The sequence below is a fragment of the Mangifera indica genome, unplaced genomic scaffold, assembly GCF_011075055.1.
Source record: "Mangifera indica cultivar Alphonso unplaced genomic scaffold, CATAS_Mindica_2.1 Un_0029, whole genome shotgun sequence".
NCBI classification, from domain to species: domain Eukaryota; kingdom Viridiplantae; phylum Streptophyta; class Magnoliopsida; order Sapindales; family Anacardiaceae; genus Mangifera; species Mangifera indica.
This window is the reverse complement of record NW_025401121.1, coordinates 6,443-78,531: the sequence shown is the minus strand read 5'-3', so window position 1 is coordinate 78,531 and position 72,089 is coordinate 6,443. Positions and strand designations below refer to the sequence as shown.

The 72,089-nt window shown below is 32.3% G+C and overlaps 5 protein-coding genes and 1 pseudogene across 5 annotated transcripts in view; 5 read left to right on the top strand and 1 right to left on the bottom strand.

The window, feature by feature from the left end:
* LOC123206243 (purple acid phosphatase 15-like) overlaps window positions 1-5,566 on the bottom strand; it is a 6,314-nt gene extending 748 nt beyond the window's left edge. The window contains exons 1-7 of the mRNA XM_044623397.1: window positions 5,195-5,566; window positions 4,418-4,609; window positions 4,009-4,342; window positions 3,704-3,929; window positions 3,431-3,620; window positions 3,043-3,353; window positions 2,784-2,899 (exon numbers count right to left, since the gene is read on the bottom strand). Coding sequence (XP_044479332.1) covers window positions 2,784-2,899; window positions 3,043-3,353; window positions 3,431-3,620; window positions 3,704-3,929; window positions 4,009-4,342; window positions 4,418-4,609; window positions 5,195-5,489 — 1,664 coding nt within the window. The 5' untranslated portion in view covers window positions 5,490-5,566. The remainder of the gene's footprint in view (window positions 1-2,783; window positions 2,900-3,042; window positions 3,354-3,430; window positions 3,621-3,703; window positions 3,930-4,008; window positions 4,343-4,417; window positions 4,610-5,194) is intronic.
* Window positions 5,567-18,761: 13,195 nt separating this feature from the next.
* Window positions 18,762-22,802, top strand: LOC123206240 (ER lumen protein-retaining receptor-like). Its single transcript, XM_044623393.1, has 6 exons — window positions 18,762-19,048; window positions 19,945-20,210; window positions 20,335-20,450; window positions 21,957-22,030; window positions 22,288-22,351; window positions 22,433-22,802. Exons 1-6 carry the CDS (start codon window positions 18,958-18,960, stop codon window positions 22,467-22,469), a joined length of 648 nt encoding a protein of 215 aa, XP_044479328.1. The 5' UTR covers window positions 18,762-18,957; the 3' UTR covers window positions 22,470-22,802.
* A 7,108-nt stretch (window positions 22,803-29,910) lies between these two features.
* LOC123206251 (small ubiquitin-related modifier 2-like) lies at window positions 29,911-31,673 on the top strand. The gene is made up of 4 exons (XM_044623405.1): window positions 29,911-30,045; window positions 30,988-31,052; window positions 31,173-31,322; window positions 31,402-31,673. The coding sequence occupies exons 2-4, from the start codon at window positions 31,017-31,019 to the stop codon at window positions 31,456-31,458; spliced, it is 243 nt and encodes an 80-aa protein (XP_044479340.1). The 5' UTR covers window positions 29,911-30,045; window positions 30,988-31,016; the 3' UTR covers window positions 31,459-31,673.
* An 8,199-nt stretch (window positions 31,674-39,872) lies between these two features.
* Window positions 39,873-52,487, top strand: LOC123206247 (chromatin assembly factor 1 subunit A-B-like). The gene is made up of 12 exons (XM_044623401.1): window positions 39,873-40,201; window positions 40,304-40,457; window positions 40,991-41,086; window positions 42,269-42,345; window positions 47,795-47,874; window positions 48,341-48,401; window positions 49,585-49,652; window positions 49,763-49,844; window positions 49,986-50,069; window positions 50,164-50,241; window positions 51,114-51,233; window positions 52,150-52,487. Exons 1-12 carry the CDS (start codon window positions 40,034-40,036, stop codon window positions 52,324-52,326), a joined length of 1,245 nt encoding a protein of 414 aa, XP_044479336.1. The 5' UTR covers window positions 39,873-40,033; the 3' UTR covers window positions 52,327-52,487.
* A 1,816-nt stretch (window positions 52,488-54,303) lies between these two features.
* On the top strand, window positions 54,304-56,369 carry LOC123206244 (annotated as a pseudogene).
* Window positions 56,370-59,847: 3,478 nt separating this feature from the next.
* LOC123206239 (TBC1 domain family member 13-like) lies at window positions 59,848-66,851 on the top strand. The gene is made up of 9 exons (XM_044623392.1): window positions 59,848-60,304; window positions 60,509-60,601; window positions 60,708-60,812; window positions 60,894-61,037; window positions 61,398-61,496; window positions 61,575-61,703; window positions 64,879-65,058; window positions 65,660-65,776; window positions 66,469-66,851. Exons 1-9 carry the CDS (start codon window positions 59,978-59,980, stop codon window positions 66,631-66,633), a joined length of 1,359 nt encoding a protein of 452 aa, XP_044479327.1. The 5' UTR covers window positions 59,848-59,977; the 3' UTR covers window positions 66,634-66,851.
* Window positions 66,852-72,089: the final 5,238 nt, after the last annotated feature.

The window sequence follows — 72,089 nt, the reverse complement described above, 5'->3', positions numbered from 1 at the left end:
ACCACCAACACCATTAATCATCTTTCTCTTCCAATCATCTTTACCAACAATCATTCTTCTTCTTTTGTCATCTCCACCACTACACTTCCATTTTTCATTTACATTGCTAATAGTATAAACAAATTACTTTTCACCCTAACTCTTTTAGCATAATGTCCAAATATACGTTTTGACTTAGGCCAAATAACCTAGGTAATCTATCATGACAGATCTTTATTTTGAGCATACAGGTTGCTTATCCTAGGTTGTTTATGAAGAATCACTTGGATGACGAAACTTTCACTTATTGCAAGTTTGATATATCATTTTAAATAATCAATATGTCATCAATATACATATTAGAAATGTCGTTGCGCTTCTATTAACCTTTTTGTACATACATAACTCATCAGATTTAGAACACCTCGCAAAGATATACTTATCAGATTTAGAGTTTAGCTTATTTAACGTAAGTGTTGCAACACCAAATTTTCAAATAAGTTAAGTTAGGCTTTTGACACCTCTATAACTCATATAGACTTCTATCTATATATTTGGACAATGGTTAGTTTAGCACATAGACCATTGTCTCTATGGTATACTCACAAAACACTATAGCAAAACTCATCATAAATTGAATCATATCCATCAAGGTTTGATTTATCCGTTCAGATACACTATTATGTTATAGACTTATAATGTACCAAGAGAAGTGGGTGTGATACTATCTCATATTCATTTAGCTCTTTATTAAATTTTGTATTCAATTATTCTCCTCCTCAATTACATCAAAGGATATAATACTTTTGTCTAATTGATTTTTTATTTCATTTTTAAATCCCTTTGAATTTTTAAAATGATTCAGACTTGTGTGTCATTAAAAGCATATAGTTATATCTATTGAAATCATCAATAAATGTAAAAAGTATGAATAGTCACTTTTGACAAGTACTATTAGAGGCTCACATATGTCATTATGAATGATGTCTAACAATTTTGCAACCTTTTCACTATATCCAACAAAAGGTGACTTAGACATCTTGCCTAAAAGTCATGAGTTGTATTCATCAAATGATTAAAGGTCAAATGATTCCAAAACTCTATCATTTTGGGGTTTCAAAATATGAGTCGGGTTTGCATGATCAACTTTACAGTATCATAGATATGTAAGATCTAGTTCACCATGTTTAGCTTTATTAACATCAAGATTAAGAATATTATTATTATTTAAAGGCCAAACGACTATTTTCCACCCAAAGTATTCTCTAATCTCAAGTTTTCACCTCTTAACTTTGAAAATCTCAAACACCCACTCATGAGTGGTTAAAATTAACAGTTTTAAAGGAAAAATCATCATTTTATCTGTAATATTAAAAATAAGCAAAAATTTAATCTCATTTTCTTTCCCTAACCCAAGTTTTAAAAAATGATAGTTTTCTCTTAGGGTTTAGTTGCTAGATCTCCAATGTCAAATCCAACATCATCACTAGCAATAAATATCTTTCGATGTCTACTCTCTCTCTGATGGTCAAGCTTCTCTCGTTTGGAAGCTTGGACGATGTCGATTGATGTCAAAAATAGACCTCAGCTTCGTTGGAAAGACGAAGTTGTTTGTCTTCCTTGATGAAGACAAGATCCGATGAAGATGATAGGTTTAGGACTGTCAGCCAGAAAGGAAGATGGTGAAGGAGTGACTACTGGAGGAAGAGAAAGGAGATGCCGTCGGAGAAGTGTAGGAAATGGCATCAGATTTTGAAAGCCAAACCCTGGGGGGAAATGTCATTTTTTAAAATTTGGCCTATGGGGGAAATTGTTAGTTTTTAGGGTTTAAGAGGAGAAAAGAGATAAAATTTTAAGGGGTGAAAAGGGATAAAATTTTAAGGGGTTAGAGTTCCATTAATTTTAACCACTTATATGTGGGTATTTGGGAGTTTTACAGTTAAGAGGTAGAAACTTGAGATTAGAGAATACTTTGGATGGAAAAAAGTCCTTTGGCCTTATTTAAATCAAGAACATACAAACTATTATTTAAAGACGTAGTTTCATAGCTAATACCTTTCGAAAAAACATTAATAATCCTTTACTAATGTTAAAACAGTATAAGTAGACACATAAATTATGTTTCTAGATACTGATGGAACAAAATATAAGTACCTAAGTTCTTTAAATATCAATAAAATCTTAGCAAATTTGTTCAAAATTAAAATAATTGCTGTATCCTTGCATGCATAAATCAATTAACAGTGCAATTTAAGTTGGGGAATGTTGGATTTAATGACAACTTGTAATAGTAAGACAAATCCTACAATGAAATATGAATAAAAATATTCAATTTAAATGAAAATAAATATGTAGTATTTGAATAATATTTAAAATTTGACACTTGATACTTGAACTCAAGACAGACATTCCAATTTTAAACAACTATAATTGGAATTAGAATGAGCTTTCCCATTCATTCCAATTCCTTCAGTATGCAATAATAAGCTTGTTCTTGAATGGAACGACTTGAAAAATTATGGATTGGATTTGTAGAATTGGCTTGTGCTTGACTTCAATCATATGGACGAGTGTTCTATGTCCAGGTTTTTTTGAGTAGAACAATGAACGGATCTTGTTCAATTTAGAACAACCTAAGATCAAAGCTTTGGAACAAACATTCCATGAATTCGGCAAAATTTTATAAATGTCCAAAAGACTCAATATGCTTTACTTGATATAGAATTGCTTAATAAAGATGTTTTAGAGAAACTGAATGTTTTTTCATCTAGAATTTATTTAGATTGAATCTAAAGTTCGTTTACCTTGGTTTAACTGGGCACCTCTCAGGTTGTCTTACTATAAAAATTATATCTCCAGCACTGTTATACATGTCCTGATTACGGTGCCATGTCCACAAAGCATGTGTCTCATTTTTCACCTGCAAGCCATATATTTCCATTACTACTCAGAAACTTTAATGTCAGAATAGAACTATCTCAGCTGAAAATTCTATAAAAGTATTTTGGAAGTCTAAATCATATGTCCCAGTACTAGCAAAGAGACAAAGAGAGTGAGACAGACCTCTAAAACACCATGGCCAAAGCTGCTTTCGCGGTAAGCGCTATAATCAGGCTGCCGGTCCCAACAGAATTTACCCGCTGCTGGCCCTGATGTGAAATTGAATGCACAGAAACCACCCAATATTTTATCTACAGTGCTTGATGGTGGTGGACAGTTTCCATCTTCATCAGCATGAGTAATTGCCATTTTCTCTCGATTGCCACCATCGCCTACTGTTATGTATACAGGACCACAGGGGTCCAGAGTGTAGTTATATACTCGGTTTGATCTCTCATAGGCATGAACTTGGTGAATGTGACCAAAACCCGTTTATGCAAATGATACAAACCAGATAAATACACAACTTATACCTAAACTAAACATAATTGGATGAGGTATAACTTTACACTTACATGTCCATTGAAGACTATGTCAACACCATACTTGTATAGTAATTCTTCCATTGCTACCCTCATGCATTCGGCTTCTCTGTAATGTGCAGTATAGGTGCTATACCAAGGAGGATGCCATGTCGCCACCAACCATGGAGTCACTTCTCTATTGACTTTTGCCAGGTCTCTTTTCAACCACTTGCATTGCTCCCTTGTAGTAGATAAACTAGAACAGGATCATTAGCCACAAAATTGTACTGAACATGGTGTATGGGAATGAACTGGTCCACAAGTTCACCTGATTTATTATAGGAAATGTAAGCACCAACCATGATGAAATGTATTCCACCTGCATTGAAAGAATAATAGAATGTCGATGGCGATCCACTCTCGTTGTGAGGGAATGCAAATCGAGAACTGTAAGCAACAAAAGTCTTATTTTCAGCCTGCTCTTCATACTCATGGTTCCCTTCTACAACCATTATCGGAACTTTAGACACTAGAGGCTGCATAAATCTGTTAACAAACCAAACTTCTCAGAAATCAGCAGAAGCAATCTTTCTGACATTTGCGTTCATAACGTACAAAGTTTTACCTTCCCCAATAATCCCAACGAGGCTGATAGGTTTCATGAATCGGAGTGCTCGAAAATGAGAAAGAATAGGAATCAGCCCCAGTTCCATTAGTCAGATACAAGTTTGCATAAGTTACATCACCGACCAAGAGAATAAGATCAGGACGGTTGCTTATCATATGGCTGACTGTTGAAGTTGTATTGTAAGTGAGCCCAAGGTCCCCAACAATTGCAATTCTACCGGGGTAACTTCTGGGATTGGAATCAGGCATTGTCCTAAAATAATAGATTTCACTCATTGCCCGTATTGAAGGATCTCCGCACTGATAATAATATAAGGTGTCTGGTTTCAAACCTGCCAAACCACTGTGAATTACCTCCCAAATTTTGTAAATTAAATGTAAAATCAGTTACATAATTGCAATCATACCTCTGAGACGAACATGGTGTATGATTCCGGAAGTGTAGTTTTGAAGGCCTTCAAAAGGATAAAGTTGGTTGTAAACTTGGGAATATCCTGTTGCCTGATGAATCAAAGGATCTGGCAGCATTCCATATTGAACAACGCTTGCTACAGATTTTGGATCTAATGATTCTATGTTGTCACCAATTTGGAACTCCCCTGAAAATTCAATCTCAGATGTATCTGTTAATTAGATTCCAAAGCAAAATTGGCCATAGGCTGACAGCACACTAAGTAACTAGATTCAATGGTTACTGATCAATTAAATTTTTCATTTTCCTTTTAAAATTCTTGAGCTTTCATCTAATTTTCTAGGAAGATTCTGTATACCAGGACATTGGATAACCATGGAATGAAATTACATCAAATAATAATGAATTGAAAAAGGGAAAGATAATGAAATTTGTTAAAAAGACATTTCCTCAAACATTAACTTCATCTTGAAACCTCAACCTTCATCAACTCTATCAATAACACTACTTGTAAAGGTCATCTAATTCGGCCCTAGTCCATATTGAATAAATGCATAAGCTCAATTCAGCCAACATTAATTTTCTGTATTGACTCTAAAACCCACAAAAGATTTCTTTCAAAATTCTTAAAAGTCAGAAAATTATCGGTTCCACACCCAAAAAGTCAAGATAATAACTTAATCTTGACTTTTGTACCACTTAATTAGTACAATTAACATGGTGAAATGAAAGCTATCAAGAAAGAGAAAGAAGTGAATGAGAAGAAGGAGACCTGTGATCCAAGATATCCAAACAGAGTCATAGGTTGAAGAAAGAGAGACAGAGATTTGCTCAGGCTCAAAGCCGTGGACCATTCTCTGAACACGAGGGTCAGTGGGAGGCAAGTCAATGGCGTTTCCTCGGAAGCTCTTGTCGAGAGGTTTTGTGTAAGGCTTGAAAGGTCCGTCAAGAGTGGTGGTAATCTGACTATCGTCACCTCCAGCACACGTAAATGAAGCAATGAGGGCAACTAGAAGCGTTGAGACACTCGTTGCCATTTGTTTAGCCATTTGTTTAGCCATTCGCATGCAAGCAGAGGAGCTTGCAGGTGTTGCGAGAAACGAGAAATCAACGGATTGAAGAGAGGATAAAATATATGCAATTCTTAGGCGGCATGCCTTCCGGGCTTCCTTTTTTTTTATTTTTTTCTTTTTTTTAACATAAATAAGATCATGCTTAACACTTATAATTAAACATTAAAAAAATATATATTTTAGTTATTTTTCTATTTTCTATTTTCCATTTTTCTAATATTCTTTTTCGAAAAGTGTTGTAAGAAACGAGAAATCAACCGATTAAAAAGAGACTAAAATATATATAATTCTTAGGTGATATTTTTTAATGTTTAATTATAAATACTAAACATGTTCTTATTTATGTTAGAAATTAAAAAAAAGGTAGAAAGACATTTTCTATCTAAAGTTTGTTAAAATAATAAATTTTCACTCTTTCAATTTAAAAAAGTCAAATTATCACATATTATTTACTTTTGCTTGAAATTTTCATTAAGTAAAAAGGTATAAAGGTTATTTTACATAATTTTTTCTATTTTTTCTTTTCTTTTTTTGTTAATTTTCTCTTTTCAACCGTTTAGGGGGCAAACATAATTTTTAAAAATATTAATAAAATTTTTAGGAGGTTTTGGGAAATTGAAAAAAGTCCAGGAATGTTTTAAAATTTTAGTATATCTCTTAATAATTTTTTAAAGAATAATTACACATTTAAATAACTAACTAAAATATAATATTTTAGAGTTAATTAGAGTTTTGATATATTTTTTGAGATTAATAAAGATATATTTGTAATTTAATATTTATAATAAATATTAATACTAATTTTGTAATTTTAATAGAACGCATCAGAGTCAATAAAAGTGGTAATTTAGCCTTTTAAAATTTAAACAGTGGGAATTTATAATTTCATTAAACATTGGGTAAGAAATAGCCATTTTGCCATGACAACAATATTTTAATATATTATTGTTTTGACATATTTATAATTTATTAATATAATATAATTTTATTTTTTACGTGTTTTATACAACTTTATGAAAGTAAAATAAAAAATATATTCTTATATCTTTCAATGTAGCATTAAAAAGCGAAAAAATTTAAATAATACCAAAAATACATAATTTATAAGTATCTAGTTAGATTTTGAAATATGTAAATTTAGTAAGAATATTATTGATAAAAGAAAATATGGTTCATTTAAATATCTTAATATTAAGATAAAAGCCAAATAATTTAATTTTTTGCTTAAATTTGATAAACAGATCTATGTTTAAAAAACAAACAAATCTACAACATCTTAATCTATTAAAATGAGTTATATTGAGCCTTAAGATCAAAAAAAAAAAAAAAACAAATAATCCTTTCGTTGATGACGGATTAAAGGCAAGATTTTTACAAGTTTTTAAGAAAAATAATTTTATATCTAATTTTTGTGAAGATTATATCTAAATTTTCGCGGTTTAAAAGTAGTAATGTATAAAAACGTCTTATATAATACTTGTTTTACCTTCATCTCTAATCTTAAATAAACCCTAATTGCATCTTGTCTTTTTCATCTAAAATTCAATTAAAAATCAACAAAATCAAATGAAAAATTCTTCTTAATCTAAGTAAGCAAATATTTCATTATGTTGTTTTTCATAATTTTCAAAAAAATCTTAGGGTACACATGATTTACTCCTAGCAAGAATGATTGTAATTTTAATGTTATTGTTTTATCAATTGTGGAATTAATTAGGAGTTCTAGTTTATTAAAGTTTTTCTTGCTTTTTTTTTATTAAAATTGAAGAACACCTTCTTTTTATACTAGATAATTATGGCAAATCTTGTTTTCTTAATTCTGTTTGCATGATCCTTGAATTTATGTTTACTATCATATGGACCCCTATAGTTAGACTATTTTAATTAATTTTCATAAAATTAATGACCAGATTTGTTTATCATAACTTTTCCTCAACAGAAGAAGTGTTTAATTTCGTACTAAATTTTGAGAAAATAAAAAACAGTTGTGTCTATTGTAATAAAGATATATTATTAGAATCCAACTCAACCTAAACTAATTATTCTTAAATACGTCTCTAGCTTGTTATAAAATATAAGATTAAGAAAGAATGGTTTCTTGGAAGCTAGCCAAAAAAATTCTCCATTCCTGCTCGCCTGTCCACTAGTTGCAGGTTGCGTTGATTTTCTTCCAGCTTAAGTGGACGTATTAATAATTTAGGTGTATGAATGCTCATTTTGTCGGCATGGGCAGTTGTTGATACAATAATATTCTACTTAGATTTATTTATGTTACTAATTTCCTTGTTTAATTCTGTCACATAATTAATTGGTTTCTCATCTGCGCCTATTATTTATTTCATGATTTATTGTCAGATTTCAATATTTGACTATTTACATTAATAAGCTATATGTGTTTATATTATCATAAATATCTACATACAAACTAATACATAGTTTTGAAAGAATAAAGAATTAACTCAACTCTACATACAAACTAATAAGCTATATGTGTATATATTATGTGACATTTGGTGGATATTCGTACAAGTTAAGATATAAATTCAACTCTTATACAACTTGGAGAAGTAGAGTGCAAACAAAACAGGAAACAAGCTGAACAAATTAACAGTAATGTGGCAAATATTCAAAGCCAGAAATTTCGGAGGCACAGCACAACCATACATAGCCTTATACCATTTTCATACGAAAAATCAATATGGTTTGGTGAGTGAAAGTTTTGGGTTGTTAAAAGTGCTTTAGCTTTTGGCCTTTCCAAACCATCCTTGGCAGATAAGCTGCATTCTGATTGGTGGTCTCAAAATATTTTTTTCTAGTTTTGGAATGTTTGTTTCTTAAACATCTTGATCTTTAAACTTATGAGATGACATTGCGTAATTATTAATGTTCATTTTCTATATAATAGTTTCGAAACATCACAGATAAATCTCTTTTACAGGACATACAATGTTAAGTGACGAAGAGTGTGTTAGAAAACCTATATAGCTTAATCGTACATATGTTATTAAAACAATGTCTATTAGGTTATAATAAAGGTGTTAATGGGTTGTGTTATACTGGTTTCGATATGACTATCATGTTAGTGGATTGGGTCATGCATAGGCCTACTATTACGAGCTAAGCAGGCTAGGTCAACCCATCAGTTGATGAAATGCCCATGCTAGGCCTTTAGCAAACTAGCTCACCGGCTTATAGCAGGCCAACTTGACAATTATTTATAAAAAATATATATTTTTATTATTTTAATATATAATTAAATTTAAATAATTTATATTCACTTTCAAATTACCGTAAACAAGGTAATGTATCAGTAATTTTATTAAAAATCTCTCATATATGATAGAAGAATACTATGGGTATATGATTGAACAATTAAAAAATTGCATATAATTAAAATAAATTCAACTATAAAATATAAAAGTTTCAATCATCATCCATATAATTTTTACTCTTCTTCAACATTCAAGTTTTCGAATTCTTCAAAAATATCCTTCATTATTTGATTTTGTAACTTGAATTCTACAGTCACCTAATCTATTATACATCCACATACACTGAAAACTGATTCAATGCCACAATAGACATTGAAGATATTTGTAAATCACATTCCATAGCCCAAAAAAAAAACATATGATACATGCTTCAATATGTTTTCCATCATGTCAAAACATCGAAAGAGTCACCTTCCTTATTCATAATTTCAAGAAAAGTATCAATGTTAATAAAATTACAAAACTCATTATAATTTGAACTTTACCTACTTGTTGTTGACATTTGCATATAATAGACCACAAATGCAACTTACCTTTAGATAAGCCACCTGAACTTACCCATGATTTCAAAGTCTACAAAGTCTTTCCATATTTAATTTCATAAACATTATACATTTCAAGTGAAAAATCCTGAATATCATATATTCTATAAGCTAAAAGTTCTAACAAATTCACATTTATAACTTCTAATAAATGTTGAATTCCTAATAATTTTGCCCCAGGGTCTGGAATGGTCGTTGTAACATATAATAAAGGTATTTCTTTCCAGTATTTTTTAAATTTCTCCATTTCTCTTGCAACATCTCTAAAAACATGATGAAACCTATATTATTTAAAAATAAAACTCATGTCCACCATATAATATAAAATTAAACAAGTTGTAGGATAATAAACACTTGAACATTTATCAATGGCATTTTAAAGGGCTCTAACATGTTCATAAGAGTATCGGTCATGTACCAATCATATTTAGTCAAAAAAATTGGCTATTCAAGCTCTTTTTGTTGTGTATTAAAAAATTGTATTATAGTAGACATCATTTGTTAATTTTTTGTCTTAAGCCTATTTGTCTACACATTTCATGGCATGCTTGTATGCATGCTGGAGATTATCTCTTAAACTAATGACATGCTTGTATGCGTACAAGTGCTGGGGATGATGAAATGTAACTAATGACATGTCTAATTGTATTTGTTCCTATTTGACACTTTTCTAAACTCGTACCATCTTGCGCTATTAAATTCAAAATGTGACATGCACACCTAATGTGAAATAATTTGTCACTAAACGGTAAATTTAAATGATTCATCCTTAACTCAACTGCTTTATCATTGTTTTTGGCTTTATCAAATACGGATGAAAAATATATTTATTTATTTTACATTCATTAAAACTATTTTTTAATGTTTGATAAATTGTGACACCAAAATAAGGATATTCTTTTGATACCCTAAATACAATAACTTTTTTGTATAATTGCTAATCAGAATTAATATAATAGGCATTTGCGCAAATATATCATAAGTCATTATTACTAGTTATCCATAAATAAGAAGTAATAAAAATAACACCATCAAAATAAATTAGTTCTTTTATAATTTTTGATTCCATCAATTTATAATTCCTAATGATGTATGATCTAAGTGTAGGCCTAAGAATTGTTTTAAATGTTAGTTGAACACTATTTTACATCATTCATTATAATATTTCATCCTTGTCGTAAATAAGGGGTTGATAAAAAATGGCAATGTACCTGACCACATTTGTAATTATTGTAATCTTTGACATTTTAATTAATAAAATGGCATTTCATTATCTTATATTGTTTTTAAACTTAGATAATTGTTCTAAAAATGGTTGAACTATGATGAGAGGACTATTGCACGACACTTAATCGTGAGAACCATATGTGTACATTAGGTAGTTGTTCTTAAAATATTCGTAGTTTTGATATTACATTAACCAAAGACACAAGTAATAATGAAGGAGCTATCATTGTGTTGAACAACCTATTGAAAGATAGTGACAATTCTTATGTGGCAAAGTTGTTTATTGACTACTTGGTGCAATACATAGATGCACGTTATAGATATGTTCACTGGACAAACCTATTAAGAGAATTTCATATGGATGATTTCTCCAGTATCTATGGAACATATCCTCTTAGTGAATAAGATACATATGATCTTTAAATTTGAGGTCATTGATTGTCTTGTATAAGGATTGATATAGTTTAACACTAGCCTAACGTACCCTGTTAAAAGTGTTGTCAAAAATGTGGTGATTGACCATATTGAGATATGTACAAAAGCTATGGTAGATCTACAAAAGATTTATCACTCTTAAGTATAGAAGCTTATGTCTCAGTTTGGGCCTTCTGATGGATGACAATGATCAATTAAACGTATGGTTATAATGAGATTGAGTTGGTGCTCGATTTGATACCACTCGATCATTGACAAAAATTAGTTTATATATATCGAAGTTCTCTAAGGGAGACACTTGATCTATATCTTAGCCTCAAAAAGATATTGTATAATAAAAAGATCAAATTATATGAGTAACTATACTATTAGCAGGTTAAAAAGTCAAGTATTGACGTTTTGCTAATCAGGTGGCTATGATGTCTTGTTTATGGTTATAATGAGATTGAGTTGGTGCTCGATTTGATACCACTCGATCATTAACAAAAATCAGTTTATGTAAATCGAAGTTTTCTAAAGGAGACACTTTATCTATATCTTAGCCTCAAAAAGATATTGTATAATAAAAAGATCAAATCATATGAGTAACTATACCATTAACAAGTTAAAAAGTCAAATATTGGCGTTTTGCTAATCAGGTGGCTATGATGTCTTGCTAAAGGCCATTCATGATCTATATCCAAATAGTTATCAAGTTGAGAGCTCAACATGAATTCAATCACTATCAACTTAGCATAAAACTTATAGGTCACACATAATAAGAACTTGATCAAACTTTAGAGGTATAAGATTGTCTAAGTTAGATCTAATTTGGATTTTGGATAAAGGATTTCGAGTCTTAAAAGATCTGTAGGCTTAAAAAGCATTTTATAACAATTAGGGACCAAAGTTTAATAATCCTAGACTATTTGGGTGTATGTGAGATTGTGCTTTTCATTTACCATGCAAAATTACAAAATCGTGTCTATATTTATAAAAATATCATGCACAGTCGTTCATTATGTTTGCATGGTCATGCATCCTTGATCCTTGTCTTGTATAATCTATGATTTATCCAAATCTTCAAATGTAGATTTGGAAAAACTTTTATCCTAATTCAACCCACGATGCACGGGTATTCATACGGTCTAAACAGTTATGCGTGATCAAGAAAAAAGTCAAACAAGCTAAATTCAATTCAATTAAACAAGTCCAATCCATTTCCAATTTCACCTAAACCCAAACACTCTAGGATTATTACACTTTGGTCCCTAGGTGTTATAAAACACATTTTAGGCCTAAGAACCTCCCATGACTCGAAACCCCCAATTAGGATCTAGATTAGGTTCATCTTAGATAATCCTATGTCTTCAAAATTTGATGAACTTTTTTATGTGTGTGACCCATAAGCTTTTTTATTGAGTTATTAGTATTTGGATTCAAGTCAAATCCAAACATAGACCAAGATTGGCCTCTAATAAGACATCATAGCTATCTGATCAATAGAGTATCAGTGAATAACTCTAAGCCTTGTCAACTCTCTAACTATGTACAATCTTTTCATCAATTGATATCTCTCAAAGTTGAGACATAAAAATAATGTCTAGCTCAAAGACTCCTTAATATGAACTAATATCCATTAACGACTAAATGATTTAGATTGGGTTTTGACCTAATCCTATTGTGGTTATAGATTCGAGTGTCATCGATATCTTTAAGTATTCTCATATGAGGTTTCTTCTCTCATGCTCAAGAATGATGAATCTTTTATTAATCTACCATAGTCTTCACTTAGATTTCGATATAGCCAATCACCACCTTTATAGTTAGCCCTTTTACAGTGAAACATTTAGTGACATCAAACATATCAATCCTTATATGAAACAATCTAATGACCTCAAGTTGAAAGATCATATGTACCCATAAGTTAGAGGATTTATTCTATGGATATTGAAGTAACCATCTATATGAAAATCTTCAAGTCAAGTCTATCTGATGAACATATCTATAATGTGCACCCATATCTTATACAAACTATCAGTTAACAACTTCAACATTTGAGAACTATCACCACCTTTTAGTAGAGTCACTTAACCTTATGATAATCCCATCACCATTAACTTTGCCTTTGGTCAAGTTAACATCGAGATTACAAACATTTCTAAAATGACCACTTAATATATACATAGAGTTCCCATCTATATGAAAATCTTCAAGTCAAGCCTATCTGATGAACATATCTATAATGTGCACCCATATCTTACACCAAACTATCAGTTAACAGTTTCGACATGTAAAAACTATCACCACCTTTTGATAGAGTCACTCAACTTTATGATAATCCCATCACCATTAACTTTGCCTTTGCTCAAGGTAACATTGAGATTACAGACATTTCTAGAATGATCACCTAATATATACATAGGGTTCCCATGATCAAACACCTAATACCTTTGTTATGGTTATACCATTCAAAGGGCATATCAATTGTACAAACATAATGTAAACATATACACAATGAATAATCAATAGGAACCTTTATTAATAATAAATAATTAATTACAATTTACACAAATATGATTGGCTTTAGAGCGCTACGCCAACATAATTTTCATTGACAAAACAATGTCATTGAATATTTTAACTACTAGGACCATTTTTTGGTAATCTAAATTAAAGAGAAAAAAGATTTGGCATCAAACCTTACTACTAGGCAACCAAATAAGTAGGAGACTTTGTATTTTCATCAATTGAATGAATATAGAACTTGTCTGCTTTTTCTAATGAAGTGATGATCATAGTATTTTGGAAGTGACTTTTTCCTTATTAAACTGGATATAAATGTATTAAAGTGTTGTTAATTGAAGGATTTTTTTTTTTTGTTAATGAAATTGAAATGACACAATATTTTTTGAATGATGATTGGATTTCGATGTGGCGACTCTGTGATGTTATATATATGGATTTTGATTTAGAAATGTTTCAGATTATGTGTTTTTTTAAGTTTGTTAGTTGTATGCGAAAATTCTAGTGAAAATCATTGTAATCCATCGCTCCAAATGCAATGGAACGACTGTTCCATGGACATGAATGATCATTCCTTGATAGAAATAGGGTTGCAATTTATGAATAAAAGACAATACAAAAGATTTATATAGTTGTTCATGCCACAGACTATGATGCAAATGAATGCTCGTACTAAAGTATAGTACGGTCATTCATAGATATGAAATAACAAAATTGCCTTTAGGATGATGTACAGTTGTAAACACGAAGTTGGATAGACGTTCATGACGTAATGATGAATGCCCATTCAAGGTTATGAATGGTCATTCATGATGACAAGAACATGAACAATCATGAAAGAGAGATTGTACACATCCATGGTGAAGTAAAAGTGTGTGCTCGTTCCCCTATGATGAACAATCATAAAGGAGAAGTTGTACACATTCAAGAAGATAAGAAGCATTCGAATTCTGGTTTTGAAATATTTGTTGTAGCATGTTAATTTTTATATAATAGTTTTCAAAATAGATGTATTTTACAATATTAGGTGACCATGAGTGCTCACAAGAATTAGTATTGCGCATGATTTATAGACATAATTTCATTGTATCTGGTTATTTGTCTCTGTCAAACAAAATATGTAAAATGGGCTAGGCAATATGAATGCCATTTAGGTACAAAAGCCCACCTAAAATAAAATATTCTATTAAGCATTGAAACCCAAAATTTATTGACACATTTTACAAATAAATTGACAATTGATCTTTATCCCTATCATTTTTCTCTTTAGACACCACCTACTTTTAAGTGGGGTTAAATTTGTAATGAAAATTTCTTCTTCTTCATCCGTTATTCATCCAAAACTTTTGAGTGAAAATTTTCACTTGCTCAAAGTATTGTTGTCCAACTTTATGTGGTTCTACTTGTTTCTTCTCTATGTATCATTATTCTATACATTTCTTTTCAAATGAAATGTTTCTGCTACATTCCTCAATCATGTTCATGTTCTAATCCTTCAAAGAAATTCATGCTCTGTTCCTGTGTACATATGATCTCTCAAAACATGTTCATAAAATGCTTTTTTGACATTTTACTGCTTTACTAAGCAAACTTCAGATCTTCTACTTCATCAATATATGCTTCCATGTTTTGCTTCAAAAAGTTTGACAATCTAGCATCATATCTTTACTATGTGCTTTTCCATTCGAATATTTGAAAGCAATCAACATATTTTAGATACTTCTGATTTGGGCGTTTTAATCTACATAAACAATGGGTGCAAACTTAACTTTTTACGTAAAAATTGAAATGCCAAAAAATTTGCTAACCAGCATATGCTCCCTAGAATGATGTTTTTTTTAAACTTTCAGGAGCATATGGGTTGCCAAAATTTACATTCATTTGAGATGTGGTTTTTTTTTTTTTTTTTAACTCAGAATTTTGGTAGTCGGTAGTAAGGTTTCTTATATTATTTTATGTGGGAACAAATAATAATGTTTGTTGTGAAATTGAGTGGGTGCCTTCTTATATTGTTTCTGATATTTTCCTTAAGGTTTTAACAATTTGTATTTGTAAGGATATTTTTTTATATAATTGAAAGTTGATCAGATTATATTTTTATTATAGGTAACATGGTAACTTTACATTAAAAATTATATTATATAATTTCTTTCTTATCCTAAAAGAGCCCTATGGTGAAGGTAGATTTTATTAGTAGAAGTGACATACAAGAAATATAAGAATTAAGAAAATAAGAAAACTTGTGGTAATGGAGTAGAATTGTGGTGTTTCAACCAATGGGGCGTCCAAAAGGTTAAACATAAAAATTTTTAATGTTTAATTTCAAAATTTTTTATTTGCTTTGCCTCTAAGGTCAACAACACTGGGTAATACATATCCCACCTCCCAAAAAACAAAAATGCATTAAAAAAAATCACTAAGTTTTTTACCTTGAATACTATGAAGTCTATAACATGGTTTTACTACTTGATAATGAATAAGATGTCTTATGTATAGATGCTAAATCATAAATATATTTATGTCATAACTTCCACATGAAAAACTTATCATAATAAAAATCAAGTAAAAATTTTGTGAACTTTGACGAATTTTTAACTTGAGATTTACTGAAGAATTATACTCGGACACTTGTAACTTGTTAATAAAAAGTTATATAAAAAATATATCACAAACCCATGTAGTTAAATGAAATGTTACATAAAAAAAAGTGTCATAAACACATCAAACTTGAGGGGATATACATCCAAATTAAATATAATTCATTTAATAAGTTAACTCGTTAAATTTGTCTTATTCATTATATAAGTTTCCTTGTGTAGTCCGTCTTAACTTTCTATAAATTCAATCTTATTCATTATTTCATATCACAAAACTTGCACGTTGACTCTAGCTCTCTATAAATTCAATCTCATTCATCTTTTCAAATCACAAAAACTCACAAGCCAACCCTAACTCTCCATGTGCTAGAATGTATTTATTTTAGAAAAATTTTGGTTCAAAATTTAAAGTATAACTTTTCTCTTAAAAAATTTGTCACCTTTTAGAAATTGATGGTATGGGGAAATTCATAGCGCATCAAATGTTATCTTGATATAAAGAATATCAAAAATATTTCATATTTCTTCCTCAAGAAGGTTTGTATTTCTTTTTTTTACCAATGTTTTTCTTTTAATTTATTTTTAGGCGAGTTTAATGATTTGCCAAAGAATATTATAATCTCCTAATCACCCATAAAAAATGGGTTACTTTAGGTAGTTTTAGCGTGTAAATTTAAGCTAGAAGTTGATAAATTATATCAAATGTGTAGTGACATTCAATTTTTATCAATAAAATCAGTTTAGTTGTTTTATTAGGTATTTACTATACATGTTGAGAGTTCTAAAGAGCAAAATAATAAAGAAAATAGTAACATTAAAAGAAATTTCCTGAATTCTATACTAGTTTTAGTATTATTTTGTTCTCGTTTCCCAAAGTAAATGGCGCCTACATGAAATCAATACTGAACCTTGACCTATTATTCCCCTAGTGGATGAACTCTAACATTGGCGAAGTCAAAATTAATAAATCCTTAAATTGTGTTGATTACATTTTCAACATATACAAAAATGGCTTCTCTCTTGCAAAATGCATTTTGATTTGATGTGCGGTTGTGAAATGATCACGGACAATTTATGTATAAAAGGATTGGAATTTTCATGCCAATCTGAGATGCCTATTCGCGCATATTTGGGGCCTAGCGGATGTGCCTCCCTTTCTTGTTAAGCAATTCTTCCTCCCAAGGAAAAAATTAAGTCAAAATTTGATGGATGCAGCCACATTTAACACTTTGTTTGTTAAGGCTAAGGATAACAACAGAGAGGGGCAGGAAGGGGGTATCAATCTCCATCCCCATTACGGGGATGAAAATGATTCTCTGTCTCCTCCTCGCAAAGAAAAATCTTCTCTTCATCCTTACAGAGAAAAATCCCCTTCCAATACCGGAAAAAAAAAAATTCTTTTTTTTACCTTCTAAATACAATATAAATATATTAAATAATATAATTAAATAAAATTAAAATTAACCCACTATTTCAAATATCACAAATATAATATATTAACTACTTTAATATATACAACAAAAACCTAAATAAATTTGAAAAACATAAATAATTTAAAACTATAAAAAATATATTAGTATTTTAAATAAATATATTAATATAAAAGGATGGGAATGGGCCGGGGCGGGGCTAGTTGAAGAAGGTCTATTTTTCTCTTTGTTGTAACTTTTTTTTTTTCTATCCGTTTATATTAAATGACCTTAAGGGTGTGTTTGGTTAAAGGATATTAAAGATTACTTTGATAATTTATCTTTTATTATTTACATTACTTTGTTCGATTTATAAATAATAAAAGATTCTGATAATATTCTATTACTAATGGTGATATGGTATGTAATATAAGAAACAATTTGATTACCATCTTCATATTAGGTATTAAAAGATTATCAAGATAATTTTTATTTTATTATAATTATATTTTTATTTATTAATTTTTTTAGGATAAAAATAGTTTTATTTTCAATTAATATAACAAATAACATAAAAATATTTTAGAATAATTATACCCAAGAATATTTACGTAAAATAATATACTAGTATTATTTTATTATTCATAACCAAATACAATAATTATTTTTTTTCCCTTGAAAATCTATATTAATTAGGTTGTCAAAGCATATTTTATCTCCGAATTTCTCATATAAATAATCATTTTGGTCATTTTGACATTAGAATTTAAGCAAGGAATTGATAAGTGTTCTTGTTTTATTTACAATTCTATCCAAGAAGCAAATCAAAACTAGAAAATTGTAAATATTGTATGAGCATCGATCTTTTGATTAAAATGTAAATAATTGTAATCTTCAAATCTATTAATCCTCATATGAGTGTCTTTTGATAAAAATTCTTTGTCATGGTTGTATAGTCTTGGTTAATAGTATATAATTGAACAATGTATACATGTTTTTTAGTACACAATTGAATACAGAAATAATATATAATCATATAATTAAATAATTTTAAATTAAAATAAAATTATATTCAATCACATAATAATATATTATATTATACTCTCAATTATGTATTTAAAAGTGTATATAAATAGTATTATAGTTACGAAAATACATCGACTAACATAGACCACATAATTTCTGATCTTTTCTGCTTCTGGCCCAAGCCCAGATGGAAAGTAAATTCGGCCCAAGATAAGGGGTGTATAACCGTTGCTTTTCAGAAGCTCATGGAGAGGTTAAAAAATCAAATCGAAACTAAAGAAATATAAAATTAAAAAACGAGAAATCCCTCTTCTCTTTTGGATCAACCGGAGATCTGAGAAAATCCTGTCAGTATTTTCCCCCAGAACACTTTCCGGTGGTCCAAACACTGTATAACACTACATTTACTCTGAAAAAGGAAAAAGAAAAAGAGAAAATCAAGTGTAACAATGAATATTTTCAGATTAGCTGGTGACATGACCCACTTGGCCAGTGTCCTTGTTTTGCTCCTCAAGATCCATACCATCAAATCTTGTGCTGGTACTTCTATTTCTTTTATCAATATTGTTTAAAAATTTGATTCTGTTTTTTATTGTTAATTTTTATATTTAACTTTGTAGTTGAATTTTTGCTGGATGTTTGATTTAGTAAATTATTTTATTGAGTTTAGAGATCACACTAGCTTTTTTTCGCATTTCAGTAATTTGGATTTAGATCTAGTAGTAAGAGAAGTTACTTGAAATGGGTTCTTGCCGTTTTAGCGTGATTTGTATTAGATTGAAAACTTACTCACACTTCAGATTTTAGTTAGTGTTATTTTTACTGGCAATTTGGACGATTCAGTCTTTTTCTGAGTTTCCTGCAATGACCTCTAATTAGGAGAGTTCATTTTGAGGGAAATTTACTTAGTCTGGTCTAGGTCAGCTAGGAAGAAGAGGAACAGCTTTGAGCTGATCTGAAGAGCTGAGTTGGGTTCCTGAGCTGATTGAGAGGACCAATGTGATTGTAAGATGAGGAAGAATTGATGGTTAAACTTACAGATTAAGACGCATATAGTGGCTTTGTTCTGGTTAGCAGAGGGAAAATGTAAGGGTAAATCTGAATAGATTTATGTAGATCTCAGTTGTTGAAAAGCCATTGTTGAAAGAAACACACTTGATAAGTAGCTTTTCTTTTAGTTATGGTTTTTTTTAATTCAGTTTGTCTCTTAACAACATATTTAAGAAAACTCTTCTTATTGTGTATAAAGTGTACGTGTGACATTTTTAAGTGGGTTTTCTGTTTCTTGTTTAATGTCATTTTCTTCTGTTGTCTTTTCACTTTTTCTGTAATTGTTGATCCATGTCACTATCGACATGATGTCTGTGCCATATATATAGCTGTACCTTTATAGTCCTTGCTGTAATAAAAGCTGTTCTCCACTCCTTTAATTTCAGGTGTTTCTCTGAAGACTCAAGAGCTCTATGCTCTTGTTTTTTCTGCTCGCTACTTGGATATATTTACTCATTATGTTTCACTTTACAATACTTTGATGAAGTTAATATTCCTTGGGAGCTCTTTTTCCATTGTTTGGTACATAAGGCATCACAAGATTGTTCGTAGATCTTATGATAGGCACCAAGACACTTTTCGCCATTACTTTCTTGTGCTGCCTTGCCTACTTTTGGCCCTGCTTATACATGAGAAGTTTAGCTTTCTAGAGGTATTATGGTCTATTTAATGTTGTCGTATGTTCCTTTGTATCATCATTACTTGTAGTTGTAGCTCACTTTTTTCTTTCTTTTCACCATATCTTTTCTTCTATATCTAATAAAGTTGTTGGGCAGGTAATGTGGACATTTTCTCTATATCTAGAAGCTGTTGCAATACTTCCTCAGCTTGTTTTGTTGCAGAGGACAAGAAATATTGATAACTTGACTGGACAATATGTTTTTCTCCTAGGGTATATTGCTGTTTCAACTCCATTTTTCAATTAATATTAATAATATGCTTTTGTTATGTGACTTTGCTTTGGGTACTTTCTGATTTTTCATCCCTCTCTTGGTACAATATTTATATATGTGAATGGAGTTCACTTTTTTGATGGTGTTAAACCTCTGGATCTCTAATTGTCATCTGATATCTTATCTCTTTATTTCCTTTACTTTTTGAAGCAGAAGTGATATTTTCATATCATGGGTGAAGTTTAATTTTATAGTTTGATCAGTTACGAATGAATTTTTACTTCATCTTTCTGTAATTGTGCTCATTTGGACTATCTTACTATTATTTCTGGCAGTCAAATTTGTTCTGACTTATTTGGTTGCTTGTTTTAGTGCTTGCATTTACTTGGCTTCTTCATACACTTTCAAAATAATTTAATTTTTGTACATATATGCATTGAACAGATCAATTTGTAATTGTGTCACAGTTGTTCAAAGTTAATTTCCCATGTTGAATTTGCTATAGTATCCTTTGAAGTTTACAGGACACTTCTGTAAACTAAGATTTGATGTTTTGTATGAATTGTCTACTCTATTGTGTCATTCAGAAACTAAAAGTGATATGATAGATCACAGCAGTCATTTGTAGTGGACACAAGTAGTCCACCTTTATACATTCTTTGTTATTTAATACTTAAATGTTTACTAAAATAAAATAATATAGCAATTATTCTATGTTTTTTAGCATCTTACTTATGATTGATCATTGTGTAAATGCTGTAGAAGTGAATTTTTTCCTGTGAAGTTTTTTGGATTTTATTTAAGGAGGAAATGTAAAATTTTGAGTGTTATGTACGAATTGTTTTGCCTGATCAGATCCCATACTTTTAACCGTTTGGGGGATAATGCAGAAACAGAGTTGTTACAGTCTAAGATTGTATGCATCTCTCATGATCATGACCTCAATTATGGTGATGAAAGAATTTTTCTTGACTACAATTTGTTTCCTTTTTATTGCCAGAAAATTATATTTTGTTATCTTAAGGAATTCATATCTACTAATATATACTACCAGTTGTAGATATAGCTGTTTGCTAGGATAATTCCATTGGTGAATACAAACTATATGTTCTTTGGCTGGGCTAAATTTGTTCATCTATGTGCAATGTTCTGATATTTCATTGCTCACCATATAGAAGACTAATTATATTTGGGCACTCTTGACATACTTTTGGATCATTCTCAAGTACCAAGACTGTCTTTTTATCCTGTGTTATTCTGCGGATGTGACTAATAGGAAAAATTTTGTAGTCTCCAGTTTGTTACATTCTTCACATTAGTGTCCTGGAAAGATGCCAGAACTTTTGATGGCATGTGCAGACTACTGATTGAGAAACTTTGGTTTCTATTCCACATTTTATGGCAGTATACTAAATTGTGATTTTTTTCCTTAGTTACTCTGTAAGCAAGTTGCTTTTCTTGAAAAGAAACTTGTATGCTTATCATTGTTGCTTCTTGTAATGCAGTGCATATCGAGCGTTGTATATATTAAACTGGATTTATCGCTATTTTACTGAGCCACACTATGTCCATTGGATAAGTATGACCTCTCTCTCTCTCTCAACTGTGTGTGTGCACACCCATTTCCTTGCTTGCTCTATCACATAATGTGCACTTTTCATGTTTTTATTTAATAAGTTTTTATATATTTGGTTTTCAACTCCCTATATGGTGTCCCTCCACCCATGTTTTTTTCATTATTATTTATTTTATTGCCAGAGGTGTTTATTTCATACCTGTGGAATGGGTACTACCCATGATGAAGACCTCATTTATGTCATTGTTTTTGTTATGCAGCTTGGATTTCAGGTCTTGTTCAGACATTGCTCTATGCTGATTTCTTCTACTATTACTTCCAGAGGTCAGTGATTTATCCCTTTCAACTTCTATCCATAGATATTCTGATGTTTATATATGTTGATCTTATTTATACAATTCTCAGCTGGAAGAACAACGAGAAGCTTCACTTACCAGCTTGAGACATTATTAGGCCAAGGTTGGAAGTAGCATACACGGATATGTAGTTGTTTAATTACAAGGCAAGTTTATTTTTTTCTTTACCCATTTATTGGGTGCTCCAGGACAGATGTTAAGTACCAGAGTTTGTTGTCATTTATATGTCACATGGAATTTGAACCCAAATACCATTCTTTTGTAGCAAGTCTCATCATGCAAATTGTTTAAGTCTTGTGCTCATTCATTATATATGGTCTAGTGCTAGTTTCCTCAAGAAATTAGATTCAGAATTATGTGTCATGTCAAAATTTTGGAAAAGATTCTTTGTTGATATATGTGATGCTTCAATGACCTCATGCTCGATTTGTTGTCTCAGTTATGTTATTTTATTTTTATAATAATAATAAATTATTTTTACTACGCTAAATGATAAAGGAACTAGTAAAGGTTGAGAAAAAAAAATTTCCATTTATATTTTAGGTTTGTTATTAGATTTCATAATACTAGCATGATCTTGGATTGTCAGCTGATGTATTTTTCCAGGCCTGCCCCAGATTGCTTATTTAATACCTTTTGACCTTCTGTTGTGGTTAAGAGATGTTCACCTCTTGAGATCATCTACTTGGGAATCACATGTTGACAATTTATCGTTGGTACCCAAATTAATACTAATTATTAGTTTACATAACATTACTCTTCTAATAAATATTTTTGCGTTTTGGTTGCAAAATACTAGTCTTTGAAATTAGAATAAATATCCCACAGTAGCTCCTGTGATCATTTCCAGTTATTTTTCATGATCTCTTCATCCTCTTTCAGTTTTTTCTCTTCAGTGTCTTGGAAATCAGTTGCTATAGGTTCTGTGCTCAGGTTATGTAACTCATTTAGTTTTTTGGTAAAGTATGTAACTCATTTCTTGTCCAGCTATATGGATTGGTTTTTGGTGTACACCTGATTCCAAACCTCATCAAGATCTGATAAGCACATTATAAACTCCTCTTTTCTGAATGAGGCATTGTGATAGGACTTGCCATGCAGGAACTGGATTGTTATGCAATAGTTCGACCACATTAAGGCCACGTTCACCATACAAGCAGTCCATGCATATCAAATCAAAACAAGTAAAGTAATCTTCAGTCTTTATTTCTATAGTCTGGGTTTTATTTTTATCGATTTTGATCAATGAGTCTTGTACCCTCTCAGAAGCTGAAGTTACATACCCCAACAGCATATCCATCTCAAATCTGTGTCTTCATTTCTCAAGAGGATTTCCTCCTTTGTTGTATGCATTTGTTTAGAATAGGAATTCCCACTGCTTGTATTCACACAGACCACCCTATCATTCAAAACTTTCTCACCAATCTCCGAATCTGTTGCTTACTGAAGACATCTGGAAATTCTCATGCTAAACCCAGCAGCTGGGAGAAACTTGTTGGCATTTAGAAAGGTCTAGCTCTTCGACAAGTTTTGCTATATTCTTCTGCCGTTTAATTTCCTCCAATACTCTCTGCTGCTTAGTTCCCTTCAGTAACTCTGATTTTGTGACTTTTGTAATTTCAAAAGGGGAACCTGTGGATTACATTGCCATCCAGTTGAACTCATTGAGTAAATCGGGATGGCCTTGGAAAAGAGCTGCGACCTCATTGATATAGCTCTCTTGTGGTGGAACCCATCTTGAATTCGATGCATAATCTGTACAAAAGCTTTGTAAACAGGTTCTCCGTTCTGAAAGAGCGTCTTCACCTTGTTCAGGAATTCAATGGCTTTCCGAATCCCAACAGGATGTTCTTCCAGAGTCCTCTCACCATCATTGCCTTCATCATATTCATCATAATCATCATCATCCTCCATCAAACAACTCAATAATTCTTCCCGCAAGATGTGTAACTTCAACTTGCTTGTCCCTGAAGACTCTCAATAGCATTCAAAACTTGGCAAATGTATCACTTTTTTCCATTGAATCTGCCGTTGATATAATCCTTAGCTTTCAGTACAACTTGATCTGTAGTTGACTGAATACTTTCATCTTCTCTTCTTGCTTTCATTAAAGTCTAAATTAAACATTAGTGTTTGTTCTCTAAACTTTAAGCATTGATTTATGGGTTTGAGTAGCTGAGTTTATTTTCATGAGAGTAATATAGGTTTCCTGTTAGCAAATTAAATTTAAATAGGAATCAAATTGATTTTAGTGAGATATTCTAAGTGCACACAATAAAGGTGTTCAAAACCAATTAAACAAAATAGTCAGACATTCTTTTGAATCAAATTGAAGTTTGGAAAATATTGCCAACGAAATTGGTTTTATGATTGACAAATTGTGAACTGAACCAAAATTGTCTGATTATCAAACTGAAATTTTAGTTATCCAGTTTTGAGCAGAATTTTAAATTAACATTACAATTATATACTTACTACACGGTTATTAATGAACCATGAAACAAATAAACGATGTTATGGGTACTCAGTGTTAAATTTTTAATTGAATATTCAAAAAATATATTATTACATAATTAGATGTTATTTTATTTTTAATTTATAATAGGCCAAAAGACTTGTGTCCACCCACGGTTTGATGTAATTCCAAATTGATACCCGTCAACTTTCAAAAATCTCAAGTCTCACTTAGGAGCAATTTTTTGTTAAAACTCTCAGTTAAATATAAGAGTAAAATTGTTATTTCAACAATAATATTAAAAAATATATAATTAATTATGCTTTTTGCCCCATATTTTGAAAAATCACAAATTCAACCTTGCTAAAATATTTTCAGTTTTGAAAAGTGACTATTATTCCCCCAAACCTAAATTTTTTTCTCCCTTCTTCGCCCATCACTCCTCTGACAATGTCTATTTACCTCCATTCAGATGGTTGTCTCTCATCATCAAAATCATTCAATTGGTCAAGTAACAGTCGAAATCGTACAAGGAGACATTTGTTCATTGAGGAAAAGGAAGAGATGGTCTCTTCCTCTTTGGACGAAGAGACGACGTCTCTTCCTCAGACAAAGAGACGTCTCTTCATCGCACAAAGAGATGTCGTCTCTTCATGCAATTTAAACTATAAATCGGCCGGTCAAACAATCCCAACGGTGAAAAACTGTCGACTGGCCAAACGGTGGGAAGAGGACATCACTGGAGGAGTGATAACTAGAGAGGGGAGAAAAAAACCTAGATTTTGGGGGGGAGGGGGTGGTGAGAAATAGTCACTTTTCAAAATTAAAAATATTTTAATTTGTGACTTTTCAAAATCTATGAGAGAAAGCATAATAAATTATATTTTTTTTTAATATTATTATTGAAATAATGATTTTTATCGTTATATCTAACTAAGAGTTTTAACAGAAAATTGTTTTTATGTGAGATTCTAAGTTTTTTAAAGTTGATAGATATTAGTTCGGAATTACATCAAATATTGGGTGGGAACAAGTCTTTCGGCCTTTATAATAACCCAATCACATGACATTATCTAGTTATCTAATTGGACATTCAAAATTTTGGTACATATAGTTTAAAATATATCGTTTTTCATATGTTAGCTATTTTAAAAACCAAACCTTCCCCTAATTTGAAGAGTTTACTTTCATGAAGCTTTTTTACTTGCATACACACATTTGTATAAACATGTTAATAGGTTAGCTCGATCTTGGCATGACCTATCAGGTCCCATGTCAGGCCAAGCTGAGGCTCACCACTTGGCGAGCCCATATGTCAGGTTGGGCCGAGGCTCACCACTTGGCAGGCTTTCGTGTTGAGTCAGCTCAACAAAACACAGGGTTTGGGCATTGTCTAAGGCAATTAGGGCCTTTAGTGGGTCAGTTCACATGCTTTTACGAGTCAATGCACTAAATTATAATTTTATAATTTTTTTACTACTTAATTAATTTTTTTTTAAAATGACTTTTTAATATTTTTAGTAGGTCGTCTCAAGCCAGCTTGTGAGTCTTATCTCAAGGCCCTAGGTCGAAACAAGTCGTGTCAAAATTATAGGGGTTGGATCGTTTGACACCTCTACACATACACATTAACATATATTTGTAATGGACGTTGATATAATAATTGGTTATTAGTGCACTTACTAATTATTTAAGATACATCACAATACAGTATAGATGGCAGTAGCCCGTGCTAGGCAGCTTCAGTGTGGTCCACCGTGCCTAGTGGTTGGGCCAATTGTTGAGCTTAGAAGGTCATGTTGGTCTGCTAGGATTGAAGGGCTCACAATACGGCTCAAGGCCCTTTTTGTCACGCCTTCACGAGCCTTAACAGGTCCATCCATATGTTTTGGTTGGTTGACTCACCAGTTAATAAGCCAGAGTAATGGGCCAAAAAAACAAAAAAAGACTCAACTCATTTGCACCTCCTGTCGATAGAAATATTGGAGCTGATAGTTTTAGTGATCATCATCATCAAACAGCTGATGTGATGAATGGTAGAGATTTGTTTGTTGGGTCTACAAGTAGCTGCAACTTCAACTTTCTGCCCCTTCATGATCAAAATCAAACGCGTATATAATTGTGCTTGTTGTGGAAATCAGAAACCTTATGTTGATATGCTTTCTGGCTTGTCTTCTCCTGTCTTTCTATGCTCTTAATTTGTAACTTAGATAACCCCCACACATGGTATCAGAGCCATACCTCTGTTAGTTTTATTGGGTTTTTGTGCTTCTTCCCATTGGCAGTTTTGTGTGTTATGTCTGGTCATTCTACTGCAAGTTCAATCTGACTGTGGTCTCAAGTTCTTTTTTGTCCATTGTTGTTGAAAATATATATTATACTTATAAGTGTAAAGATTAAAATTCGTATTATATAAAACCAATTAACTTATGTTAAAATCTAATCTACACACTTATATATCACTTATCTTACTCAAATTTATTAGATGTGAGACTTTTTTTTTTTATATTTGAGTCTTCAACACTCTCGTTTAAGTGCAAACACTTAGGCTATTATACCTATCTTTCGGTTTAGCTGGGTTTTGGTTAAGTGTATCGTCACTTGTATCTAGAGATATTTAGACTATTAGACCCGCTGTTTGACTCAAGCTCTGATACCATATCGAAAATACCTATTGGGTTTACAAATATGAAGATTGAAACCTATATTACACAAAACCAATTGACTTGTGTTAAGTAGGGGTGTTCAAAACCGATTAACCGAACCGCTTTGCCTACTTTTTAAATCGAACCGAATTTTCGGTTTAAAAAAAATCATGAACCGAAACCGAACCGATTTTGAACCGAACCGAAAATATCAATTAACCGAACCGAATTTTCGGTTAACCAATTTTTGAACCGAATTTTAAAAATTATCATATTTTATTATTTTTTTCTAATTTTTTGAAAATTTATTCAATATTCTATTAATATTTTATTAAATTTTTATTCGATTTTTTAAAAACCGATTCGGTTCAGTTAACCGGTTTTGAAAATTTGGCAAACCGGTAACCGAACCGAAAATTCGGTTTTTATATATTTTTGAACCGATATCCGAACCGATTTTTCGAATAACCTATTTTTCGATTAGGGTTTCGATTTAAAAAGTGGTTCGATTCAGTTATCGAATAATTTTGAACACCCCTAGTGTTAAGATCCAATCTATACACTTATAATTGTTGAGTTGTCATGCACTTCATATTTTATTATTTTTAGCAGGTTACAAGCACTGTGATATGGAAAAAGACAGCTCAAACTTCAATAATTTCAAGTCTTATATACCTTAAATAAACCAAACCACTGTCACTGCTTCCTCATCCTCATCATTATCACTTGCAGATTACCACAGCTACCATTTATAGATTTTCTTGGCACAGGAGCTGCTTCTTGAAGAGCAAAATTTTCCCCTAAACAGATAAGGGGATTTGAACCGAATATTGAGTTGCAAACAGTAGCTGATCACTCACCATTTCAAGTAAACAGAAACTTATTCCCAAAATAGTGATGGATTCAGTCTGCGAGACACAGAGTGCTGTAAAAAAACTTTACCCATTAGGGCCTTCAATTTTTATTAATCTTTTGTTAAAACATTTACCAAATTTTCATTTGAAGTTTTGATTTCATCATCAATTTGAACAATTTTATTTTGTTATACATTATTTTTTTTTAATTTTATTTAACCTATTTTTTATATATCATAAGAAAAATAAGAATCTCATCATCCATACCATAAGGAAATACAACATAAATTATATATTTATTAATAGTGTTTATTTATTATTAGTAGTGTTTATGTTCAGATCTGATCAAGCTCTTGATCTGACCTAGTTGAAATATGAAATCATTGCTCTCACTTGACTTTGTTGTAAATTGAATCTAAATATATAATTTAGAAAGAGTAATTAAGGTGTAATAAAGTATAAAAAGAGAAAATGAATGAATGATGTTTATTTGGTTTGGTGGTTGCTTCATAAATTGAATGCCCTTGAAATACATTACATTAATTTCCATCTCTGAACCTTATCTCCCATGCACTTTGCGCCTGTATTACTTTTTTGGCCAAAAGACATGTTCCCACACAAGGTATGGTGAAATCTCAAAGTCATATCTTCAAATTTTCAAAAATCCAAATATTCATATATGAAAGAATTTATATTAAAAATCTTAGTTAGAGTTAGGGGTAAAACCGATATTTATTAAAAATTTTATCGTATTTTTATCCTATGAGTTTAAAAACTCGTAATTTGCCCCCACCTAAAGTTTGAAAAATAACAATTTCCTTCTAGGATTTTTCCTCTTCTCTCCAACAAGATCCGTTATCTCCGACCATCAATCATCCTCCCTCCCACCTTATCTCTCCCTCTCGGCCTCTCTCCGACCACCGATTGACATAAATCATATGAGAATCTAGATGAAAATCGTCTAAAAGACGATGTCCAGATAAATCTTCTAGACGTGTTGTCGTCTAGATGAAGTGATCTCTATTGTCATCCAGACAATTTGTCAAGTCGTTGTCTCCTCTTCCAGACAAAAGTCGTTTGAAAGATTTTCAAACGACTTTTGTTTGGATGTTTGGACAGAAATTGTCTAAATTTTCAGATGATTTTTGTCTATCCGTGGTCGAAGAGAGGCTAAGAGGGAGAGACAAGGGGAGAGGGAGGATGGGCAACGGTTGAAAATGATGGATTGTTTTCGGAGAAAAAAGGAGAAAATTTTAGGGGAAAATTTGCCACTTTGAAAGACAATTTGAGGTGAGAAGATTGCGAGATTTTCAAACTAAGGGGGGAATTGATAAAAGTTTAGTTTTTAAATTTTTTTTATTAAATAATAATTTTACCCCTAATTATAATTAAAATTTTTAACAAAAATTATCTCGTAAACAAGTATTTAAATTTTTAAAAATTAAAAGGTGTGCTTTTGGATTTTACTATACCTTGGGTGGGAAAAAGTCTTTTAGCCTACTTTTTTTAGTCAAAATACGGGCCATGTATAATATCTCCAAAGTTTGACCAAAGTGTAAGCATTTTGTAATATTTATCCACCCACCCCATTTCTCTCTCTTCTTTGTTAAATCCAAGTTTACAACTTTCTCACCACTCTCTTCACAAATTACCACCGTTGCTTCAGTAGCGTCAAGAGTTCTCCCCCCTTCCACGTTCGAGTTTGCCGGTAAGTCTCATTTTCCTCTCTTCTGTAATCTTAATTTTAGCTAAATATTTAACCTTCTTACCATTTTTTTCCTTGTTAGAATGTGACGAATTTTATGTACACTTTAAAAAACTCTCTGTTAATTTCACTTTAAAAAACACTACAAAAATATTTTTTCCTTATTACATTTTTGGAGGCTATTTTGTGTGTTTTGTTGGTTCGTTGTGACTATCTGGGAACATTTTGTTGTGTGATTTTTCATTTTCTGATGAGTTTTTTGTCTCTTGCACTTCTTATTTTGTTTGAGTAGATTTTTCTAAGTAAATACACTTTGATCGATGCTTAATGGTGATCTGCTAATGGAATTTAATTAATTAGAAAAATGGTATCTTGTGTTTCTCTGACCAAGATTTATGCCTTGGAACAAAAATACATATGTTGGTTTGATAAAAGATGTGTTTCTCCTGTGGAAGTTTTTTCATATTAATTGGAAAGACATAAAATTATGCTCTTTTTCTTGTTTAACATGCCAATTTCATGAATAAATATTCACAGCTTACACTCATTTATGAGAAAACAAAGCAAGAAATGTCCTCTTCTTTTTCAAACATTATTTTGGAATAATATATCTATATATATTTCCAATGCAATTGTGGGATTTAATATTCAAGTTTAGAATATTATTGGTGATTATTCAAGTTTTCTTACAATTATTTATCAGGTTTCAGAGGTGTAATAAATATATTAGTCTAAACTGAAAATGACAATCATCTATTAGGGGAAAGTTCCTCAACTTTCTTCAGTGCCAGTCAACAATAAAAAAACTCTTACTGGAAAATAAAAAAAAATTAAAGGCTTTTGATTTGGGATTGTTGCTTTAGGTTTAATTGGTGCTGTTTGTTTATAGCTCTTTCTTTATGATGCATTGTTTGTTAACAAAACAAGTTTTCATTTTCATTGTAGGTCATTCAACTAAGTAAGAAGAAATACCCATGGATCACTATGTAATGCTCACCGTAAAAAATCAGGTAATTAATAGTGTAAAAAGAAATTTGACATAATTTTTTTTTTTAAATTTTTTCTGGGTTTTATACATACATACATATATATATATATACACACACCCTTGTTGGTTTTATTTTTTGCAGGAAGGAAATAAGCTGTTTTTCAAGGTCAAAGGTGACCAGAAGCTAAAGAAGCTTTTACTTGCTTATTGTAAGAAACAAATTCTGCCGTACGGGGCTGTTCAATTCTTAATCAATGGAGAACGATTTGATCATAATCTTACTCCTATTCAAGTAAGTAATCTTCTTAATTAATCAGAATGTTGAATAAATTTATGATTTTAATAGAATATTTTGACTTGCTTATTGGTAGGCTGGATTGAAGGATGGTGATGAGATAGACGCAATGGTACATGCAAGTGGCGGCTAATTAATCTTTAGAGATTTAGTATTTAGTTTAATTTCAGATCAATCTGTTTTCAGTGGTGGCCGTGGCTTAAGAATGAGGGATCATTTTATATGAATATTTTATGGTTACTTTCTTTTTAATGACCCAATGGATATGACATTATCTTTTTAGAGATCATTTTTTATTTTCATTCATCAATCAAATTTCAACAAATTCAAGTTGTTTGTTGTATATTCTAAGCTCGAGTTTGCTTTGTCTAGTTTGGTGAATTTGCAAGCTCGTATCTTGGTTTAAACACCTTAAAATTTAGAAGTTTGTACTTGCAATCTTAAGAAATCTTATTCTTTAATTTAAATATGAGATAATTAAAAATATATAAATTATAAGGTTTAATTTTAATTTTTTTGAATTAAATTTGAGTTATAATTTTTTAATTCAGATTCAAGCTTTGTCTGAACTCAATCAAACTGAGTTAAAATCTTACAATATTTTGCTTGGTTTGATTCAATTACAATCTTAATAAGTATTATTTTTTTCTAAACCACGTTGAAAACACTTTGATTCTATAAATATTAGATTATTTTCAAGAGTCAAATTTCTTACACAAATTTTAACATAATCTTTTGGATTTGAAAGTGAGATTTAATTTAAATTGTTTTTTTTTTTACAAATAACTTATAGTTTGATTTTTCTTTAACAAAAGATGAAAAATATTTTTCAAAGGAATTTTCATATTAAAACCAAATACCAAGTGGCTTTTTTTGAAAGAGTAATGTTATTTATATATATTTTTGATACATAATTTAGATATATAAATAATATTTTATTATATAATTAAGTGTTATTTTGTCTTTAATTTAAAATCGTCTAATCATATAATTACACATTATTTATATATCTAAATTATGTAAAAAAAATTGTGTAAATATCGTTTTATTGTTTTTTAAAAGTGTTATAATTGTTTTTTAAATACAACTCAAAAGCCAATGCCAAATACTAACTCAAACCTAAACACAAATAAGCACTACAAAAATTATACTCTTCTCCTCTTTAATAAGAATGATGAAAAGCTTTGTTTACCACAAACAAGTCTCGATTTATATTGCTTAAGTTCATAGATTTCTTGAAAGAAACAACCAAAATTTCCTAGTTTTTGGACTCATGGAGGATTTCAAAAACAATAAAATAGGTGGAGGTTCTTGTTGAGAAAGCTAAAGAACTTTTAAAAGAGAACGAAGATTTGTTTGTGGGCAACTATTTAAAACTTACATGGATACACTAGCTTAATCGGTTTGACAGAGACCTATTAACAACAATAACGTGGTTCAATATCCAATGGCTAAACAGCGAAATTTGCATCGGTTCAAGGGTGAATCACCTATTTAGGGTGGAAATAAATTGTTGAAAATAATAAAATAAACGCAAAAGATATGGAACAGACACATGAAATGAATAGATTTACATAAAAAATGATGAAATTAATATAAAAAATAAATCAAATGACAAAATCAATGTTCAAAATAATAAGATTGACACCAAGAAAAGATGAAAATGACAATTTCTTCACCAAAAGTTATTACTAACAAGATCATCAACAAAGAAAAAAAAAACAAGAAGAGACTAATGTGCGACTAAGGTTTTTCAACTTAGTTGTTGTTAGTGTACAGTCTAAAAACCAATTGTGTCTTCAAAACATTCCTTAAATATGTGATGTCAATTAGGCAATGACATCATATAATATGCAAGTTGAATATCTTCATTGACTATCATAAAATGATATTTGTGCAAGTAACTGTGAAAATCATATTATTATGACACTAGTTAAACCCATCAGAGATAACATTGGAAGAAGTGACCAGATATTGAAGTTAAACCCTAAAGGGGGAAATGCGATTTTTTAAAATTTAGCCTAGAGGAAAATTATTACTTCTGAAGGTTGAGGGAGAGAAAAAATGATAAATTTTTAGGGTTCGATTTAGTTAACATGTCAACAAATACTCACAACATATTATAACTCTCCTAAACTCTTGGTAGACCAATTATAAAATTCATCAATATATGTTGACATTTCTATTTAAGAATACTAAGAGGTTATAACAGTTCCAATGGTCTCTGATATTCAGCATTACTCTGTTGCCTTCGTAGCAAATCATCAAAACGTATTCTTAAATTCCAGTCTCTCAACTCATCATCTTGGAGAAATACAAACTCTAAGTTTGAATCTCAAGATTCCACATTAAAAGTTTAGAATATTAATGGTGGTTATTAATTCAAAGCCTTCTTTCAATTATTTATCAAGTTTCAGAGACGTAATAAATGTGAAAATGACAATGACCTATTAAGGGAAAGTTGGACAAACTTTTTCTATAGCCAGTCTGCATAAGTAGCACTCAAAGCTTTATTGTTTGTTTAAGAAAACAATGATCCATTTTTCGTTGCAGGTCTTTCAAACGAGTAAGAACAAGTACCCATGGAAGCTCACCGTGAAAAATCAGGTAATTAATACTCCTAAATCCAATTATTTTTGTATGTTTAATTCTTAATAATCACAAATTATGTGTGGCTTAAAATGAAATTTGACATAATTTTTTTTAAATTCTTTGTGGGTTGTATATATATCATTTTTGCAGGAAGGAAAAAAGCTTAAGCTGTTTTACAAGGCAAAAGGTAACCAGAAGTTAAAGAAGCTTTTAACTGCTTATTGTGGAAGACATGATTTCTACCATACAGGACAGTTCAATATTTCTTTATTTTGACTCCAATGGCTTTCAAAATAGAGACTTGGGTTTGAGCCTCTACTTATGAAACCTTCATTTATCTAATACAGTAGTTGTGTGTCTGATCACTGTATTTTGGGTTTACACATCCAACATATACAAATAGGTCCCCAATTATATATATATATATATATATATATACATATATCTTCATTCTTAAGCCACCACTGAAAACACCCACAACACAATTAAGATTGTTCTGATTTTAAACTAAATGGGAAATCTTTAAACACTAATTAGCAGCATAAACTCAAATAGATGCATGACCGCCGCCAGCTGCATGTACCATTGCATCTATTTCGCGCAATTAAGATTATTAATTATAATTTCTTAGCCAAGGTGTATGACATTATCCTTCTAGAGGTCATTTTTCATTTTAATTCATCGATCAAATTTGTACAAGTCTAATAGCTCGGCTCAATGATTCTCAAGCTTAACTCAAGTTCGAATGGTTTGAATGGTATATTTCAAGTTCAAGTTTATTGTTGTTTGGTTTCGAAAGTTCATAACTTGGTTTGGAAATAATATTAATAAATCTTTTAAAGTTTAAAAGTTTGTATTTATAATTTTATGAAATCTTACTCTGTAATTTTTAATATGAGATAATTGAAAAATATATCAGTTATATGGTTTTATTGTAATTTTTCAAATTAAATTTGAGTGGACAAATTCTATTAATATAATATTTTTTCAAAATATTCATGTCAATTTGAGTAGTATCGAATATTTTTATATGAACCTTAATACCATCTGACCTAATTTCAAATCGTATCAAATTTACTCAAAATAAATTTTGTGTTAGAAAAACTTAACACTAACCCAATTTTTTTCTATCGGGTTAATAGGTCGTGTTGAAAATTGTCAGCTCTATCTTTCCTATAAAAAGAATGATGAAAAACTTTGTTTCACACAAACAAATCTTGATTATTGTTGCTCAAGTTCAGACATATTTGAAGAAAATGCCCAAAATTTTCTAGTTTTTTTATAATTCATGGAGGATTTCAGAAACAATAAAATTGGTAGAAGTTCTTATTGAGAAAGCTGGTGAACTTTTATAAGAGAATAAAGATTTGTTTGTGGGCAACAATTTAAAACCCAGTTTGATCAACAAGTTCAACCGATCTAATTGGAACTTATTGGCCACAATGACCTCGAGTGAATGTCCAATGGCTAAAGATATGGGATCACATTGAACCGTGGTTCAATCGAGAAACTTCTATCGGTTTACTAGTGAATCAATGGTTTAGAAAGAAATGAGTTATTAGAAATGATGAGATCAATGGCAAAAATAATAAGGTCAACACGAAAATTGATTAGATTAACGTTGAGAATGATATCACCAGACAAGAATCCAGGGGAGTGGTTTCTTAATGATCGAGTGGGACACAATCGACCTAGAGGTGATATAGTCATGCTAGTTAGAAATCCAAGGAGTGATTCTTTAATGATCAAACGGGTCATAGTTTGATCTGAAAGTTATAATATATAGCCTAGATGTTCCCGCGTTCTGTATGAGTTTAGATAAGTGATATGAGACCCATCATCATTTTAAAAGGAGTTTAGTGATAAACTTAGGATGTCCAAGATGGTATGGATTAGGTTAAGGGCATTTTGAAAATTAAGTAAAAATTAATAGTAGAATCATCTATTTATTGAGTATTTTATTACTTACTCTCCTACTTTCATGTATGTAGGTATAGTTGATCGTGATGATTGTGGGGCGAGTAACAGTTAAAACGCATAGAGTCATGGAGGGCATTTATGTTATTACATGATCTTACCAGTTTATGTATTCAATTCATCTTTATGTTTTGGTTACACATACTATATGAATATTGTTAATGATTTTATGTGAGGATATCTTTTATACGCTTTTGACAATTATGTTTTCAAAACGGGTATTTTTGTAATAATTTATTTGATTTCATAATAATGATTTTATTCAAGGTTTATATGATTTATTTATAATTTAAAATGACATATTCCTCTAAAGGATAATACTTCTAGAAAAAAAGGGTTTTACAATATACAATACTAATCCTAACCACAAATATAATCAATATAAAAACAAATGTATTATGTTTTGGGTATAAATGATAATATATTATTATATAATGATGTATTATTTTATCTTTTTTTAAAAATCATTTAAATAATCAGATTAATATTCATAATAAGCATACATAATTTTATTCATATAAAAATTACACTTCTTTCTTCTCTGTAATAAAAAAGATTAAAAGTTTTGTTTCACACAAACAAACCTCTATTATTGTTGCTTAAGTTCATAGATTTTTTGAAGAAAATTGCTAAAATTTTCTATTTTTTCGACAACTTAGAGGATTTCAAAAATAATAAATTTGGTAGAGGTTCTTGTCGAAAGCTAGGGAACTTTTAAAAGAGAACAAAAATTTTTCTATGCGCAACGATTTAAAAGCTAGTTTAATTAACTAGCTTAATGAATCCAATTGAGACCTATTGGTAACAATGACTTCAAGTGAATGTCCAATGGCTAAAGCTATTGGATCCTATTCAATTGTGGCTCAATCGAGAAATTGCACTGATTCACAAGTAAATCGTTGGTATTGAGTGAAAATGAGTTATCATAAATGATGAGATCAATACCAAAAATGATGAAGTTGATGTTGAAAATGATAAAATCAATATAAAAAATTAATCAAATGATGAAATTGACATCGAAAATAATGAGATTGACACTGAGAAGAGATAAAAATGATGATTTCTTTGCCAAAAGGAGTTTCAGATGAGGAGATTAGGAACAAAAAAATTAGAATAGACTAATGTGAGGTAAAAATTTTTTGACCTGGTTTTTATATCAAATTAAACTATACATGAATGCATGAGGGTAACCCTTTTCATCTACTTTGACTCTATGCATAGTTGACTAATGCAATCACAGATGGATCTATATGTTTATTTTCCATACCCATACCCTCCACGAATAGGAATTGAAGTCATCTAGGTGATCTACTAAATGAAATACATCCTTGACGATCACTATCCTATTATCGGCCCCAAATAAACTGATGTGTTCACAATATTGATGTCATCCGTTCCCATGCCCTGTACTCGAAAACTTCTACAATGTTGTCATATGTAACAAAGCTCTTACTAGCAAAGTATTTGCCTTTAATTCTCTATTCGGCTCAAGAGGGATATTATTGCACAATCTTTGTACGATAGTTAAATCAAAGCCCATTCATAAGGGTGAACTCGTATGGGTTGAAAAAAATGTCAACCCTATTAGCTCTCATGCATAACTACTCCTTGAAGTCCGCCCTTACCACATCTCAAAGTATAAAAGAGTGTGTAAATATTTGAAACGGGAATTTTATAAGTCAAACTTTCCAAAACATATTGTTTTGAAAAAAAATTTCTACTACTTGGTCAAAGTCACTTGAATAGTGGACATCACATCTCGATTGGTATAAGTCATGACTTATATCTTAAACTGGCGATTGATAGAAAATTTCTTGTTCCCAAACAGAACACCATGTTTTCTTTAATGTTGAGAAGCAATAATATGCACAAAATATATATAAGCTCATTAATTTTCATAAAATATAAATGTTTTATACATAAAACACTGATGAAAAATTTAAAAACTACAAATCTTAAACTAGAAAATATCAATTATCTCATAAAATAGAAAATATCCAAAACCTTTTGGTAGACCTGGCCACGGGCCGATTTGGCCCGTGAACCGGACCGAAACCGGTTGGAAAAAACCTGAAACCAGAATCGACAAACCCGGAATCGGACTGAACTGGAACCGAAACCGGATTTTAGCAGTTCGGTTCCGATTTATCTAATTTTGAACCGTGAAATCGTCGGTTTACGTCCGGTTTGTGAACCGACATGTAAACCGGCGGTTTACTGAAAAATTTTGAAATTTTTTTGAATTTTCTGAAATTTTTTTAAATTTTTTAAGTAGCCAACGGTTCCCTGCTCAGGGAACCGTTGGCTTGCAGAAGGGAAATTGCAGGGGACATTTTCACCAAATTGGTCCCCTGCAAATTTTAAAATCACAATTCACCCCCTTATTTTTTATTTTTTTTCAAAAATTTTTTTTCTTATATATATACCCATTCAAATTTCAATCTCTCCACTCTCTCACTCAATCTTCAAACTCTCATTCTCATTCTTTCAACTCTTAATACTCTCTCAATATTTCAATTCAATCAAATTCTCTTAAATTTAATTAAATTCTTTCTTAATTTTTTATTAATTCCAATTTCTATTTTTATTATACAATTCATAATTAATTATAGATTTTATTTCTATAATTAATTTTATTTATTATTTTTTATTATTTTTCATAATTAATCATATAATTTATTTATATAATTAATTTTATTTATTATCTTTTATAATTAATCATATAATTTATTTATATAATTAATTTTATTTATTATCAAAAAATGGTAAGTAGTGGAAATTCTTCCGGTAATAGGAAATTTGGTCAATATTCACATATATCAAATATGAATAAAAATTAATTTATAGATGATTTTTCAACACAAGAAAATAAAAGCCAATGTAAAGAGATAGAGCAACAACAACAACATCAACAACAGATAGAGATGGAACAACACTCTTAATAAATTCTTACATCCGATATTTTCAAGATTCATTTCAAGAAAATACAAAAGAAAGATGGTAATTTTGATATTACTTGCAATTATTGTAAGCAAATTTATAAATTCAAACAAGGAGGTGGATACGAGACATCTGACGGTTTCAAACTGTGGACGAATCGTCAGTTTTGAACCGTGGATGAACCATCGATTTCGAACCAAAACCATCGGTTCCGAACCATGAACGAACCATCCTATTACGATTTTGGCTTAGGGTCTTTATTTTTTCGAACCGTAAACCAGCTATTTTGAACCGAAACCACCGGTTCATGAACCGTGGCCAGGACTACCTTTTGGTGAATAGCAGACCACCAAGTTTGTTGCACGTACCAAATAGAACACACGTGCAATTGATATTGAACACCCTTATCCTGCAGATCATGCATAGTGGGAAAACATAAAAAAACCCACTCATCTTCAACCTTTGTCAGTGACATGGTGATTGCGAATTGCAAATGGAGAACACAATGACCCTAAATCCTTCAATTTCAAACCCAATTTTACCACCAATCGATTCTATACTTATTCTAACATAAAACTATTAACAAATTTCAAAAATATCAAAAGGATGCAAACCATTTCACGTAAAAATTCAACAATTTCGAAAACCTACGAAATCTTCTACAAAATGATTAAATTTCAGCATTCTAAGTTATTAAACAAAAGAATGAATGATTACTAATCATTTTTTTCCATTTTTGTTGTTATATATTAAGTGAAATTGTTGGAATTTCTTTTGATTACAGATGGGATTTAAGTAGGTATACAAGGTGCGAATATGAGATTTTAAATATTGGAAATGAATTTAAGGTTTGATTGTATATAAATATTTTTGTCCAACTATAATACGCTCGCCGATTATATCTGTCTAACCTACAAAAATGTATCAATTTCGTATAGGTGAATTTTGATATTTTAATTAATTTCCTTATTTATACCATTCCTTTAAAAATTTTAAAAATGTTTTCATATTTAAATCTGTTTAACCAAAAAAAAGAAAAAAGTAATGCTGTTGAGTAATAACTTTTTCTTTGCCGAACCAACAAGGCAACACCAAACCAAAGTCTCTGACCGACCCAATTATTATCCACAACCACAACGAAACACAAACTTCAAATCAAAATCGACGCGATCCATTTGCTTTGATTTTCAATTGGAGCAATGGCGGGGGTGTCGTTGAAGTGCGGTGACTGTGGAGTCCTATTGAAGTCCGTTCAGGAAGCTCAAGACCACGCCGAGCTCACCTCTCATTCCAACTTCTCTGAGTCCACGGAGGCTGTTCTCAATCTCGTTTGCACCTCTTGCGGCAAACCTTGCCGATCCAAAACGGTGTCTTATTGAGTTTTACCTAGATTTCAATTGCAACATGGATCTGTCTTCGCTGTATTAATGTTAATTGTGAATTTCGTGAAATTTTGGTTGATTATGTAGGAAAGTGATTTGCACACGAAGAGAACGGGGCATACGGAGTTCGCTGATAAAACTTCGGAGGCCGCGAAACCTATAAGTTTGGAGGTTCCGAAGGTGGATGATGAATCGGGAGAGGCTATGGATGTTGATGGGAGTGGTAGTAGCAAGCCCAAAGGTACTCTTTTAGTAGAGGGCTTTTTATGCATTGCGTTTAATTGACTTCGAATTGTTACTATTAGGTCATGTTTTGTTAGTCTGTTTTATTATAATGTTTACGATCCTTTTTTTCCCTAGCTAAAAAAAAAAAAAAATTAAATTTTTAGTGACATTTGAATCTCATTTGGAGATCATTTGTGTGTGTCCGCCTTTTTATTACTTAATTCCAAGGTCTCGGGCTGTTTAAGTGGTAGCTTAATTGTTCAGTTGATGATTGAATAATGTTTTGTTCTTTTAATTGTGGAGGAGAAACTCTGTATTGTTGTTGGTATCTCTTGATAGGTTTGCTACTTTGATGTGGTTTTTACCACTGAAGCAAAATATTTTTATTCTAGAATGTTGAGGATGAGCTTTATTTAATTCAAGATTAAAACTAAAAGAAGCTGTACCTTTATGCAGACATTTCTTTCCCGTTGAAACTTAATATTGCTTTCTAGTAACCGCTCAATTTTTTTCCTGAAGGGTTACTTGACCTTTTTTTTTTTTGTTCAGAAATGATTGTGCCAGAGGTTAATAAAAATCTACTCGAGGAACTAGAAGGAATGGGTTTCCCTGCAGGACGGGCAACCCGGGCACTACATTACTCTGGTGAGGCCACTGAGTTGTATTAATATATGATTTTCTTTTTAAGCATTAAAATCATAGGCTAAGGTTGAAGCTCCAATACTAAGGGAACTTTTAGGTCTAGTCTATTGAATCATCTTAAAACTAACTTAATTACAAATTGGAATTTTTTTTCTTTGCAATGCTTTTTGATAAAAGCGAAGGTATACTACTTAGGAGCCTTATTTTTTTGTGAAGTATTGGGCTAGGAAAGTTTTTCTTTTTATAGCCATTTATTTGAATGTGCTGAAGAGGGAAACATTCTGCCTTTTGGACTTAACAATAAGTTAATGGGCGATGGAGGCAATTGTTTGGTTGCTGGAAGGCAGAATTTGCTGATTAATATGTATTGGTATTCTAAGCCATGTCTCATTACTTGTTTGCTTTTAAACTGGTTTCCTCCTATGTAGTCCTTGATGCTTTGTTTTGCTTGCCTGTTCTTGTATATTGAATGATCTCAAGTTGTATGATAAAGCAACTTCAAGATTGGTGTTTGTGGGCTTGGAATGTGGGCTAGATTTTGGTATTTTAACTTTTTCTCTAATGTGTAAGTTCATTTGGATGAGAGGAACCAACTGCTTATTGAGTCTATTAGTCAGATCCTGTACAGATTTCTTACCTTCATATATGTAATTAATGAAGATTCATTTCTTAATTGTACCAATTGGAAAGGGTTCCTTGGCAGAACTGGCATGGACTTCGTATGTCCTCTTATTTTGGTTTTTTGGTTCTATTCTTTAGTAACTTATTTGTCCGTTATTTCTCTGTTTAGAAGAATTAGAACTTATTGTTTATATAGGAATGAGACCAAGATACAAAGTATAAAAACATATTTCTTAGATAGGAGCTCTATAAGGCATAACTAATGAGAAGAATGGAGTGAGCAACTCTTGTCTGCACGACATCTTTAAAATTAGCAGTGCTTGTTCCTATTATAGATCATAATGTTTTCATTTATACAGTATATAATTAGTTAGATTTCCTGTTGCTCTAATTAGATTTTGGGCTGTTGATTCAGGTGATACATAGCTCTAAATATTTTATCTTATCAATGGGTTCTTGCATACACCATTGAGGGTTTCTTCAATATTGCATTTGCATTATGTGCATGTTTATCTTCATTATTGGTTATTTATGATTTTTATTGTTATTGTTTTCGATCTTCAGGTAATGCCAGTCTTGAGGCTGCTGTGAATTGGATAGTTGAACATGAGAATGACCCAGATATAGACCAGATGCCCATGGTATAATATTCACGCTCATATATATTTGGACATGCTTTGTTATTATCATTACGTGCATATTTTGATTCATTTCCATTTCTTTGTGGTAAAAAATGATTATTAGCATTTATGTCTCTTTAATCTAACCAATCTAACCTTTGATTAAAATTTACTCGTATCACCTTCAACGTATTCGAATATCACAATCATGGTTATTTGGTTCTTAAGTTTACATATTAATGATAATAATTTTTATTTTGAACTTAATTTCAGTTTGATCGTAACGAATTTTCAGTAAACATGAAATTTGTATGTTGAGATTATGAAATCTAGCGATTGATTTTGAGAAAATTGTGATGAAATATGAGAAAAATAATTTTGAATTTTTCTTCTGATTCTTGAATTGATAGTACATGATATTATATAGTAGATTACAAGAGAAAAAATAGGAAACTAAATCACTCCTAAATCTGAAAAATTGTTTAATCCTTCTATTCAAGGGATTTTAAATTGGGTACTTCCTAATCTAACTTAATCCCTCCATTTAAGGGATTTCCTAATCTTATTTACAACTCATTACTTCCTAATTTATTTACAACTCAACACTCTCCCTCAAGCTGAGGAATAGATGTCTTCCATTCTCAGCTTGAATACAAGATCATGGAATCTCGAACTGTTCAACCCCTTTGTTAGAACATTAGCTAATTGACATTCTGATGGAACATAAGACATACACACTAATCCTTCCTCCAATTTCTCTTTAATGAAATGTCTATCAATTTCAATATGTTTTGTCCTATCATGTTGTATAGGATTATGAGCAATATTGATAGCTGACTTGTTGTCACAATAAAGTTTCATAGGACCTTCCCATTTGACTCTTAAATCATCTAGGATAATCTTCAACCATAGCAGTTCACACAATCCTTGAGCAATAGCCCTAAATTCTGATTCTGCAGATGATCTTGCCACCACATTTTGCTTCTTACTCCTCCAAGTTACCAGATTACCTCCAAGGAAAGTACTATACCTTGTAGTTGATCTTCTATCCACTAGAGAACCTGCATAGTCCGCATCAGAGTAAGCCTCTAAGGTAAGATTATCGTTCTTCTTGAACAGGATTCCTTTCCCTAGATTGCCTTTTAAGTAATGCAACACCCTGTAAGCAGCTTAAAGATGAGGTTCTCTTGGATCATGCATGAACTGACTAATCACACTCACCGAGTATGCTATGTCTGGCCGAGTGTGAGCAAGGTATATAAATTTACCGACTAACCTCTGGTACATTCTTTTATCAACAGTTGGTTCTCCTTTAGCTTCTCCCAACTTATGATTGGGATTCATTGGGGTAGAGACTGGCTTACACCCAATCTTTCCTGTTTCTATTAATAAATCAGTCACGTACTTTTGCTGAGATATGAAGATCCCTTGTGTGGAATATGCCACCTCAATACCGAGGAAGTATTTTAGTTTCCCCAATTCTTTTATCTCAAACTCTCTTACTAGTCTCTGTTTCAATCCATGCTTTTCTTTCTCATTATTCTCAGTTACTATGATGTCATCCACATAGACTAGAAGAGTAGTCACCCCCCCTACAGCTGAATGCTTAATGAAGAGAGTGTGGTCACTTTGGCTTTGTTTGTACCCAGAATCCTTCATGACTTTTGCGAATCTCTCAAACCATGCTCTAGGAGATTGTTTTAATCCATAAAGAGCCTTTCTTAGCTTGCATACCCTGTTACCTGTGTCTCCCTTAAATCCTGGTGGGATGTTCATGTAGATTTCTTCCTCTAAGTCACCATGGAGAAATGCATTCTTAACGTCATACTGTAGGAGTTGCCAATTGAAGTGGGCAGCCAATGATAACAAAATTCTTACAGTATTCATTTTTGCTACTGGAGCAAAGGTCTCCTGATAATCAACACCATAAGTCTGAATGTACCCTTTGGCCACCAATCGTGCTTTATATCTCTCAAGTGATCCATCAGCCTTGTATTTTAATGTAAAAATCCACTTACAATCAACAATGTTTTTCCCTTTTGGTTTATCAACAATCTCCCATATTTTATTTTTTTCTAATGCACTCATCTCCTCTCTCATAGCATCCCTCCATTCCCTTTTTGACAATGCCTCAGAAACAGTGTTAGGGATAGATATGGTATTTAAACTTACAATGAACTTTTTGTGTGTTTGTGTCAGGTGTTTAAGAGAGACATAGTGAGATAGTGGATAGAGTGGTCGTTTAGTGCACTCTCTGGTACCTTTTCTAATAGCAATGGGAAGGTCTAGGTCGTCTGTTGGGTCAGTAGATGTTTCAACAGATTGTGTATGTAAAGGTGGGTCAGATCTTACCATGATTTCATTCCCAGAGTCTGAGTTGGATTCTTGGGCCTGTGTCAGTTCTGGAACGACCTTTCTCCTTGAATACACCTGAGAAAACCTTGGAAAATTGTGAGGGACATTGGTTGGGACAAGAGATGACTTGGGTTCAACAACACTGGTTGGAACATGAGGAAGGTCAAGGGTTTTAAAAGGTTCAAATGATTCACAAGTATCGTCATCTATCATTGAAATTTCCCCCTGAAGAGAGGACTTAGAGAAAAAAGGTGTATTTCTGTGAAGGTGACATCTGCAGAAATGTAAAATTTTCTGGATGAAGGATTGTAGCACTTGTATCCCTTTTTTGTGGATGAGTAACCAAGGAAGACACATTTGATGGCTCGAGGGTCTAGTTTGCCTCTATGTTGGTCGTGGACATGAACAAAGGCAGTACACCCAAATACCTTAGGTGTGAGGCCATTAGAGGTTCTGAAGTAAGGATAGAAACTATTAAGGATCTCTATAAGACTTTTGTTGTCTAACACACGTGAGGGAAGTCTATTTATCATGTATGTGGCAGTAAGAACGGTCTCTCCCCAATAGGATTTAGGAACATTTCCTTGAAAAAGTAAAGCTCGGGTGGTATTAAGTAAATGCCCATTTTTCCTTTCAGCTATCCCATTTTGTTGAGGTGTGTTGACACATGATGAATCATGGATAATGCCCTGTGAACGAAAGTAGGGTGACAAAATCTGGTTGAAGTAGTCTCTAGCATTGTCTGTTCTAAAGCTTTTTATTTTAACCCCAAATTGGTTTTGAACCATTGAGTGGAAATTAGGTATAACAATGCTAACATTTGATTTTTGTTTCAGAAGAAAGAGCCATGTAACTCAAGTGCAATCATCAATTAAGGATACAAACCAACGAGCTCCAGAAACATTAGGTATAGTAGAAGGACCCCATATGTCACTATGAATCAAATGGAAAGGATGAGAACTTCTTTTATTGCTAATCGGAAAAGATACACGAGCGTGTTTTGCCAATTCACAAATGTCATAATGAAACTCAGAAATATCTAATCCTTGGAACAAATGAAGAAACATGACTTTTAAAACCCTAAAAGATGGATGACCTAGGCATAGGTGATACAACCAAATGGTATCTTTATTCGAGGAATTGAGAAAAGACAAAGACAAATTACTCCTACCCATTTAAGATGATTCAAGGTAGTAAAGGCCATTTTTTTCCTTAGCAAGTCCAATCCTCCTCCTCGTGCCCTGATCCTGAAAAACACAATAAGAAGGGAAAAAAATTGCATAACATTTAAGATCATAGGTAAGCTTTTGAACGGAAACAAGGTTGGTCGAAAGTTTTGGTACATGGAGGACATTTTTAAGGATAAGGGTAGGTGTGATATGTATATCTCCGAATCCTACAACAGTAGTTAATGAACCATTAGCCATTACAATTTTTCTATTACTTGGGCATGGGGTATAGGTGTGGTAGAGTTGAGATGTGGGGGTCATATGGTCTGTAGCACCAGAGTCTATTATCCAAGAATTGATATAAAATTTATCTGAGGCATTCATGCAAAGAGGAAATGAAAGTTTACCTGAAAGAGCCAAAGAACAAGCTCTAGAAGGCTTCTCAAGAGACCCCAACAAACTTCTTAGCTTCTCAATTTCTTCACTGTTGAACCCCCCTGTTGTAGAATTTTCTTCGGTTTTTTTCTGCTCTGCCATGTGTGCTAGAGGCCTCTATTGCCCCCCACGATTTCCCCACTCTCGGCTTGGTGGCTTACCATTCAACTTTCAACATTTCTCTTTTGTGTGCCTTGGTTTCTTACAATGGGTGCATCAGAGATTATCTTTGTTCTCCTTCCACTGGTTTTCTCTCCCTGGGTATTTAGGCAAATCACTCTTTCCTTTCTCTTGATGATCTATTTTTGCTACTAAGGCTGACCCTTCCATAGTTTATGGTTCAAGCATAACACTCCTTCGGCTTTCTTCTGCTCGAATCAATGAAATTGTCTCTTCTAGAGATGGTATGTCTTCTTTGCCAAGGATTTGTAACCTAACTTGATCAAATTCGAGATTCAATCCAGCCAAAAAATCATAGACACGGTCTTTTTCAATGAAGTTCTTCAAGATAGCAGCATCCTCAAGGCATTTCATCTCGAAAACTCAGTAATGATCGAGTTCTTGCCACAGATTTTGTAGTAGGTTTGCATACTCTGTAACAGACTTGTCTCCTTGCTTGGTAGCTATAGTTTTGACCTTGATATCGTACACTTGAGCAGCATCACGGGCCTTCGAATATGTGCGGCGAACGAAGTCCCAAATCTCCTTTGCTGTAGCAAGAAACATACATGTGTCGCTAATCATGGGATCCATGGAATCCCATAGCCAGGACATAATATGGAATCCTCCTTATCCCATGCTTCAAACATTGGGTCATCCTTTACTGGTCCTGTTCCAAGAAGATGGTTAAGTCTTCCTTTGCCCTTTAGGTATGTGCGGACAAATTGAAACCATTTGAGGTAGTTCTTCCCATTGAGCCTATAGGAGGCCCGAATATTCTGTAAATCTCCAATTTTCTGAACATAATTAGATTCTTCGGATGGGTTAGACTTGCTAGAAATAGTGATTTCAGAGGCTGACATGGTGAAAAAAAACACAACAATTAAGGCTGCCTAAACAGGAATTAGAGAAGAAAAAGAATCAGGAATGACAGCAATGAAGGCTGCTTGAAGGAGAAAAAGAGAAAATATAAAAAAAAAACTTTAAGCTCTGATACCATGTGATGAAATATGAGAAAAATAATTTTGAATTTTTCTTCTGATTCTTGAATTGATAGTACATGGTATTATATAGTAGATTACAAGAAGAAAAATGGGAAACTAAATCACTCCTAAATCTGGAAAATTGTTTAATCCCTCTATTCAAGGGATTTTAAATTGGGTACTTCCTAATCTAATTTAATCCCTCCATTTAAGGGATTTTCTAATCTTATTTACAACTCATTACTTCCTAATTTATTTACAACTCAACAAAAATAAATCCTGTATAAAGATATTGAATCTATATGTACGTGTACATGTTGAATGTGTGTACACATCAAACATTAATCCTCTTGGATTATTTATGTTTAGGTACCTGTCAGTATTAATGCTGAGGCTTCTAAACCTTCTCTTACACCTGAAGAAATTAAGATGAAAGCACAAGAACTAAGGTATGACATATTCTTATGCAACCTCTTGCTTCACTGATGGGATTATGTAATTGTTACTTGTTTACTTCTGCGATGACTGCATCCCCAGAATGTATTTTGGTGGCTCTTGGCTGCATGCTGCTGGCTAGTTGCTCTTCATATATGCTGGTGGGCTGGGTCTATGGTGCTTTACAAATTAAAGAATTTATTTAATTCTTGTTTCTTGTGAAATCTGTGATTTGATTTGTTCATCTAACTGAAGAAATATGTGGTGAAATCTTTTTCTGGCTCTGCAACTTTAATTTAATTATTTTTTGAATAATTTTGAACTTTGAATGTAAACTTTCATATCTTCAACACTTAAAAACTTGTTTCTAGTTTTTTTTTTTTGACACAGTAAAAACTGATTCCACTTTGTTGGATTGCTTGGTTATTTTCTACTTGCTATATTTTTTGTCTCTTAGCTGATGCTTTTGTAAATATTTAGGGAGCGAGCTCACAAGAAGAAAGAGGAAGAAGAAAAGAAAGCTGAAAGAGAAAGGGAAAAGGTGCTTCATAATCTTCAATTTCTTTTCTTAGTGGTGGCTTCCTATATTATGTTTAAATACATGAATACATATTTACAGATATACTTATAGATATCTTCATCACCCTATTATAAATCTGTTCGTTGTAAATATAATTATTTTTTTCTTAAAATGATTTGTGTTCTATTAGCATTGTACCCTGTTTGTTTCCATTGGCATTGATGAAATCAACATGCATAATTCTGAATATGCATTATTGTGACTGTTATACTAAACTTTTGTACTTGGTAGTTTGGTACCTTAAAGCACAAGAAAAACCTCTGGGAAAAGGGAATGCTTGTTTGGGCTATATCATATTAGGAATTCAAATTCTGCCTGCTGTTTATTCTAGTTATATATGTTTTTATCCCTTTTCCTTAATTACAAATACATTCTATATTTTGTATAAATATAATTATTTGAAATCATTGCCAGAATATAGGAAGAGAAAAGTTATTTTTTTGGAGTTTGTCTTGAGTCACCATACAAATTTGATTCAGATTTATTATCACCTGGTGCATAGAAGAATGCAAATGTCATTTGTCCCATGAGATATAGAATCAGAGAATACATTTCTGAGGAAAGTAGTATGGTTAAGGAGATTGGGACCTCATGTTTCCTCTAATGAAAAGTGGTTTTTCATATGGAGAATATTTATGGATTTTACTACAATGCTGGCGAAGTAGCTCAAGCTGCAAACGTCACTGAATGTTATAATTGTACATTTGTAAGTGATATTTTGTTAGACATTTTTCTTCCGATGTTGTAAGCCCTTGAAAAACATTCAATGTTTTGCATTAGCTTATTCTTTGCATCAAAAATTTTAAACTTTGTATCATCCTTGCAATTGCATATTTTGAGCCTCATCAATGTAAACGTCAATGATCTACAAAATTTCTATGTAATTTTGAAGAATTTAAGCTTGTTGGTGTTATACTAAGAGGTGGAACATTTATCATCGAGATATTTATATTATTTAAACTCAAATATAATACCTTTTTTTGGGGCAAAGAATTTTAATTTGTATGTAATATGTATCACCTACATATGAGTATTATCAAAAGCAAGTTTTATTTTGTGACACATTTCTTGTATCTTAAATTGTAGTCTTTATAAATTCATTGTTTATATTTGTAACCTAGGCTTGTGTGTTCCTTGTTAATAGGAGAGAATTCGAATTGGCAAGGAACTTCTTGAAGCAAAGCGGATTGAGGAAGAAAATGAAAGAAAACGGTATTATCATCCAGTGTATTTTGTGCTGTAACATTGTATGTTATAACACTAAATGTTCCTTTAGACATTAATTTTCTATCTTTTTGGATGAAACAATTGTTTTGGTCTAGTTTGTTGGCCTTGCGGAAAGCTGAGAAAGAGGAGGAAAAGAGAGCCAGGGAAAAAATTCGTCAAAAGTTAGAAGAAGACAAGGTTACTGCTAACTTAATGTAGAAATTGCATACGCAAAATCTTCTATTGCCCTTAATAATAATCTTACGTCATAAACTGTTTGATTTTACTTTTGAGTTTGTTTGTTATAGTTGATGATGTAGTTTAATTATATCTTCACAGGCAGAAAGGAGGAGGAAGCTTGGATTGCCTCCTGAAGATCCTGCAACTGCCAAACCTTCAACACCAGTTGTAGAAGAGAAAAAGGTATAAGTTGTTTGATTATTATGGTTTTAATGTAGGCTTGTCAAAAATTGTTAAACATGTGTATAAATTATATATCCTTTTATTGAAATTGCAGAGCTCATTGCCTGTTAGGCCTGCCACGAAGGTAGAGCAAATGCGAGAGTGTTTGCGATCTCTTAAGCAGAATCACAAGGTAATACAACTGGTAGACTGGACTCTTGATTATAACTTGGTTATTTTACACTCTCAAAGGGCATTAAGCACTCTCTCTCTTACTTGATACCTTTTTATTTATTTGAATAGTAGTGCAAGTACACAATTCTTAATTGTTATTTCTACCTTTAATGCTAGTTTCTAACCATTTTCTGTCAGTTGGATACATTTAAAATATGAACTTATAGCTGATACTTGTTTGATTGAGCTCATCTTGGGGTGCAAGATGCACATGGATGAAAGATTAGGTTCAATTTTCAAATTTTTAAAAGAGACATCTTTAATGTAGGACAGTCTGGAGATTTTAAGAATTTAATATTTTTACTTATGATTTACTTTCATTTTAATGTACATATATATATATATATATGTATGTATGTATGTATGTATGTATGTATCTAGATGTACAAACTTTTGCATACAGACTCTCATAGCCTCTATAATTACAGGTCTAGGTTAATTTCTTTAACTACTTAGCTGTTGTAGCCTCTATAATTAGAGGTCTAGGTTTCTATTGTTTGCAAACATGAAAATATGCTGATGAGTGAACGTGTAACAGATGATGATTATATCATTTGGGAGCTTTTGTGCAGTGTATAACGAAATGAGCATTGGTCATATCATCTTGTAAGAGATGTTATATCAATGCTTAGTAGTTACTGTGGAACCATTCATTTAATTTTTATGTAATATATATTTTGTCATTTTCACAACAGATCTATCTTTTTTCTTCACTAATTTTCTTTTTTCCTTTTTTGTTTTGTTAAACTTTATTTATTCGGAATCTGGAATGCTTGTAATTCTTGGGTTTATATACTAATGATTCTCTTGACTTGTTCTCTATGGTACAAGGATGATGATGCCAAAGTGAAGAGAGCATTCCAGACGCTTCTTACCTATATAGGGAATGTAGCCAAAAATCCTAATGAGGAGAAGTTCAGAAAAATTAGACTCAATAACCAAACCTTTCAGGTGTGGTACTTTTTATAACCTATCATGATATACTCTATCCTAAGCAATAAATAAATTTCAGACCCATACAGGTTGTACCCTTAGTCATGATTGGACTCTTACCCTTTCAAATTTTCTTTGGGTATATTCGTTTACATTGGCCTTGATATCAACTAATCTATTCGTCAATGACAAAATCCAGATTGTTATTAGTGTTATTTTTTTCCAAATGACCTCACAGGAACAAGAAACTTTTGAGAAAGCTGAAATTTTCTTGTCTAGAAATCCAAAACTGCTGCTAAAGATCAGATTTTTGTCCTCACCACTTAGTTCTCCGGTTTTTCCAGCATAACCATCAATTTCTTGCCATAGATTTTTCCTATATGATATCAACTGCTGCCATATGTAATTTTTATTCAATCATACCTTCACCTCACCGTGGACGAAGTTCACCCCAAGCATAATCTTCTTTAACTTTGACTTCTTTTGTCATCCTTGTCACTAGCAGCCACCTTCAGAATTGCCATCTTTCCAATGGTCCACTATCATGAAACCACAAATGCACCATCATTGACATCTGGAACATTATGCTTGGTCTTTCAATTCAGTAATCACTGTCACTTTCCTTTGTCATTTGTTCAGTTCCATTGCAGGCTTTGGTTGGTGGGTGAAATTGACAATTTTTTATATTCCTCATATAAAAGAAAATCAATTCCTTATTCTCAAATAATTAGTGTTTGGTTTCTCTTGGCTTAAATGACTGACATTGTACTGAAGTAGAGATTAAAATGTCATTTTCCCTAATTTAATCATCTTTACAGAAACCTAGAGATTTCATATTCGGTTGGCTTCTTTATGCTGTTGTCCTGATTGCCACTCTCTCTCTCTCTCTCTCTCTCTCTAATGTGTTGTTTGCTTTGCTTGTTCTCAAATACAGGATAGAGTTGGTGCACTAAAGGGGGGCATAGAGTTTATTGAGCTGTGCGGATTTGAGAAGATTGAAGGGGGTGAGTTCCTTTTTCTACCCCGAGACAAAGTGGAAATGGCATTGCTCAATTCAGCTGGCGCAGAGCTGAATTCCGCAATAAATAACCCCTTTTTTGGAGTTCTCTAAGTATCAAACGCTTTTCTTTTCTTTTTCCTTTTTCGCTTTGGAAAATATTTTCACTGATGTTGGATTTATGGGTTTGTGTCAACTGTAACCATATCAACTTGGTTTATACATTGATGAAATAAAGTTTCTGGCTGGATGTTGTACGATACTTGTTAAAGTTATATTGTTGGCAAGAGATTTTTTTTTTTTTTTTGAAGAGCTTTTTCTTACATCTTTAATGTCTTTGCAATATATTGAGAATACCTGCATTCCTTGAATATTGGGAATGTTATGTTGACAAATTATTCAAATATTGATGTGTAAGAGTCTTACTGGTGTAAAGGAAGTTTGAAACTCTTAGCATGGAAAATGTCTAGGGATAGCTTTCTATTCAACTGCAACATAACAAATTTTAAGTTCAAGTTCCATTTAAGGTCTTTATAATTATGTGGTAGAATTGTTGATAATTTAGATAACGTTTATGACTCAAGGTTTTGGATTGAGGTAGAGGTGGTAAATGGGTCAGGTTAGTTCATGGCTCAACACATGCATGACTTTTTGGCTTGACCTGTTTAACCTCAGACGAAAAACCCCAAGCCGTTTCAAACTTGCAGGCTAAGTGGGTTGTGTCCCGGGTTGTGAGGTAAGCCCCACGGGTTGGTCATGTGCAGTTTGGAATTGTAACGATTAAGTTCTTTTTTGGATGAGCAGATCCATTCAGTATGGTTTGCTATTGCAGCATGTCAATATGGTTAAAAATAATAATTTCATATAATTAAAAAAATAAAATGTTCATTTTCTAGGTTGCCTTATAAAAAACCCATTGATCGCCCTGTTAAGAGCCTATGAAGTACGGCTAAAAAACTATTAACCATGCCTCAAGTCCTGAAATTTTGCCAGATTGATCAGACACAAAAGTTCACCAAGCGATGGATGGGTCTTGACACAACCTAACATCTGAGTCTGATGAACCACTTTAGGATCAATTCGATAACACATTACCCCTTCTTGGTCTCTACTATTGATATGGGATTGACAGAGTGGCATTATTGGTTTGTAGGTGACCTGATGGGGGCGTTTGTGTCTTTTCACACATATTTTGTGTCAGTCAAAAAAAACATTGGCCAAAAGACATATTTCCATCAAAGATTTATTACAAAACTAAATTGGTATCCGCTAAGTATTAAAAATTTAAATTTCTATTCATGGGGTATTAAAATTAACAAAAACATTTAATTTCAAAGATAAAATCATTATTTGATCACTAATATATTAAAAATAATAAAATATTATTTATTTTCTCTTTGAGTTTAAAAAACTAATCATTTTCTTACAAAATTAAACTTTAAAAAATCACTTTTTTCTCTTACAGGTTTTATATTTGTTGACCCTCTCGCCCTCCGATGATCTTATCTCTCTCTGACAATGGTTCTCTCTTCTCCCCCTTCTTTGATGACATCCTATGAGTGAAAGTTTGAATTTTTAATATTTAACAGGTACCAATTTAGGTTTGCAATATACCTTAGGTGGGAATATGCTTTTGGCCACAAACATTTTATTATGTCCAGATAAATCATTTTGAGGTTTATTCCTGTTTCAAGTAGGGCTGGATTCGAGCCGAGCCAGCTCGGGCTCGAGCTCGGCTCGGCTCGGTTCGAGCCCGAAATGAGCAGGGCTCTGCCCAGCTCGATCGAGCTCGAGCCGAGCCCGAGCTGGCTCGGTATATTTTTTTAAAAATTTTTCATACAAAACGACGTCGTTTTGATCCTCATATATACACAAAACGGTGCCGTTTTGATATGAAAAACGAGCCGAGCCGAGCCGTTATCGAGCCGAACCCAAAACGAGCCGAACTCGAGTCGAGCCGAATCCGGCTCGAGTCGAGCTCGAGCCGAACTCGAGCCGGCCATTAAAAAACCGAGCCGAGCCCGAGCTGGCTGCGAGCCGAGCTCGGCTCGGCTCGAATCCAGCCCTAGTTTCAAGTCGAGCTTTAAAACTATGAAAAGTCTTTATCTTCTCTTTAAACCAACAACTTTACCCGCCAAAACCCTTGTTAAACTTTCTCGCCAATCTAAAGAAACCCATTTCATTTCTCTCATTCATTACTCCAAATCAATCAATCAACCAACTCTGCCAAATCCACGCTCAAATTCTTCGACACAAACTCTTTCCAAACAGTCACATTACAACCTAGTTAATATCAGCTTCTTCTTTACTCAAATCCCTTTACTACTCCCCCTCCATCTTTAACCACTTCAACCCTAAAAATGCTTACGTTTTCCATGCTTTGATTCGTGGCCTTGCCGAAAATTCTTGTTTTCAAAGCTCTATTTCTCATTTTGTTCACATGTTGAGCTTAGGTGTTAAACCCATTAAGCTAACTTATCCATTCGTGTTGAAATCAACGACAAGTTTGCATCTTGATGATCTTGGTAGGGCCTTACACGGTGTGATTGTCAAAGTTGGGGTTGAGTTTGATAAGTTTGTTGGGATTTGTTTGGTTGATATGTATGTAAAATTTGAAGAACTGGAGTCGGGATTTAAGTTATTTGATGAAAGTCGTGGGAAGATTAATTTGTTGTGGAATGTGTTGACTAATGGGTATTGTAAAGTTGGGGATATGGTGAAGACACTGGAGCTTCTTGAGGCAATGCCAGAGAGGAATTTGGGGTCATGGAATGGTTTGATAGATGGGTTCATGAGGAATGGGGGGATATTGAGAGAGCAAGTTTGCTTTTTTAGCGAATGCCGGATAAGAATGTGATTTCGTGGACCATATTGGTTAGTGGGTATTTACATAATGGAGAACATGAAAAAGCGTTGCTCATGTTTTTTTGGATGTTGGATGAAGGTGTAAGGGCAAATGATCATAGTGTTGTTACTGCTCTTTCGGCTTCTACTAAAGTTGGTGCCCTTGAAGCTGGATCAAGAATTCATAATTATATTTCAAGCAACGGTTTTACCTTAAATGTAGCTATTGGGAATGCTTTGGTGGATATGTATGCAAAATGTGGGAATATTGAGGCAGCAAATTTGGTTTTTGTTGAGACAAAAGAGAAGGACATTCTTACTTGGACTGCTATGATATGGGGTTGGGCGATCCACGGACGTTTTGAGAGAGCTATTAATAGTTTCAAGTAGATGATGTACTCAGGTGTTTGATCTTATAATGATAAATTTATATCCATCCTGTTTTTTAGGATTCTTTTTAGTGACTTTAAGTTTCTATGTTTGCAGGTACAAAACTAGATGGGATTGTTTTCCTTGCAATATTAACTGCATGTTCATATGCTAGGCAAGTAAATATGGGACTTAACTTCTTTGACAACATGAGGCTTGACCATTCCATTGAACCCACAATGAAACATTATACATTGATTGTTGATATGTTAGGTAGGGCAGGCCAGTTAGACCAGGCTTTGAAGTTCATTCAAAGAATGCCAATAGATCCTAATTTCTTGACGTGGGGAACACTCTTGTGCTCTTATAGAATTTAAAAGGACTGTGAAATGGTCGTATTAGCCACACAGAGGATCTTGCAGCTTGAACCCACTCATCCTAGGAGCTATGTTCTGTTGTCAAACATTTATGCAGCAGTAGGGAGATGGCAAGATGTTAAGAGAATAAGCTGATTAATAAAGAGTAGATTATTAGAGAAAAATCTAGGATGTAGTTTTGTTGAGGTGGATGGCCAAGTGCACTATTTTGTAGCTGGTGATCATGATCATCAAGATGAAAAGGAGATATACTTAAAGTTAGATGAAATAATAACTGTTTCTAGGGGACTCAGATATATGCCTGGAACTAAATGGGTAGTACATAGCATTGAAGAAGAAGAAGACACATCTAGAATTCATAATGAGAAATTGGCGCTTGCCTTCAGCCTCATTCGAACTACTCCAGAAAGAACCATTAGGATCGTTAAGAACCTTACAGTCTGTGTTGATTGCCATTCTCTGATGAAACATGCTAGCAAACTGAGCCATAGAGAGATTGTCTTGAGAGATATAAAACGATTCCATCATTTCAAGGATCGAATTTGCTCTTGTGGAGATTATTTGTAACAAAAACATAGAAAGTGCTTGATCACCTAGCATGAACTTAATGAAAAAATATGTGTTGGGTGAGAGCAATCACATCATTCAAGAGCGCTTACTATGGATCTTTACAAATATATATGTGTGTGGCAATTATAATAACTTGGTTCTTTTCTCTGCTAAGCATGCCATTCCATTTAGCGCTATTGGCAGTTATGAGACAAGTCACTTAATTTCTGAATATACAAATATTGGAACTGTTTACACAGACATTGGTGGTGCGGCTGGTGTTGCCAAATCTGCTTATATTGGTGTCTGTTAGTTACATGTGACATGTTTGTTGATTAGAATTTCGATAGCACATGAGGAAACTTGTAAGTGTTTCTTGAGCCTTTCCCTATAAATTTCAGATATCTATACATTTTTGTATTTCTATATATACAAAAAATTTCATTGTCCCCATTATTATCTCCCAAAATAGTAGATAGATGTTTACTTTTGTAGTCATCAAGCAAAGTTAGGTGTTAAATATTTATACTGGCTGTTCAAATTGTAGTTAGAATTGAATGTCATTGAATTATCCAAAAGGCAAAAATCCGAAATAGCTTGGGCCTAGCCCATCATATTCTACTGTTTGTGGCTTGGAGTATATGATAAAATAATATATATGTAGGTCATGGAGTATCCAATGATAAAACATCCTAGAATATAATCCTAGTATATAAGATATTAATTGATATTTGCAATCAATTCATGCAAAATATAGGAATTGTGAATTTGATTATAATATTTGAGTTCAAATAAAAAGAATATATTTAAAAAAGGTTTTTATCAACCTAAAAGTTACAAGTTTCTTTTTAAAGATTTTAGTGGATTTTCAAGACGACTTATTATTTCATAGTTATGATAAATCCTATAATTCAAACAACCAAGGAAATTTTCTTGAACTTCTATGATTTCTTGCTAATCATATTGAAGATGTATAGGAGATTGATATCAATAATATTAATAATAATCTCAAATCAATATCATCTATGATTCAGAAAGATATTATAAGTGTTGCTTCAAATGAAACTATAAGCACTATCTTCAGAGATTTAGAAGATTATTTATTTTTTATATTGACTGATGAATCTTGTGATATCTCTATAAAGGAACAAATGGTTATTGTCTTGTATTATATTCATAAGAATGAATTTGTTGTAGAGCATTTTCTAGGTGTTAAACACATTACCAGTACCACAACTCTTTTACTCAAGACAACACTTGATAATTTTTTTTTCTAGACATGAGTTGAGTTTTTCTAGAGTGTAAGGACAAGGTTACGATGGAGCTAGTAATTGTATGGAGAATTCAATGGTTTGAAAACAATAATTTTGAAAGAAAGTAAATGCGTTTATTACGTGAATAATGCTATGTGTATAACTTTTGTGCATAAATAACAATGTGTCACCATATGATTGGATGTTAGTTTATCTTTAATTTTTAACTAATCAATCACATGTGATATGTCGTTATTTATGTACATAGTTTTATTATTATTATTATATTCATTATTTTGAACATCAACTTCAGTTCACTCTTGTGGTTTTAACAAAGAATAAATATGATGTTAATGATCTCTTTAATATTATGGTGATTATAGTTAATATTGTTTGTGCTTTGTTACAACATTACAATATTCTTAAAGATAAACAAACTCACAAAGTTATTAAAGTTTTTTCTAACGATGAACTTTCAAATGGAAATGGTCTTAATCAAGAGACAATTTGAAATATGTTGGTGATACTTGTTAGGGCTCTCATTATGGTTCTTTAATGAGTATAACATTATTGTTTTCGTATGTTATTGATACTCTTAAAAATTGTGGCAAAAGATAGGAGAAATTTTGAGCAAAGATTTCAAGCAAAAAACATATTGAAATTGATGCAATCGTTTGACTTTATGCTTAGTTAATTTTTGATGAAGAATATATTTGGCTTAACAATTAAACTTTCTCAAGCACTCAAAAGGAAAGATCAAGATATTGTAAATGTTATAAATTTGGTTGAAACCTTAAAGCAAACTTTACAAATGATGAGAGATAGTGGATGAGAGACTTTACAAAATAAAGTTTGTTCTTTTTGTCTCAATTATGACATTAATGTTCCAAATATAGATTATAAATTTTTTTATTCAAGAGCGATCGCAACACAAGATTTAAGGTATCACAAATGTGTAATGGTACCGCATTGAAATATTTTACAATGTCCTAGATATGTAAATTCAAAAGTTGAATAATCGTTTCAATGAGATAAGCATAAAATTGCCTTTTTGTTTGGTATGCTTATATCCAAATGAAATTTTTGTTACTTTTAATAAACAAAAATTAATGCTTTTCGCTAAACTTTATCATGAAGATTTTTTTTGATTTAGAACTCATGATACTTGAGACTCAACTTGATATTTACATTTTGGATATACACTCTAATGTTAAATTTATAAAATTGAACAAGATTGAAGATCTTACAAAAATGATAGTTGAAACCAAGAAGGATAAGGTGTTTCCATTAGTTTTTTTTGATAAAATTAGTATTAATTTTATCAATTGTCACTACTAAGATAAAGAGAGCATTTTTATCAATGAATTTTATGAAAAATCGTTTATAAAATAGAATGAAAAATCAATGATTGAATGATATTTTAGTGATGTATATAGCAAAAATATATATATTTGATAATAAAGTCATTATACAATATTTTCAAAAAATAAAATCACATCGAAGACAATTATAAATGTATTAGTTAATGAGTATTTTATTAATTATATTTTTTAATTTAAAATATATTTATGTTATTACAATATTGACTCTTAAGTTTTATTTCTACGTCTCTCACCATCACCACTCACCTTCGCCCTTAGTAGGAGTGAAGCAACATATAAAGTTATTTCATTTTATTTATTTATTTTTTATGAAATGGGATTGTTGAAGAGTTATGTTTGCGTTAGAACGATGAGTTAAAATAGAGGGATAGTGAATGAAATTTTGAACCAAAAGAAAGGGAGAGTTTAAAAGCATGGCTGTCAATTGAAAATTTTGGACACAAATATGAAGATAAGTAAAAATGAAATAGTAATATTATACGTATTTATTTTAAGTATATAAATATATATATTTATATATATTATTATATAATTAAATATTATTTTATTTTTAATTTAAAATCATTTAATCTATAATGATATAAATGACTTTATATATATTTATATATTTAAAATGTATATATATAATTTTATTGAAAATTAAAATGGTTTATTAGGTATTCCTAGTTCACAGTAATTTCTCTAGATTAAATGGAAATAAACTGCATCAAAATTAAAAGGTGATTTCTGTTTGCCATTTTTTGGGAATGGAAATATGAGAAAATTACCATAGGTAACGGTAACCATGCATGATTTTGCTAATTGGTCCTTCAAAATCTCTAACTAACCCATCTGTTACTGCAGTCCTCGGATGAGTCTGTCCCTCTTTCTGCTTTAGGCTTACACGAACAATCCAAAAAAAAAAAAAATCCAGTCAGTGAAGAAGAGAAAATCCGAGACAATCCAAATCGCTCAGAATTGGATCCCCAACAAACAATACTTAATTTCTGAAATGGTGAAGAAGAAAGTGCCGGATTGGCTCAATAGTTCTGTCTGGTCTACCGCTCCTCCTCCTTCCGACGACGATCGCCTACACCGCTACTCCACTAAGCCAATCGCCACCGTCACCGTGGATCCGCCGCATGTTACCGCCGCCGCTCCTGCTCCTGCTCCTGTTCCTGTTCCCGCACGTCCTCCTCAAGCACCTGCCGTCGGTTCGACAGTTCAAAAAGAGCCTCCGAAGCCACACGTCATAGTACACAATAGCGATAGCAACAGCAATAACCATAGAAATGATGATGAAATGGACAATTCTGCTCAGGCTTTGCTCTTGCCCGAGGTTTTTTTTTTTTTTATAACTTTTGTTTATTTTACTTTTTTACTTTATGATTTGTTAGGTTATTCTACAGTGCAGTACACTAGTGATACTGGTATATTTAGAATAATATGTTGATAGAAACTTAATTGGGCTGTATTTATACTGGTACATTGAGGAATGGTAGATGTTTTCATGTTGTGATTATGTGGATGTGTGAATTTCCAGCTGTCGAAGAAAGTGATAAATATGAGGGAATTACGGAGGTTAGCTTCACAGGGAATACCTGATGGCGGGGGCATTCGATCAACTGTCTGGAAGGTGTTATTCATTTCTTAAGTTTTTGTAGAAACGAATGCTACTGATTTTTTGTGGAGTATGTTAGGGTTAAACATTCAATTTTTGACTAATGTGATCACTGTGGCAGCTCTTACTGGGTTATTTACCACCTGAGCGTGGGGTTTGGTCATCTGAATTAGCTAAGAAGAGGTCTCAGTACAAGCACTTCAAGGAGGAGCTTTTGATGAATCCTGTAAGCCGTATTTGCGTTTAGTTTTGGTTTTTTATTTGTAATTTGTTTGGGTGGTTTCTGAATGTTGATGTGGCTAGTCAGTCAGAAATTGCAAGGAAGTTGGAAAAATCTGATAATGATGACCCCAAAAGTGAAAGTAGAGGTATGCTCTCAAGATCAGAAATTACTCATGGGGAGCATCCTTTGAGCCTTGGAAAGACCAGCATCTGGAATAAATTTTTTCAGGTATCTCAATCACTTGAGAATTAGTTTTGAATTGTGTGCTTGAAACATCAACCTGCTTTTATGTTTAAGAAACTAGCTATTCTGTATTTGATTTGTATGAGGTATAATCACGTTCATAACACATGTTCAAACATTTAAGACAAATTGATAGTCCTTTTTTGTGACAAATAAGTTAAATTATTTATGTTTACCTGCCTTTGATTTGAGGTCGAACATGTCTTCACTTTGTGCGTCATGTGTCTTCCTTATTAGTTGTCCATAATAATGACTTTTGGTGTTGCTAAATATAAAACAATATAAGCAGGTGTATGCATTCGTGACATACTTATGAAATATCTGGTTTTATTTTTGGCCATGTAGGACACAGAAATCATGGAACAGATTGATCGAGATGTAAAGCGCACTCATCCAGACCTGCATTTTTTCTCTGGAGACTCCCCTTTTGCAAAATCTAATCAGGTTCATGCTTGTGTTGGGATCAAAATTTGATATAACTACAGTCCAGATCACGGACTTATATATATCTCTCATTTTCAGGAGGCTTTGAAGAATATATTAACTGTCTTTGCAAAGTTAAATCCTGGTATTAGATATGTCCAAGGGATGAATGAAATTTTGGCACCTCTATTCTATGTATTCAGAAATGACCCTGATGAGGAATTTGCGGTAAGTATATTTAGTTTCTTTCTAAAATAAAACAAGTTTCTTTTTGCCTTATTTAAAATTTTGCCCTTTGGGTGGGTTAAATGATTATGTTTCACTGGTTTCAAAGTTTCGAATTTAAGCTTAATCTGCTTAAGTGTTGGATTACAAAAATAAATAAAATAATTCAATTGAATGCTTGAATTTTTGTGAATGTTCTTTTCATCACCATTTTGTTTGAGTTACATAAAGGGATCTTTGGCCTTTATCTATATGAAAAGCAATGTGCTTTGAAAGAGATCCACAATGGAGTTATCTCCTTAGATGCACTTTGGACATATGACACTGTATCAGACTTCATACAACAGAAATGGATTACACATGGACACTTTAACTTTTGAGGGCACATATTAACCTGGTTTCCTTACCCAATAACCGTTAAACTTTACAGTCTATGCTATACTGATATAGCCTGAGTCATCTATTGAGTGGTTAATTGCTGCAAGATGTATATTACCGACATACTCAAGTTACTGCAACCATGCCTGCTGAAAGAGTGTTAGGTAATATTGCGGACACACCACTCTAATCTTGGTAGGATGTGGTTGTGGGCATAAGTTCGATAATCATCTCCACAGAATAACCTGTTTATGATAGTGTTGACCTGCACTCCACCTTCTCACTCTTTCTTTCTTCATGTGAGTGGTGTAATGCTATGTTTAGCAAGCTATGGGCTCAGAAGAAACTACACAGAGCAAAATTACAGCAGTCACCACTGGCACGGAATGCCAACATCAATTTGAAAGTGCACCTTCATCATTTTTGTGACAAATCTGAATAGGATCCCTCATCATCTAACAGAAAATAGATCCTGCAGATAGCATTGCGGCATCCTTTTGGCATAGATCAAGGAATGGTTGCCTGTGTGAACTCTTGCACAACCCTTGGAGTTATTGATTGAAACCCTATGAAGCTTATTATCAGTGGAAAACTTTTATGAACCAAAGTAGTTAATGATCATTAGAAACGAGTGTATCTATGAGTATCTATCTTGTGCCAAAAAGTGCACCCTCTTTACTCAAAGACCATGAATGCAATAGGTAGAAAATACTTTCACTATAATGCTATGATGTGATAACGAGATCTTGTTGAAACTAGTACATGTAACCAGATCTAAGAAGTTTTGAGACCTATAAACATAATTTATTTTTGTAGTGTAGAATATACCTTTCTGGAAAATAGCATTGAGGCAACCTCATAGCAAAGTTAACGAGGTTATATACATAAGCCCTTTAGTAACCTTAGAGATCAAGTCTATGAACACAAGGAAAACTTTTACCCAACCAAAGCACTCAATTGTTAGAAGTATACTAGTATAACTAGATAAGAGTATTGACTTTTGTGCAGAAATATAATCTACTCTGTTACAGAAGAAATATAAAGGGGAAAGAAAATTCATGTATTGTATTTTATAATAGGGGTAATTGTAGGTGACCTCCACGGGTTACACAAATTAGTAGTAAGGACCCATTTTTGGGAAATGGAAATTCCCATTTTGATGATCTGTTTGGTTAAGCTGTCAGAAAAAGTTGTTGAAGACATGAAATGACCAATTTACCCCTCGTACATCTGCAAGGATATTAATGTACCATTTAACCTTGAGCAATAAAACCTTTGACCAAACCACCCCTTATCTTCACCAACTCAATATTCATCGTTTCTTAATCACTGTTTCATGTTTTCTCACTTCCAAAATAAAACAAAAGCTCAAAATTGATCATTATATCCCCACATTTTTTTTCACTTAAAACATTTTATTAACAATGAAAAAATTAAATCATATGACTTCAGTCTAAGAAAGCCCTTATTATTTCATAATCAACATCCTCAAGCACTATATTCATACAACTTTCACCAACACCTTCAAACACACTTATATGATTGCCAAACATCTTTAATTAAAGGTAAATAAAGTTGATTTGTCATCTAAGGAGTTGTTAGTTGAAATAAGAGTGTGAGCAAGCTATGCTAGCAATGCAAAGTGTGTGCCAACACTAGTTGTTTGTGCCAATGAGGGATGGCTTGTAGTAGCTTGAGCAAGTGGCGCTAGCAATGCAAAGTTCACAATGGCAATATATGCGTGGCGCTGGCAATGCAAGCTTATGGTTATGTGGTCCTGTTGTGGTCAATGGATTTGACTATCTGATTTTAGAAGATCCGGTTGATTTTGCTTGATTTGATTTTAAAGAAACTTTTGTTTTAATGTTTGTTAATAAAAAGGATTTGTTCTGATAGAGGTAAAAAAGATAGAAGAAATAGATTAGCTATTTATTATTATTATTATTTTTTTTTTTGAGAGGGTTAGGAGTTGTTCCTTTTCTTTTTTGGATTGGACCATTAACTAACATGAAACATTAACTCCCTCAAGTGTTGAAGTTATGTTCCTATTTCCCAAACCAGGGGGTGTAAACTGCTAATTCATGACCCATAGATGGGGCTGACTGTAATTACTCCTTTTAATTGTATTACAACCATATCTTATCATACATACAGGTCGAACTAAGCTGTTCTGGGATTTTATACTTCCATTAATTAATCGGATGCAAACCAGTTTGTACTCATGGTGTGTTATTTCAATAATGTTACTTTCTCATTGGTAGCTAATTGTTATTTGTGGCTTGTGGTCATTTGAGATAATATACATTTACTCTTTCAGTATCAGTTGTTTCAGTTTCCTCTGTCAAATTGTAGTGTCTTATTTTACATTTCCTTCTCTTTTGGTTCACCTAAGAGATTTAGGAGGACCTGGAAATTCAACATACATACCAATTAAAAGAGCTAGCATTTCTACACATATCTATAGAAAATATTTTAATCCTTTTCAAGGTTTCCTTTTGTACCATGGAATATTGCTGAACAACTTTGACAGATATTTTGTTGCAAGACAATATTTGATAGCAATGAGAACATTGTAGATCAAAATTGTTCCTCATGAACTTATTATTGATAGTTCTCATGCTACCATGATTTATCATGCTTTTGTTTTTGTTTTGTTTTTCATTTATAAAATAAAGTCATGCAGGACTCAAATTTATTGTTTTCCTGGCCTCTGTATATTATTAAGATTTATGAAGCTACCTTGGTTTATACATAGCTTTAGTTTCATTTGGTAATCATTTTCCAATATTAAGTCATGCAGGCCTCTGCAGAAGCGGACACATTCTTTTGTTTTGTTGAGTTGTTGAGTGGATTTCGGGATCATTTTTGTCAGCAACTTGACAACAGTGTGGTTGGAATCAGATCCACAATCACAAAGTTGTCGCAGCTTCTTAAGGAACATGATGAAGAGCTTTGGCGTCACCTTGAGGTCACAACTAAAGTAAGACGCAACTTAAATAATATACAATTTGTTGCATTTGATATGAATGATCTTATGTTTTCTTACTATTTTTCTTGTTTAACAAGATTTCAGAGTCTTTATATAAGTATCAAACTGAAAATATAGTGAATCACACCCGCAAATTAAAAATACCGTGTTCTTTAGAAATATTATCCTATTTACATGACAAACAAAAATCATGTTCTTAGATTGTAGTAATGTAGCAGGTGAGGTGAATGAAAATTAATTTACAAAAGTTATATTTACTTTTGACTTGATTGGTCTTTACTCCTTACCACGGTATCCATGTCTCTATTATGCTTTTACTGTATGCATATGTTTTAGTTTCACATGCATGAGGTCTCCCTATGTTATATTTGCTTCTCTTTCTGTTGTTAGCTGTCAACTTTAAGGTTCATTCTATTCTTCCTTTAATTAATCTGTGTTTTGTGATTAAATCTCCTTAGAGGCTGAGGATACATACAGAGAATCTGTTATACAAGCTTTTATTATTTTCAAGACATTTTAAAGTGAAAGTTCTGTTCTTTTTTGGTCAACTAATTCTTTTGGGATGCCTGACTGATGTATTAAAATTTGACAGGTCAACCCCCAATTTTATGCATTTAGGTGGATTACTCTCCTCTTGACTCAGGAATTCAATTTCGCAGACTGCCTTCACATTTGGGACACACTTCTGAGCGACCCAGAAGGCCCACTGGTAGGTTTAAAATTGATTTATTTTCTATTTTTCAGTTAAGATTTTTTGTTTTATATTGATATGAAGATCCTATTCTCGAGTGTCAAAATATATTCTGATGGAAGTAGTAATAGTACCCTTCCTGAGTATGAATAGTCCAAAGGAGCTTAAAGGCAAAGCTTAAGCAAATTGTTTTTTTCTTCGGCTGCATTGCATTTTTCAAAAGCTGCATCCTTACTAAGATTGTATACTAGAGGATGTGACCAGATTTCTGTCCAAACAGTAATTAAGTGTCCAAGAAATTGTTTTTTGGTAATTTTAGATTGTTTGCTGGATATGCTTAGTCTCTATCTATATTCTATGAAAATACTTGAGTCATGATTACTGAGTTTCGTAAAACTAATAGATTTACTTTTCTTGACTGTTAAAACTGCTGTTGATTTTGAATTCAGTTATAAAATTCTCTGGATCCGATTAGTCCGACATGTCTTCTTTCGGGTTAATCACCTATTAACGCTCTCTAAACTAAGGCAGTATTTGTGGGCTTCTCTTATTTACTTTAGTAAAGAAAATATTCACTGCCTAATGCAGCTGTGCCTTAGGTTGAGCGTTCAAATGTTATGGAGCATTATGAAGGATGTAATTTATGGTTTCTTAATAATCAGGAAAAGAATAACACAAAATCTAACAAAGTTGTGACACTGATACTACAGGAGAGTCTGCTGCGTATATGCTGTGCAATGCTAATTCTGATTAGAAGGCGATTGCTAGCGGGGGATTTCACTTCGAATCTGAAGCTACTCCAGAATTATCCACCTACGAACATAAGCCATCTACTCTATGTTGCAAACAAGTTGCGTAGTCGTTCCACTGCCTGATTTTGTTCCATTTTACAATTTCCCCTTGTTTGCATATTTCTGCTGTTAAAACATTTAATGTTTGTAAATTACTGGATGTAAATGTTGTTCAAAGTTATGGGCTAACATGCAGGGGTTAAATGTCTTTTTCTTTTTTTTTTTAAATCTTACATTAATTAATTGTACCTTTATGCAAGTGTCATTTGTTTTTAATTCAAGATTGGAGGGCATTTGGGTTACCTTAGCGTTGTTGGGAATATTTGCAAATGTTATATATCATCATTATGTTTGCCGTTGGTTTTCGTTTAACAGTAAATTCAAATTATATTTTTGACATATGAGGCCAACAACCAACTTAGATATCTATATCTATATCTGTATATATATATTGATTCGGTTATGCTACTAATTAATGTAGAGTAAATGACATTCTCTCACCCAAGGTTTGGTTTTAAAATATTTTTTCACCCATAGTTGATATATATAACCTTTTTTTTTTTTTTGTTTCCCAAACGTAAACTCTTTAGAAAAAAAAAAAAAACTAATTTTTAGAGAATAAATTGATATTCCAAAAATTTTAACAAGATTTTTAAAAAAATTTTATAAACACCTGTAATATTTTAAAAAATTAAAATGTATAGTTTAATGTACAATTATAGGCCAAACGACTATTTCCCACCCAAGGTTTAGCGTTTTCTCAAAAGTCCCCCCTTTAACTATGGAAACACTAAACACCCACCCATGGCCGGTTAGATTTAACCAAACCCTAACGGCTGAAAATTTTATCTCCTTTTACCCCCCTAAACTTTAAAAACTGAAATTTTCCCCCCGCCTAAGTTTTAAAAAATGGCAGTTTCACCCTAGGGTTTGGTTTTGAAATCTCCGGCGACCTCTCCGGCTCCGTTGCCGACGGCCACTCCCTCCGAAAGCAACCTCTCCTTCCGGCGATCTCTTTGCTCCCATTTGGAGGTCCAATCGGCGCCCGGAGACGCCGTGGGAGACGAAGACTTCGTCGGGAAGACGAAGTTCTTCGTCTTCCCAGACGAAGCCGACGCCGTCGTCCTCGTCTGGGAAGACGGTCGTCTTCCCAGAGGTCTTCTTCTGGGAAGACGAAGAACTTCGTCTTCCCGACGAAGTCTTCGTCTCCCACGGCGTCTCCGGACGTCGATCGGACCTCCAAATGGGAGGAAAGAGATCGTCGGAAGGAGAAGTTGCTTCCGGAGGGAGCGGCCGTCGGCAACGGAGCCGGAGAGGTCGCCGGAGATTTCAAAACCAAACTCTAGGGTGAAACTGTGATTTTTTAAAACTTAGGGTGGGGGAAAATTTGAGTTTTTAAAGTTTAGGGGGGCAAAATTAAATTCTATTTTAGTTTATTTTTAATATTATAGCCAAAATGACGATTTTACCCCTACCACCGTTAGGGTTTGGTTAAATCTAACCGGCCATGGGTGGGTGTTTGGTGTTTCCATAGTTAAAGGGGGGACTTTTGAGAAAACGCTAAACCTTGGGTGGGAAATAGTCGTTTGGCCACAATTATATGATAAAAGTATCTCTATCTATTGGTCAAGAGTAAAAGGGCATGAGGGTGAAAGTCAAGCTTGATTTTAACTAAATTGAACCCAAACAAGGTAAAACTAGTGAAGGAAGGGGGGTTTAGCTCGTGTTTGGCTCCCTTCATAGATTGGGAGTTCATTTTCAACTCAAATTTGTGTAGACAAGTCAAACTTGACCTGGGCTCATAGAACTCGTTGACTTAAATTTGATTCACTTTTGGCTTGTGCAATGTAGCTTAATTTTCTTTTATAGATTTTAGTTAAAGTTTTGATTTGGGTTCATATATGTCAAGTTTGAATTTGGGCTTATGCTCAATTTTTAAATATATTTTAACTTAGATTTGAATTCAAATTCGGATTTGTTCAAACAACATTTGTATCAAACCTGAATAAACTTGTTTCATATCTAATCCTAGATAAAAAGAAAAGCAAATAAAAAACTTCTTAAATAATTAGAAGATTTAAAAGATTATTTTTAATTTTTTATAAAATAGGGTTACATAATAATTTTCAAAAATAAAATAATTTATTTTTTAAGTAAAAATGTGTTATTTAAACTTGTTAAGGTGGGAAAATGTAATTCACTGATTAATGTATGTTGGTTAGTGATAAAACTAGTTAAGGCTATCTCTATCACTATCAATATGTAACAGTAATACAATAATAAATTCACAATTCAATGTTATCAAAAACTCTACTTTGATCACATTATCAATCGGAGACTTTTACATCCACCACCGTGTCCCTCCCTATCCCTATATATAGAATGATCTGTATTCTGGACATCCCAAACAACTACTGTTTTAGTAAGAGCATAATCACTCACACTACATTTCTCTTCCAATTAAAAAAACATTAATTCACAGGCAAATGTGCTCTGGACAGTGTAGTAGCCTAGCTTAGCCTAGAACATTGCCTTATTTGTCCAATTCCAACTCCAACTCATGCATTCATCCACTCCCTGCATAATATGTGCCTAGCCTACAGATCCCAAACAAGTTTTACTCCTTTAGAAATTTTGAAGATATCAGAGTTTATAATGAATGGTGCAAATTACTACACACAAAATTTTGGAAAAAAAAAATCAACCCAAATCGATTACAGTCTCTAACCATATAAAAATTTCTTCCCTGAACAAGAATAACCAACTCAAACCAACAACTTAAAGCAAGATCATTTTGAGGACATCATTCAGTGAATGATCATGTTAGGATTAGATGATGACCATGATAATAATAATAATAATAATAATATATTAAATTATGATGATATAATGATAATATATTTTATTTGATTATATCTGATTTGATTAACATGATATTCAAATATCAAAATTAGCAAATTGGAATAATAAGAATGAGTGTAGGGTAGCCTCACACTGATAAGAGCTAAAATTTCTTGTTGCCAATAATGATATTGTTCGTATTGAAGTATTTTATTCTATTTTAGAGGTTTCTAATAAATTAGTATCATAACACTACAATTTTAAGGATGTGGAAGGTCAAACAACTAATGGAATTGGAAGCTCGTGCAATGGGGGAAGACAAAATTTGTCTTCGTTATGCAAGCAAAGAGGAATTATGATTGTAATTGGAAGTCATGGGATGTTCTACCCGTGGATGAAGACGGATCAGATTACGATGTCAAACTAACTATGTATGATGAGTGACGTGAGAAGAAACTAATCCAATGAAAAATCAGCTAGTTCTGTAAAGTTATTAAGCTGACTATGGACCAAGAAAGGGAATTAGTTGAATCTAGGGTGGGGTTCAATTGGTTGAATACAATGATCAGGAAAGGAAATCAATAGATTCCCAAGTTCAATTATTTGTGGCTTGGGGTTCAATTGGTTGAATAAAATAATATATTTGATTTGATTATGGTAATATTTGATTTCGAAATTCAGGATATTGGAATAATAAAAAAGAGTAGTTGGATTGAAGAGAAGGGGAGAAAATTATTGACTTGAGTTTATGGCAGCCTTTGACTGATTGGGAGACTACAACTTTTGAAAGAAATTAACACATTTTGTTGCCAACATTAGCATTGTTCATACTGAATTATTTCTACTAATTTTGAGGTTCTTAACAAATTGGTATCGAAGTACTATGATTATAAGGATGTGAATGTAAGATATCATACAAGATAAAAATGGAAGATGAAAGAAGGTCAAACGACTAACAAAAGTGAAAGTTTGAGCAATCAGGGAGAACGAAATTTGTTTCTGTTGTGAATGTAAAGAGGAACAAAATCATGATTGTAAATACAAGTCATAGGATGTCCTGTTGGTGATTAAAAACAAATCAGATGACAAAGTCATAGGATGCCCTGTTGGTGATTAAAAACAAATCAGATGACAAAGCCATCTTAATTGTGTATGATGAGCAACAAGAGACAAAAGAAATTGATCCAGCTGAGACTATAGATTCTGATAAAGTCATTAAGCTAATGATGGACCAAGAAAGGGAATTGGTAGAATCTAGAGTTCAGTTGGTCAAATAAGGAGACTAGGAGGGGGGAATCAAAAGATTCAGGGGTCCAATTGACAAATTCTGATGAGTTCCAGTTGCCAGAGTTCTTTTTTTTTCACTTGGTGATCTAATTCATTTGGTGGTAGAGACTGAATAAGCAACGACCGAAGAAGAAAATGTGAAACAAAAATAAAAAAATGAGACGTTGACAAAGACGAACTGGTCTAGGATTGACAAAGATGACATTGAAAAAAAAGGATGAACTCTAGGGTTGACCTTTTTTTATCACCAATGGCAATTGGAATAAAAGCAAAATTGGAAGAGTTATTACAAACTGGATAGGAAGAAATGTAAAAATGAAAGAAAAAGATTTCCAACTAGTTGGATCAAATATAAAAGAAAAACAAAATAATTAAAAAAAAAAAAAAAGAGATTTTCCAATTTTCCCACTTTTTGTTGCCAACATTAGTTTTGAAGTATTTATTCTATTTTAAAGGTTCCTGACAGACCGCTAGCTCCAAAGTAACAAAAGACTTCTAATCAGACTTTAATATGATAGGTGAATGTTAAGTGCAATCATAATAATAAAAATACTCCAAATATATTTCAATGGAAGCACTACCAAAAAACATTATCGAGAGTTATCCAATCTTCCTTGAAAAAATCTGCTCTTTCATTAGAAAAAATAAATATCATAAAAGAATGACAATGTTAGGACTGAGGCTGTACAATAAGCAATATAAGGGTTCAAATAGGAGAACTATAAATTGGAGTGAGCTGACTAGATTGGTTATTAAAACAAGTGATTATACGTGGCAAAAATATGAAGGAAGAATAGTTGGAGTGAGGGACTAGGTTGTATAAAGGAGGCTTGAAGAATCTAGAAGAGGCAGAGAAGAAATTTGTTATTGGCTGTGGTTTTTGTAGGAGAGAACCTGGTCTATCGAATACCAGGGGGTGGAGAGGCTTTCGACATTCTCGAATTTGCAGTGAGCCCGTGTTGAAGGAGAGACTGATTTGGTGAGTAATTTTTGTAATGAACTTGCATTGGTTTAGTTGTGTGTGTGTGGACATGTGGTGGTGGTTGGTTGTGTGATTGAGTTTGCTGGTCCGAGTGGGAAGAAGGTTAATCAGAATTGCTAAACTGAGGAGTACAGTGTTATATAACCCAGGTACCTATCAAATTGGTATCAAAACAACTATCCTGGGACAAATTCGGAGACCAAAAATCTGGAATCAAGAATGAGAAAAATGGGAAATGAAAGTGTTAGGGCTAAGGTGTACATGAGGAAGCATGCAAACAATGGAGCCAATATGAAACATGGCAGTACCGTGAGAGTTACACCATTTACACAACAAGAAGATGGTAGGCAGCAAAAAAAAAATATCAGCATCAACAAGAAGAACGTGCAACAACCACCCAACTGCATATGCTGGAGGAAATAGATGATAT

Excerpts from the sequence above, each read along its gene's own strand:
- LOC123206240 (XM_044623393.1), top strand. The coding sequence starts at position 18,958 with ATGAATATTTTCAGATTAGCTGGTGACATGACCCACTTGGCCAGTGTC. Across the intron at positions 19,049-19,944 it reads TACCATCAAATCTTGTGCTG|GTGTTTCTCTGAAGACTCAA; the intron begins GTACTTCTATTT and ends CTTTAATTTCAG. Across the intron at positions 22,031-22,287 it reads ACACTATGTCCATTGGATAA|CTTGGATTTCAGGTCTTGTT; the intron begins GTATGACCTCTC and ends TTTGTTATGCAG.
- LOC123206251 (XM_044623405.1), top strand. The coding sequence starts at position 31,017 with ATGGATCACTATGTAATGCTCACCGTAAAAAATCAG. Across the intron at positions 31,053-31,172 it reads TGCTCACCGTAAAAAATCAG|GAAGGAAATAAGCTGTTTTT; the intron begins GTAATTAATAGT and ends TATTTTTTGCAG. Across the intron at positions 31,323-31,401 it reads ATAATCTTACTCCTATTCAA|GCTGGATTGAAGGATGGTGA; the intron begins GTAAGTAATCTT and ends GCTTATTGGTAG.
- LOC123206247 (XM_044623401.1), top strand. The coding sequence starts at position 40,034 with ATGGCGGGGGTGTCGTTGAAGTGCGGTGACTGTGGAGTCCTATTGAAG. Across the intron at positions 40,202-40,303 it reads AACCTTGCCGATCCAAAACG|GAAAGTGATTTGCACACGAA; the intron begins GTGTCTTATTGA and ends TTGATTATGTAG. Across the intron at positions 48,402-49,584 it reads CTGAAAGAGAAAGGGAAAAG|GAGAGAATTCGAATTGGCAA; the intron begins GTGCTTCATAAT and ends CCTTGTTAATAG.
- LOC123206239 (XM_044623392.1), top strand. The coding sequence starts at position 59,978 with ATGGTGAAGAAGAAAGTGCCGGATTGGCTCAATAGTTCTGTCTGGTCT. Across the intron at positions 60,305-60,508 it reads AGGCTTTGCTCTTGCCCGAG|CTGTCGAAGAAAGTGATAAA; the intron begins GTTTTTTTTTTT and ends GTGAATTTCCAG. Across the intron at positions 61,038-61,397 it reads TCTGGAATAAATTTTTTCAG|GACACAGAAATCATGGAACA; the intron begins GTATCTCAATCA and ends TTGGCCATGTAG.